Below are 62,993 nucleotides of genomic sequence, written 5' to 3' on the forward strand. Positions count from 1 at the left end.
AACAGGTGGTTTAATATGTGTTTTTGGATGCTTGGGCAGCCTCATGCCCTCCTGCAGTGCACACTGCTAGGATCTGCTGCAGTCTTTGACTAGTGGAGCGGGCAGTGGAGTCCAGTCTTGGCCAAAACCTTGTCAATAAATTGTTTTGTTAAGTGTTGTTCAAGTGTCTCTAGGTACTATGTTACACTTAATACCTAAGAGCACATATAGAAATGTAAATGGTACATTCCCACAATACTGTGTAGAAAGAACTACTTGAACAAACCACAGCGTGATGTATGAGTATATTTATTAAATACATATCCTGCAATGACTATTGTTCAGCCCCGGATATTGTTCCCTTGTTTTTCCAAATTACATTACTAGTTTTGGAATTTTCCCTCTGAACATATCAACACTTTTAACTATTTGTGATCTACCTTGCACTCCTGGGTTAAGTTTGCTCTTTGTCAGTGAAACAAGGCCCAAAATACACAATGTCACATCACGTAAATGTATAAATACTTCAACAATAATCATGTTTGGTGACCAAAACCTGCCCTAAATATGTGTAGCTTTTGAATGTAAATCAATTCATGACAACAGAAAGATTTCATGGTATTCAGAAGGGCCAATCAATCAATTGTAGCTGTAAAAATGTTCATGCTGACTGAAAAATGGGAAAATACTTTTGATTAACGCTAATAACGTCATTAGTTGCCTCATTTCTCCTGTTTATATAAAGTGTTTTAGGAGTGTGTGCTCCCTGGATTGACCTGATCTGCTTTGGCCAAAGTATTTATCTCTTTCCACTGAGTTGAAATCATTTTATGTCTGCTAATCGTTGCTCTTGTCTCATATCTGACCCACTGTGACCTTCCTCCTACCGTTCACGGGTCTTGCCTGTATGTTTGGTATGACCCAAGCATGCCTACAACAATAAACGCAGCTAATAACAACTCGCTCTCAGAGGACTGCATGTTCATGTTCAGAGGTGAGTAAATGGGGAGTTAATGCACACAGAAGCCAGAGTTCAACAGTAGTGGTTCACATACAGTAATCCTCAAACCTCCACACTATCCTACCAGTACTTTACTAACTCACTTTCTCCACAGTTGATACCTGCATTGTTTTGTGTTCCCTCAGTATCCCCTGAATGTATGTAAGATCTTCAGGTTTTATACCTAATGACTACAGCAGCTCCTTTCAGTGATTATCACATACTCATGTTGGAGTGCGAGGCGCCGGATTTGAAGGTCAACTCAAACAAGCAAAACACTCTATTAATTATATATTTTATATTAGCCTATATAACTGTGACAAATTATATTGACTCTGGTATTGGGAAAGGATAACTTATTTATAGGTGTTTTCTTAGCTTTCAGTTCCTTTAAATCAGCTACTGTTGTGTTTGATTGTAATAAAAACACAGAATCCACTACAGTGGTTCTTTCAGTCCATTCCCAGTTGAGCAGTGGGAGCATTTTGCTGATCCAACCTCCCTATCGGTAGGATGAAGACACACCAGCAGTACTTTTTTTTAAATTTTGGCAACTAAAACTACTTTCCTGTATTTAGGGAAAGCTCGGTGTTGTGGCAAATTAGTTTTAATAGTTATTATCTGTTCTTATTTCTGTCCCTGTGCTGCTGTAACACACACATTTCCCCTTTGGGACATCAATAAAGGATTATGTTATGTTAATAAAGGCACATCAAGGCAACTAACACTTGCTTGGTTAAAGTTAGAGGATAATCATTGTCCTCATGGTGGAAAGAAACAAACATTCTTTTCAGGTATGAGATGAACATGAACCTTGTGACTACAAGGGGCTTGCAAGGGGAGGTTTGCGATCTTCAACTACACCAACATATTCCACCAAATCCTTCACACTGGACCTTTAATGGACAGATACAAGGGGGGAATCATTGTCTCATCTAACTCTCGACAAGAAAGCAAATGAATCTATTTCCCAAAAGGCTGAAGTAGGTTGCAGATTCATCAAGCCTCAGTGGTCAGTCTGATCTGGCTTGTCTACAGCTATACTGTGGGCCTACATCACAGCGAGTTGATGTGCTCATACTTCCAAAACTATGCAAAAGCCATGCAAGAGGCCACCTGACCACTTGTGACAACAGTGTAGGCCCTTACGTATGGGTCAGCCAATGGCATGGAAGCATCAATAAACATGGACTTGATAGCATAGCAGAATTCAACTTATTATCGCATCTTGAGACACCAAACTATAACCTGTTTCCTCACAATAGGCACAATTAACTGGACATTTTTGAGCTAACGGAGCATTGCTTTGTATTCCTGTGTTTGTATGTGGGTGTCTCTGTGTGTCACTGAGTGCGAGAAGCTGTGGCAGAAGTGTATTCTCCTCTGTGTAACCTTGACCCGTCTGGAGAAGCAGCCTTGCCTCAGCAGCAGCAGCAGCAGCTGTGTCACTTCAACTCAGCGTCTTCAGTCCAACCTTAAGGGACCCGGACTGCCCGTGTCCCTGCCCACACATCCACATCGAAGGACCCCCCCCCGATAGAACAACCAGCCAGAACCCCCCTGTCCCTTCGCCCTCCCTCTTCCGCCCTGAGCTACCAGCAAACACACATTCATGCACACTGTCCGTCATGCATACTGATAAACGTGTTCACTATCAACAGCAGCAGACAGTGGCCTGGCTGGCTGGCTGCTTGGCTGCTGACAAAGCCCAGACTCAGCCTGCCTGGCCCCGTAGACACAAGAACAGCGGTGAAGACAAACACTGGCCTCCAGCCACTTCCAGTCAGCTCTACATATGTCACATGTTAATGACATCAAGTCTGTGGCCACCCACAGACCACGGCGTACTTGAGGGCAGCAGATTGAGAAATAAAGTCGTTTCTCCTTGGAACAACACTCTTATCCTTTCGCTGTGGCATTCAGTGCCAGGACTTGAGGGCTTTAACCCTTCGCTTTACTGTAGGTTTGCTGTCAAGTCTCTGGTCACCTTTCTCCACCTTCTCAGCCTCAAACCATGCAGTTCAACATAGTGGGTTTGGTTACAGAGTGACTTAGAATAAAATGTATTTGTACAACACAAATATATCATTATAATATTTATGATACATGTTTTTCTTCCTGTGAAATAATGAATATTTGTAGCCTCGAGGCTTCCTCTGTTAATTAATTAAGTGAACTAGACTGAAAAGGGAAAGTAAAAGTCATTATTCTAGTGTCTGAGTTCATCGTTCTGTATATATTCAACTGTTTCATGGGAAACTCAAGTAGATATCCCTTTGTTTTTGTAGGGATTTGAGCCAAAAACAGGGATGGATGAGCCAAACACACATTCACAGCTTTAATCCTTATCCCATTAGTGGACTCAGTAGTGAAAATAGTAAACAGCAGCCATGCTTGACTCCTCCATGAGCAGAAAGGAAACAGTACAGTGTCTTTTGTCAAACATGACTGATTCACTTTTGCCTTTTGTGTGTGTGGGAGCTTTGCCTTTCATATCGATCACGGTTGTGCCAACTGTTTGTTTTGTCTTTTCATATAATGAACCCTGGGCCCTCGGTGAGGCCCCGGCGGAGCTTTGCTCCCTGCTAAAGGGCTTTTTGTGAGACAGTGTCACGCTCCCTCGTTCCGGCGAGGCTTCGCGTTTCTTATTATTCATGGCTCTCTCCCCGTTTGTTGAGAAGGCCGGGATCAAACAGGCCGATTTGCCACGCCTGACACCCACTGCTGCGAGTGTGTGTTTTGTGTGTGTGTGTGTGTGTGTGTGTGTGTGTGTGTGTGTGTGTGTGTGTGTGTGTGTGTGTGTGTGTGTGTGAACTCGGCTCGGGCTCAGTAATGACAGGATTTGTTAAACAGTAAATTAATGAATAATGAAATATCCAGCACGCGCCTGGCTTGCCTGGAGCACAGTGCCCCGAGCAGGAATTACTCCCAACCGGCACTCGGCTGTCTGCATGCTGGATAACCTGTGTGTGTGTGTGTGTGTGTGTGTGTGTGTGTGTGTGTGTGTGTGTGTGTGTGTGTGTGTGTGTGTGTGTGTGTGTGTGTGTGTGTTGGATAAGCATTTTTACAGCCCATTGCGTGACAGAACGCTGAGGGGCTTTGCTGATGGGGGCCTGCTCTCTCACTTCCTGGCAAAACGACAGACAGACTGACTGCAGACATAACTGCATATAGAAGAGACTGTCAGTGCTGCTCTCATACTTTGTATATCAAATATTATACCAGTGCCTTCATAAGATCAGTCCATGTTAATAACTGGATTACCTTTTCACTGGTCCTCTCATTAAAGTAACAACATGTGACGTTTTCATGAAAATAAATTTTGCTTCCCATTATCAGCAATTCATATTATATCCAGCTCCTTAATGCTTATTTGCCATTTTAAACCCTCAGCGGCTGGTGGATCCTTCCCTGGTGCACAGGAAGTTATGTGTTTTAGCATGATCAGCCGTATTGGACCTATAAAAACTCAACTTTTATATGGTGTTCCATCATGGCTCACTGTTAGGGTCTATAGAAGTTGTATTAAAACTACATTTAGAGGACCTCCAGGGGCCTTCTTAACCTTTTCTGTTTATCCTGCCCCAGACTTTAAGTTCCTCTATACCCTTTTAGTCAGAGCACTCCTCTGTAATGAACGTCACAGCATCGTGATACATCTTTCATCAATGCCAGTATTTTGTTGTTGGGTTTTGACGTGATTTCTCCATGTCAGAAGTTCACAGACGGCTGTGAATGAGTGTCTTGTTATTAAACTATATAAGAAGGGGAATTGAATAATCGGGTTTGAAAGCACCACTGACTAAGCCTGGAGTTTTATATTTTCAGGCTGTATGTTCAAATGAGAGTTTGCAGGATTTTGTGGGGGAGCAGAAGAACATGTATGCCAAAGCAGTAAAACCAGCTTTAAAGACACAAGTTTTTTTGTTTTCTGTGGTTTTTCAGTGAGTAATGAAACTTCTTGTAACTTGCATTGATTTTTGGAATCAGTACCTACTGATAGTTTGTCGGGTGTCATATTGCTGTATATTCTTCAGGAGGGAAAAAAACACTAAATTAGCTCAATGCCAAATTCCACTGGTGAAGTTTTGTAACACATTTATGGTCATTTTTTAAACTATATCGCACAAGTTGGAAGCAATAAAGTACAAGTTAACTCAGAACATGACATCTGTAATTATGAACAGCGGTGACATTGGCACTATATCTTTGTAGGATATTGTAAATTGTGCATGTGAAGGACTGTAACTTACGTGAAATGTAGCACACATAAAAACACATAATTAGAGGGATGAAGTCATACTGCAGTAACAGTGATACATGTCGACTGCTGGCTGGCACACAATTGTCATCTTCCTCGGTTTGTGTCTGGCAGCGGACTGCAGCAGTACTATGCTACGCATTTAAAGTCACCTATAAAAAAATGAATGCCACATAATTAAAAAAAAACCTTAAGTTAAGTGAAATAATTGTGAAGTGTATTCTAAGACTTACAAACGTATTTGAATGATTTTGAAAAATGAAATCTGTATAATCTAATTTACCTAAGTACAATATTATACAAACAAAAATCCATCAAAACAAGATGGTCATCATTTATGATGTTTGCATGACCTTGCAGACTTCGTTTTGAACACAGGTAGTTCCTGAGGCCTTGAATGAAGCATTTTCAGGGGCCTGAGGCTCAATACAGAGAATGAAAATATCTACTTTATTAGCAATGGTAAGAATTCTTGCAGCAACCACTGATACTTCTTTGGATTCTTATTTTGAGAAGAGAAATACATGTTCACACCTACCGATGACGTGTTTTTTTTTTTTTTTTTTTTGCCAGAAATGTAGACCTATTTTAATTTTACATTTAATGCAAAAAAATGTCTATTACCAATTAATTATTGTGCTTTTATTGTTCTTGCGGTTTTGAGTTGTAAAAAATGAATCCTGAACCCATAATTTCTCTTCATATTTACTATCTGAATCAGTGCACCGGTCTTGCTGCAAAAGTTTGTTTAATTGAATCATTGCTTTCTTCCACCTACTGGTTATAGCTTAGACATTAGCTTATTATTTATTAGTATTATTTATTTATTTTTAATTCTTCAAAACTAGGACAGCATTATGGTACAGTATATATAGCCTACAGTAGCCCACACATACCAGGCTACAATACTTCTGGTATTTAGGAATTCCAATCTTCAAGGAATTATTGATATTCCAGTCATTGCATTGATTCATCAAAAACAGACGAACCATTAAAATATAATTCACTTGTTTTAGATTAAGACAGTGTCACTTGTCCTCGTGGTGAACGGATACACGTAATTCACTAAACCATCAAAGTTTTTATTTGTGTTTTGTTGTCTTGTTTTGTTTTGTTTTGTTTGTTTTATTTGTTTATTGTTCCAGCCAACCTGTCGTTGTTGTAGCCACTGATGCTCACCAGCTTCCTGTCTTTGTTGAGCGGGAATCGCTCGCGGACATGCGGGTGCTGAACTCTGCACCTGCGTCACGCGGCGTTCCACTCCACGGGTCACACCGAGCCCGCGGGACTCTCTCTCTCTCTCTCTCTCTCTCTCTCTCTCTCTCTCTCTCTCTCTCTCTCTCTTCTCTTTCGCTCCCTCTTTCTCTCAAACTCCCCATTTTCTTCCCCTCTTTTCTCATTAGCTCTCCTCCTCTGCCTCTCTCTACTTTGCTCTGTGTCTCTCGCGCTCTCCCGTCATTAGCACACCGGCGGTAGATCCCCACCGCAGAAGCGGGCCCGCGAGGCACGATTCTATTCCCTCTGCGCGCGTGCGAGAGAGAAGCCTCTCTGAAACGAGGGCCTCACTGGCCGGAAAATACAGCCAATTATCTCCCTGGGATAAGACGGTATCCATCAATGTGTGTGTGTGTGTGTGTGTGTGTGTGTGTGTGTGTGTGTGTTCATTTCAGAGGCTTTGCAGTATATAGACTCCAGACTGTACTCATATTTTAAACCTTACTAAGCTATTCATGTATGAATTTATTATTGTCATTATTATTAATATTGTTATTATAAATGTTGATCTTGGACTATATGTCATAGAGGCTGTTTAACTATTTCAGTATATCTTTTATAGCATGTCAGCGATAATAAAATACTGTGTAGGCCCATTTAAAGGAAACATTAAGCTGTTTAAAAAAACAGATTGTGTGATAAAGTATAAAACTGAAATCTTTTGACTTGAAACATGGATACATACTCATTGATCATCCCTTCATAAGGGCTGTTTTACCCTGACAAACATCATTAAGGTAAACAAGCCTTAACAGCATCAGCTATGACTCAGGTCCATCTATTAATCAATGTGACTCATATTCTGTGTGGGGTTACTTTTTTTCTTTACATTCAAAGCAAAGATTGGGCCTTTGAATATCACCATTTCCAACAGCTCTCCCTGCAGGAAGATGAAGAGCTAGATTATACCTTACCGTACTTCACTGCACTGCAGCCAAAGTAGGCTGATGGTTACGTTGAGTGTCTTTTTAAAGAAATATCTGAATTACTAATTTTTAGTTCTGTTGTATTATTGCTTCACAATGATTTTACTGCTTGCTGCTGCAAGTAATTATTATTATATTATTATATTATATTATTGTTATATGGTTGCTGGCTCATTAATTGGATCTTAATTGTTTGTTTTTTTAACACTTAGAATAACTAGCAAAGATGCCTGGCCTGTGAATTTGACCCATCACATTGAATATCACAGTGAATAACAGGATTACTGCCGGGGTTGATCCAATTCCAATTTCAATCATTCAGAAATGTTGCATTTTCTTTTGAATCCGCCAAATGTAAACTACTTCACTTGCAGGTGTTCATTAATATTCCATGAAATAAGTAAAGGTAAATGCCCTGACATCAGTAAATTAATATCATGTTTTACATTTCGAATGGATTGAACTGAAATTGACTCTGACCCCTTAATCCTGGGTGGGAGAGGATTTCCCTGGAGAAAAGGCGCCGGCTGCACACCTTGCATAATAAAACACATGGTTTATTATCAATGTGATAGAAATGAAATCACTGGACAATTAGAAGCATGTCTACCCATCATCAGCACCATGACAACAGCTCTATAAGAACAGAAAAACACTGGATGAGTCCTGCCCCCCCTCCCCAACCTCCCCCCCGCTGGCTCACAAAGGTCGAATCACAGATAAATAGGCCTACTCCAAAATAGCTGGTGCACCTATTTACACAACCATCCATTTAAATTAATATAAATAAATATTTACACACATAAATTAACACCCTCCCTCCTTGCTTGTGTTAAGTAACCAGACAAACCTGTTTCACAGATACTATGCTCATCACCCAATCTTCATACCCACAATGCTTTTTCTGTGTGAGGACAAACACACGCACTCACTCAGACACACACACACACACACACACGCACACTCACACACACAATGTTGTTTGTTGGCTGCTCACAGCGTCTCAGTCTCACAGGATGCAAGCAGGGGGAGCGAAATGGATGTAACACAGTAACCACCATGTCCTCAGGGGAATGAAAAGAACTTAACACAGATGAAAAATCCCTCTGTGCTCTCTGACACTGGCCCACGGGTGTCTTCCTCTGCCTTTTTCTCTCTACCAAGCCTTCTTCCTCCTCCTCCTCCTCCTCCTCCTCCTCCACCTCAGCCCTGTGTGTGGCAGGTCAGTGGCAGTGGTGTAAAGCTAGAAGTAGCGGTGTAACGCCTCTGTCTGTGTGTCTGCCTCCTGCTCGGCTCTCCGTCATCGCTCCCCTTCTTCCCCGGCTTCATTTCCGCTGCTTCTCCTCTTTGTCGCCCTTGTTGCCGCCGTCCCCGTGCCGGTTGTTGGGAGGGTTGTTGAGAAACATCTTGTCGAGTCCTTTGAGAGCCTCGGTGAGGTAGTTCTGGAGGGTGGTGAGTGCGGCGCAGATGGCAGGCGAGCCAAAGCCATGCGTGATGAAGGAGAAGTGGGAGAGGCAGCTCTGGATGCCAGGCTCCAGGATGGGGCTGGGCCTTGAGTTGCCCAGGGGAGTCCTGTCCTGGGCCAGCAGGTCTGTGAACTCCTTACACAGCTGTCTGCAAGGGAGAAGACACAACAAGACGTCATCCTAGAGTTTACCAAATATAGTAATACCACTGCAGCTGATAATGGATATTTGGTGGCAGTTTTCAGTATCTGTAATTTTAACTTATTCATTGTTTCCCTCTAAAAGTTATTAGTGGAAAGGCAAACAGAATGTGGACTACAGGAAGATCAAAACTCTCAAAACCAATGATTTCTCAACTTCCACCTCTACTGCACCTGCTAATGCAACCAAGGCATGCATGTGTATTGTTATCAGTCTCTTTAAGTTCTCTGCAGTCAATATGTTTAATGATGAAAAATTGGCCAATATCCAGTTGATACTAAAATATAAATCATTATCAGAGTATGTGCAGTCCCAGCCTAACTAAAAAGGAAAAAGCACCCTAATCAGCCGCTACCAGCATTGTACCGAGATGCCTCTGTGGTGAAAAGTGTCATGGGGGGGGGGCAGTGAGGGTATTTTGCATTAGTTGCAGATGTTCCTGCAATGCCACCTGAGACTGAATGCAACCTATTAATAAAAACAATCTTCCAAGGCAAAGATCTATGGTGCTTTAACTACACTGAGGATAAAGAAGCATATTCTGTGTTTCAGTGTATCTCTTATCGCTTACAGTGCAAATGTTAGGATAGGAAAAACTAAAGGCAAAAGCAGTGATTCACCTAGGGAAGTATTCTTGTAAAGGTGCAGTGTCCATTAGGACCACCACTGAAACCCAGACTGATGATGAAAATTATTGCAGATGGTTCAGCAGCTCCTGAAGGCAGCAGGACCCCACCCACCTATCCAATGAGACGGGAAACTACAGCAAAAGCTTTGTGCATCATGACACGAATTTAAGTTGTCAAACCAGGGTTCTTTGGAACATAGACCTTTTTCACAGCAGCCATTTTTACAGTAAATAATAGGTTAAACACAGGTGATACAAATTAAGGTTCTGTTCCATTCAGGTCAAACTGTCTTGGGGCTGCTATTGCACATGTTGGCTCAGTGGAAAGGCTCTGTCACACTTAATGGAACAGAACCTTAATTAGGATCATTGGTAACACCTGTGTTTACCCTACTACTTAATGTAAAAATGGCTGCTGTGAAACAGGTATATTATTTAAACATGTCTCTTAGTTAAGTGGTGCAAACTGCTGACCCTCTGCTGAGCCATTTCGAAAACTAAACCCTTTAAATCAGGATATTTACAACAGAGCAGGAATGTTTTTACTCTATTGTTTTGGGCTTTTACTTCAAAGGATGCTTAAAATGTATTTTAAAAAAGTCAAAACAAAGGATGAATATCAAATTGTAATGCAAAAAAATCCCTGTATAAGCCTGTAAATGAAACCCCTGATATATTGCAATGACGTTTAAGCACACTTTCTTTAAGCCTTCCTCTATTTAACCTCTATTTTTTTGTGTTACCCAGAATGCTTTTGGAAAACAATCAGAGAAAAAGCATGAATTTGATGCAATCAGCTGCTACAGTCTAATGTTACCTGGACAGGGAGGCTGGGCGAGACACTAAGAGTGTACACGTTTTCCAACTGAAAGTTTTGAGAGTTAATTCAATAAACACATGTCTTCCGGCTGAATTGTATTTTTCTATTTTTCTCCCTTTGTTTAGTTGGTGAAAGTTGGTTCAAAATCTAAAACAAAGCTCCCTCTTTGATTCTGAAGGCCTCACACTAAAACTGTTTATTGCTGATGCTTTAGATGAGTGAAACTTGTTCTTCTTTGGACACCTATTATGATGTCATACCATTTATATTTGACAAATTGTCTTTAAGAATGAGAAAAAAGTACTTCACCACAATACTTTAATAACAAAATGCACCCATAAAGTCAAGGCTAATGCCAATAGCACATATTGTGTAACACTGTACCAAAGTACTAGCCCTTGATGTCTGGAAAATGAGGTGAAACTAATGCCAGAGCAAAAAAGGTTTTATGGTCATCAAATGGATCTTCATTCTTTACTATATTTAAGGCGAAAAAAATTCAATGGTAAAAGAAAACCACGTCTTCACCTTGTTCTCCTTGTTAAATCATCCTCTGGTTTTAGGCCCACATTTTATATTCAAGAAACCTCTCCCTTTCTCCCTCTCTTAGATTTGTACTTGCACGCCCCATGCACACACACACACACACACACACACCCTATCAGCGGCCTAAGGGCAGAGCTCCAGCAAATGAGTGACAGGCTGTGCAGGCCGAGCCCAGCTGGGGTTAGGGGAGTAGAGAGGAGAAGCCGCCACCCCGGGCTACACTCAAGGCTCTCGCTGTTGTTTTCTGACGACTTGAAACCCTTCACTGCTAAATAATGAATTTCTAACAGGCAGCACCGACACACAGTATTGGAACAGGTTTGAATCTGAGCATCAAACATCCACAACCGAGCACACCGTACATACTGAGTACATTGGGATACACACACACACACACACACACACACACACACACACACACACACACACACACACACACACACACACACACACACATACACAGGCAGATGGTTTACAGGCCAGAAGACAGCAGTATTTATGCAACCTAAAAATACAAGCTTCCCGAAGGGATCTTCGTTAGATGGTTTACAGCTCTGCTTAGAACCTTTTTGCCTAGAAAACCCACATGGACATAAATGGACATAGAATGGGACTACTTATTAATTGGCAGATCACTTTCAACAGTAATATTGTGATATAATCCACATTTATAAATCCACATAACCTCTGCTACCCTGGTTCCTCTAAAGAAATCTTATTTTGCTCCGTTACTAAAGGTAATCAGAAGATCCCTGATTCAATTCCACAGTTTAAGAGCCGTAAAAATGGATTAATATAAGTAACTTTACGAGGAGTAACAGTAAAAATGGATCGCCTCTAAGACCAGAAGCAGGGGTCAAACATACACTAGCAACCTTTTATGTCTGTGAGCTGTACAGGCCACATTAAAGTGTCCAGCATCAAATAAGGTTAATCTGTACTTGAGCTAAAGGTTATTATTCTGTGAAATGAACCCCTTGTAAGGATGCTGCAGAGTGAAGAGATCACACTGCATCTATCTCACACCCTGTCCTGATATTTAAAAACATAATTTATATTTCAATCAAAAGGTTAAAATTAATGCCTCGCTATTTTGTTTAGTCATTATAGGATTTTTGCCTTTAATACGTATTTCTGCTCTTTCCTTAAATGGTTGAATTGAATTTAACTGTCCTGATTCTTCAGTGTGGCAATTTTCCAATCGGCCATTTCATTATAGGTTAGATCCATATCTGGTCTGATGTGTTTCATTAAGAAAATCTCTCTTTTTTTTTTGCAAATGTCAGTTCACGATGGCTATAAAATGGACTGTATGTGATATTAGAGTAAAGCACAGAGGATTGGAGAGGTTTGCACCCTCAGGGGGGTCTTAAAAAGGGGCCATAGAGGCCCCTAGGAGAATGAGAGAGAGTTTAATTTCACAATAGTCGCAGGAGAAGAATGTCCTGTTTTTCACCCTGTGTGTGTGTGTGTGTGTGTGTGTGTGTGTGTAACAGTTATGTAATTCAAATCAACAACAACAAAAAGCTTTCCAAATGGCACCCTGAAATATAAACCTGGTTAAATGAGGTGAAATGTGTGACTGTTTCGGATCTTTGGGACACTTAAATAGAAGAACATCTGCTGTTTTAGGAGAGTCTGAACTGGAAATATCTTGCTGTTGTTTTTCAAGCACTTTCCTCTATCTGTGTTGAAAGTAGTGTATATGTATCATGGCCTGATCTTTGTACTTTTCCACAATGCTCTGCTCAGGTTGAATGTGTCTAAATACCTAAATACCTAATTTAAATGATTCAACAACAGCTAGCCATAGGGTATAATCTCATTACAACGGTATCTCCCTATATGCTACACTGCAGACATGTACTATATATTCTCTGTGACACCCTATAAAGACTATGAAGAAGCAGTATCTAATCAAACGGTCCATCAAACTCACTTTGTCGCCAGCAGCATGTTTTTCCGCGTGTGCAGCTCGTTGGGGTCCGCGTGCTGCCGGTTGAGGTACTCGCTCACGGCTTTGGTGGGAAACTCTGTCTCGCAGATGTAACCGAAATCCCGGGCCAGGTGGACTGCTTCACCTGGGTGGGGCAGGGGGAGGTACAGGTGCAAGCATATAGTCAGTGTACATTTAATATAGACAAACAATGAGCTGCAGAGAATGTAAATATTTGACTTAGTGATGGAGAAATGGGAATTTCACTTCTACAACTTCCGCCTGTTCATTTGCAGAAGTTGCTTTTTTTAATTTAACATTAATTAATGTGGCATGATCACATATGTCCTGGTTGTCTCGGGATATACAGATATATTTGTTAAAAAATGAGACGTTATCGTTTTGCGCACTAATTTATTTCCGCCGTCGTCCTCTCAGCTGCACCAACACAACATAAAGTGACACAGTTCTCATTGTTTTATTGTGAAAATTAATGACATGTGCCAGTTATCTTGTTTAAATGATTAGTAAAAAAAAGAGGGAGTTATTTTATTATCTCTCTTATAGCAAAAGAGAACACATGCAAGCAATTATAAACGTAGTGAACTGCCAATCAGGAGGTTAAAAAAATAAAAAGAAGTCTCAAATATCTGATAAATTATGACTTTCTGGGTAGATCAGCAAATCTTTGGTTAAATAAAAATATTTGAACTACATTTAAAAAAAAATTAAAAGAATGTAGACTATTATTTTATATGTTGTTTGCAGAATGATGTTGCTTTAATTGAAATGAGCAGATGGCCATTTTTGGTGAATATGTGAGTGGATTATATGTATAAGACAACAAGGCCTATATGGAAAAAATACAATATACAAAACATACAGTGGGACAGGCCCAAACTGCAGTATTTAATCAATTAATGTATAATTTAATCGTATTTAGTAATCCCAACCTTCCACTCTCCACTCCAATATTAAATAATTATTTTTCTCACACTCTTGCAGCCATTTTATGAATACAGTCACTGTCATTTGTCAAGCCTGTAAGGTCATGACCTTTGCAACCCTGTGCATCACGTTGAAACTGGAGTTTATCTGATCGCTTATAAGATGCTAATAAAATGTTTGGTTTCTATAGTCGGTTATCACGGTTTGTTTATGGAGTTTAAAACAGTAAACAAACAAATCACCTTCTACGAGGGATGTTAGTAATGTGACATTGGCAGCTTTGCGTCTTCCAGCAGGTAAATTTAGTCCAATCTTCTCCAGCTTTTCTCTCAAACATTTCCCACCGTTTTTGGACTTTGCTCTGTAGAAACAAAAGAAATCCCCATGCATGTAAGATTGCACATTTACAGACGTGTTTATGTGGCATAGAAATATTTTATATAATATGTAAAAACTCTCTCACAGAGCATTATATTAATAAATGACCAGTATTAGCTTCAGAGTTGGGAAACTTTATTAATCAGCTTCTGCTCCGGTTTGTCTCCAGAGATGATGTTAAAGTTAACTAGAATCTAGGTGGTAATGGATACAGAGGCAATTTCATACCGCTCAGGGTTTAATTCACAGATACCTCTGCATATTTAACGAGCCACACGCTTTCATAAAACATCCACAGAAGTTATTCCTGAACTCCAGCGTCAACATGCTCTGGGGCTGCAGTCGTACCTTCTCAACACGCCCCCCAACAAGGAGGCGTTCAGGCACTCGGGTGGGGACAGTCTCCTCTGCACCTCCCCTACGGTCACTTTGTACTTGGAGGTGGAGCTAAGCAGCGACAGGCGGCCCGGTACCGAGCAGAACACCTCGTTTATGTTCACGGTCACCCCACCGATGAGCCCGTCCTTGCCGAGCATCAGAGAGCCCATGTTCTTGGGTGGCATGGGAACTGCGGGAGGAAGGTTAGAGGCGGTGTGAGCGGTTCTCTTACATAACAAGTTGTTCAGATACGAGGGAGTGACACAAGTTTGAAATCTCTTCTCTGTCAAACTTTGTTCAGTGTGTGTGTGTGTGTGTGTGTGTGTGTGTGTGTGTGTGTGTGTGTGTGTGTGTGTGTGTGTGTGTGAGGCCACGCGCGCTCAGAGGGCGGCCCTGGCCTAATGAAGCGCCCACGCGCCGGGCATTTGCTGTTATTTAATGTCGCGCGACATTCTCATTATAATATTATCGATTGTTGATTGGCTCGCGCTCTCGAATCGCATTAACCCCCTCCCCGTCTTTTCTCCACGGCCGGTTTAACTCCCACCAGCAGCACTGGATGCTCCTTCATCCCGCGTGTTTAATGCTCGCGCTAATGGCGTAAAAAAAAAAAAAAAAAAGCAGCCCAGCCCAGCCAGCCCTCGTGCATGTATGCGTGCGTAGGGGCCAGTGCGAGGGGGTTTTGATGGCTCCACGGGGGATAATACCGCAGATTAGCTCTAAACGAGCTCACGAGATCTCCGTGAGCGGTGCCATTTATTACATCAGCGGCTTAAATGCCCCGCGGGGAGCTCAGTCACTCAACATCCCGTAACTAAATCACGGCACATCATCAGAGCGGCAGCATGGCAGCCTGTCAGCGACACACTGCCTGCGAGTCAATATACCGGGATCGTTAACCCGGCTTTAAACTCCTCATCTTCAACACCCCCCCTCAAAAAAAAAAAAAAATACAAGATCTGCCTATACACGGTGGAGGGATCGACCTTTAACAGCCCGAAACATGGAGATATGGAGGTCTGGTCCTGTTCAGGTTCAAGTCGTGCCCAGATTTACTTTTTTATGAGCGAGACTGTATTTCTATATCCCATAAATCATCACAATTCATAGCACACATAAGAAAAGCATAATATATAACAGCACATGGAGGAAAGAAACACTAAGTTGGCAACTCTGCCTCTTTACTTTGATCTTATATCAACAAGCTCAAAAAGAATTTACCAAATTATATATTTGATATTTGTATTAAAAGTGACATTTTTATTATATTGTTGCATTTGTAGGCAACATTACCCAGAGTACAGACAAAGATGTGTGTGTGTGTGTTCATACCTTTCTTAATTACTGATTGATCCAGGATGTTCGTTCCGTTGGTGTCTTCAATGGTCTGCTCGAACCAAGATAAACACATAATCATTATAGTCTGCTTTATACAAGAAGATCCGCATGACTCACTTACCGAGCATCCATCCATTATTTTGTGAAACTTATTTTTAGTTTTTAAGCCAATCAAACACACAGCAGAATCCTGCAGGATTCATTTGAGTGGGAATATACGTCTTTAGGTTGTTTCCACAGAGCAAACAAATGTAGTTTAAAATCCTTTCCCTCTTTTATTGAGTATGGCGTGTCTCGTATAGAATAAACTATCCTCACAAATTTAAAGCCTCCTTCATCATCCTGCGAGATAAATTCCTTCTTAAATAGACCTGATGTTGCTGCACGCTCGTATATAAAAAAAGAAAAACAAAGAATTTGCTAAAACGAATTTATATGGGGGTTAATAAATTCATGACACAAATACGGAAAGCCAGAAATTAGAATCTATTGTGGAGGTTAAATGGCAAACAATTCGTGATGGTTGTGCCCTGAGGGGAAACGAGGGGAAGATGAGATCCTACACAGATGACTATAAAGTCAATTTCACCAAGTCTTTGGTTGCTTGCTTTGTATATTTTGCACCTTAGAAGCAACAATGATCACAAAGAAATCTATATTATCCTGTAAAACAAAAATACCAGCCTTAAAATTCAATGAATTCAATAGCAACAATAGTGTGGGCATGGATAATAATAATGGTAATAATGATACTACTACTAATGATAATGAAAATAATACACTAAATGTAATTGTAAAAATATTTTTTAATACAAAATAATATAAAAAATCACAAAAGGTGTTCTTTCTAAATATAGAAGTTAATAAAATGTTGCAGCATCTTCAGACTCGTCTGCTTTAAACAGAATCATTATGGCAATAAAGGCAGGTGGATTTAAATTCACATAAGCAACATTTGAGCCCCATGCAGCCTTTCTGAAGCCCATTTATTCCACATATCAGCATCTTCTCATCAAAGAAGATTTCTCAGGTCTCTGAAGACAGTTTGTGTAGCTGTGGGCCATTTGCGTTCAGGCTACAGCTGCTGTGAGAGTCCAGCCCTGAGGGAGCTGCTCTGAGTTCACTGACCTTAACTCTAAAGGCACGGCGAACATGCGGAGACAATGAAGAAGACAACTGTCAACAATTACCAATCCGTGTCTTCCACTTTAATGTTATTAATATATTTATTTTAATGTTGTTGTATTTCACAACTGTCATCCAAATAGGAAAAAAAAAACTTCCCACTATTTATATTTTTCATGATTAAATAGGTTTGTTTTAGTTAAACATAAAACTTCCTTTACTGTAACTGGGAATTATTAAATCCTTGATTACAGTGGATACATTTATATATGTTATTGTGATAATATACAATAAATAGTAGTGAAATTGCTTTGGCATATTCCCTATTTTGTCCAGTGTACAGCCGGTCTGCAGATTTAATCTTTCTCGGATATAGTGATCTCAATTTCCCTCAAATAACTTAAAATATCAAACAAACGAAAACTAAAAGTGACTTTAAAAAATGTAAAAATCATAATTGGAAGTGTAAAATGTTACATTCACGCTATAAATCTTGGCTGTGGTCTTTGACTCACCTGAATATCCTCCATACCATGCAGCCCGTGCAGCAGTCCGTCGCCCATGCCGGGCTCCAGTCCCGGGTGAGCGGAGTGCAGCAGCACATCAGGCCGCCGCACGCCACCGTAGTCCCGCCTTGGGTCCAGCCCGGACAGCTGTGGCAGCGAGGCCCGAGGTTGAGCCAGCAGAGCGGAGCTGTCCATCCGGTCCCCTGCGACGTCCTGCCGCTGCCGCGCCCCCCATGCGCCCTGCTGGCTCTGGTGCAGGGAGTTCAGGGAGTACGGGTCGCTGACGTGGGAGTACGGATCCTGGCTCTGGTAGTGAGCAAGCGGCTGGTACGGCGGTGGAAAGTACGGAGGCTGGAAGTCCGACGAGGGTGCATGAGACAGCGGTGGCGCGCTGGAGTAGGGTCCCGCGTGCGATACCGAACCCAGCTGGGACAGGCGCGAGCTGTGGCTCGAGACACCGTCATGCCGGTCCTTGAAGAGGATGCAGAGAAGAACAGAAATTAGAGCTACATTTTAACGAAATGAAACCACACGGAGGCCTAGGACCATGGTGCTATACATATACATACACACATATATATATATATGTGTGTGTGTGTGTGTGTGTGTGTGTGTGTATGTTGCCCCTGGTGATGCAGCCAAAGTAGCCTGGCATCGAATCTCCTGAACAAAAAGCACAAAAGGGCCTGGAGGAAAAATGTTACAGCCTCATTTAAAATGCCTCACCACGAAAACCTCCTAGCAATATCTACGGATTCAACATTTACTCAACCGGATTCTGAAATACATTGTGAGGGAAAGAAAACTCACCGCAGTGGAGTAGGAATGAACTAACATCTGTAAAGCCCTCTGTTGGTGTCACGACCGGGCTCACGGTAAAAACAGCAGGCGAGTTAAAGACCGTGTTGGGCCGAGATGGTCAAACTCATTCCAGGTAAAAAGCAGCGCGTGTATATCAGCAGGTACTGGCCTGGTCTACAGCTCCATGCAGAACCTTCCTCCGCCCGGAGCTGCCGCCGCTCTGAGTGTGAGTACCGAGCGCCCGCCTCTACCCCCGGTATACGGTGTAATTGTTATTCATGACTGAGACTTACAGGAATATTAATGTGCGCGAGGCAGGGGACTGGCGACACATGGAGCGTGAAGCCTCTCGCGCAACCTTGAGTGACGTTTAAATTCCGTGGAGAGCCGAAACGACGCGCGAACAGCAGGAGATAGAAAAAGGAGACTCTCTCTCGCGCAGGAGAAAGCGAACAGGGTGACTGGACCCGCGAGGAATACCCCGTCACAAAAAGCACGCGCGTCGGGGGCCTTTTTATGTGCAAAAATCTGGCGCAGGATAAGAGCACTTTCTTGGCTTTGGAGACACTTTTGGACAAACCGTTTCTGCGCATACTTACATACACACTGACGTTATAAAACCAATATAAGGTGGATAACATTATAACCTGATGTTGCTGTAAAGCGTACCGGGTCTAGCATGACACTAAAACCACCAGGGTCAAGTTCCTGTCAGATACACCCAGCCTCGTGCCAATGTAAGACCATGTAAAGCTTCAGAATAAGTCAGATTCACTTTACTTTTACGCACAGACACGTCTTTCTAAGATTTGTGACATTTTGACTTCAGCCTGTCAACATAAACAGTCCTGGAGAACTAAAGGGCGGCTCATGTTGAGTTGCAGCTGCCTTTTATTAGCCTGCTGAAAAACACACCCGAGACACTACAGGGCGCACGAGGGGCTCGTGTGAATGGTGTCACGAGTCAAAAGAAGCGATTAAACTTTATATTGTAGACTATACCGGGGCCCTCTTTTGGATGACTTGTTTAACAACATTATAGCCTCCCCTCCCTCGCGCCGTGGGAGAAAAGCCATGTGCGGCACGAGACAAGGGTTTCCCACCGGGCTGAGCCGAGGGGCCTCGCGAGCTGCCCTTTTCTTCGTGTGCTTTGTGCTCGAGCCCATTCAGCGCGAGCCGGAGCAGCGTTTCGCCCCCGCGCGCGGCGGTATTTCTCCCCTTCCCCTCGTTGGTTTTTTAAAAATTATTGTTCTGGGATCAAAGCCAAATGATTTACATACTTCTGACATATCATCAACCTTCTCTGACCCGGGGTTTCTCCAACTTATTTTTTCTTTTGCGTTCATTTAAAATCTAAATTAGGCTGTTCATTATTTTTAAATACATATTTTTGCAGCACCCCTGATCTATTTCTAAATATCTGTTTAGAGATATTTTCACAGGTAAAATGATTAAATTGACTTGGAAGTTTTAAATTGTAGATGATTTTAAATATTTAAAATATGTGTGAAATTTCATGAAAATAATTACTAAAATACAAATTATCTTGATCCAATGTCAAATATTTTTCCGTTTCACTCTCTTATCCAAAACGTGAATGGACCTGCACCACAGCAACAACGATAACACAACATTTTATAAACTCGTTATAAAACATTGGAGCGCAAACGAGCCAAATTTCTGTCTGAACGAAATGTTCATGTAGTGAAATGTCCTCCAATTCATGTTCACCACATCAACAGAATAACAGGCCTAAAGCCTCCCGCAGAACACCTCACTTATCTTAACAATGTCCAACACTTCATTATTCTCTAAAAGCATATCTAACAATTCAGTTTCCTCACGACACAAACAGATGGACGGCAACGTTACCTCATAAATATCTTCATACTTGACATTCTCAACTAGTTTCCACAGCATGGTCGCTTCTCCGGTGTCGGTAAACCGAATGCAGCCAAGTGAGGAAGGGATGTCTCATCTCTCTCTCTCTCCCCCCTCCCTACCCCCCCCCCTTCTCTCTCTCTCTCTCTCTCCGCCCTCTGTAAAGTCAGGCAGGCTTTGTGAATGGGGAACCCCTGCATAGGCTCCACTACTGCTGAAGAGCTATGGGGCGGGTTGACAGCAGCAGGCTGCTCCATGTATGAGCAGGAGGAACAAGCAAACAAATACAAAGAGTGCATGTTTTATTTATCACATATCTCTGTAATTTCCAAAATAAAAGCACAGCCAGTTAGTCCTTCATGCACACAGATGAACAACTCTGGTGAAGGGTCACTAAGACACTTCTGATCTGATTGAATGTAATCATCAGCTATTACAGATGCTACTGTATACTAAAGGGACATCAGATAGATTTCTACATAGGTGACAAATTAAACCAAAAACTAAAATACAATCTAATTTTCTGGCTCTTTTATTCAAGTGTATAGTGTTTTTAGTTCATATCTTCTAGTATTTCTTAATGCCCCTGTGACATGATACTGAATGCCTGTCTCTGTCTTGTAGTCTTCTGATCTATCTATCTATCTATCTATCTATCTATCTATCTATCTATCTATCTATCTATCTATCTATCTATCTATCTATCTATCTATCTATCTATCTATCTATCTATCTATCTGTTTTTGTCTCAAACTGTTTCAGTCCTCCTGGGCCATAGATTCCTCAAGTCTGTTTATGTTTACTGGAGGCACGAACACCAAAGATATTCCCTCATTCTGGTGGAGGAGAGCCCTGTCCAACATGTTGGTCCAACATCTCCCATTGTTTTTCAGTTGGGTTATAATCTGGTGACTGTGAAGACCATATCATCACATTATTGAACCATCCTGTGGTCCCTTGTGACCTGTGTCTGTGCATTTCCCCCCCACTCATCTCATCCCATTCAGGTTTTTCCTTTGATTTGTCATCTGTGCACTTGTGCTTGTATTGTAATGATGGGGGACCAATTGGGGGTTGTGGGGTGTCCCCAGAAAAAGGAGAAATAGAATATTTTTGGGAAGTTGGAACAACAAGAAATAGGATTAACCATATTGATTGTAATTTATAGTGAAATGTTTGGAAACTTGTGGTATATACTAAGTCCATGTAGACTGGGCACCACATGATTACACTATATCACTCACTTGGGTAATGGATGGCAAGTGTGTAAAACTCCCCATAAATTGCGAATTAAAAAAGTGTTGTGACTAGTTGGAGTAACAATTGATTGATATATTGTGAATAATTAGCAGTGGAATACAGGATGGAGAGGTTACAGTCAGTATACCCACTGATTGTAAATAGTGTGGTCACATTAATGATTGCAGGAAGTGTTTATGTTATATACACCAGTGCAGATTGCTACACAATCACAATGCAATATCCAATTGGTGGTGTTACTGAACTTGAATTTGTGGGTTAATTAATTAATAATAATTAACATAACATGAAATCCAAATAATTTAAACAGCTGTTTATCCCAATAAGTTTATTTAAAAACCTACATTTAGAAATATATTTCCTCAAGTTCTCAGAATCTCACACTGTCAAATATTTATATCTTCATTTGGCAATGAGAACGGTGAATATCAATCAATCAATCAATATCTCTCTGGCATTAAAAGATTATCAGCGTCCACTTAAATTACATGGCAGATGCCCAGTGGATTGTAATGTAAAGTACATTTACTCAAGTACTTTGAGGTACTTGTATTTTACTTTATACTTTATACTTCTACTCTAGAACATTTCAGATACATATATTGTACTTTTTACTCCACTAAATTTTATTTGATATCTTTAGCTCTGCAATAGTTTACAGATTTAGATTATTCGTATAAAATATACATCAACTAATAAATTATTATGTATTATTATTGGTGGAATAACCCAGTAGTATATAAAGTAATTAATAATAACTCCTTCATTCTATATTATGAGCACTTTTGTTTTGATGCTAATATTTTTGTACTTTTACTTAAGTAAGATTTTGAATGCAGGACTTTTATTTGTAACAGAGTATTATTGTAGTATAGCTAGTACTTAAATAAAATGCATGCATTACATGACATTGGAAGAAGGGTATTACATAGGAAATTGTTTGCTTCTCCTTTAAATTGGGCTACTTCACCAGGTGTGTAATATTATATGAAATACTTTTATTCTTATCACTGAGTCGCATCCATTTTACAATAAATTTTTCTGTGATTTCTTGATTAAGTGCACCTATGAAACCAACATTCAGTAATCACAGCTGTCACTTGGATTCACTGTTGGCTTAGCAGAAAGATGAAATCATCTGTTCTCAGTCTCACCTACATTCATAGATTTACTAAAAAACAAAAAATATATTCAAAATCTTTCGAGAGAACAAGTGTTTCATTAGCCTGGCATTCCCCTTCAACCACCCTTTAATTCAAGAAGTTGTCCAAGTGTGTGTAAATTGCTCCCCCTAGTGTCACAAGAGTATACATGCATCAATCTATCATCCATCCAAACTGAAAGAGTATGTTATTTACAGAAAGAAATGTATCTATTTAGGAGGAAATACAGGTGTTTATGTGTGTCTATGGACACTTGAGTCAGAACTTGACATTTTGACCAGAAATTACTGTCAGGAATTCCATTTTTGATCTTTAAAATTATTAAAAAGCTGTTCTCACTAGCTTCAGTTTATGTGTCAGAATAAGTTTTAGAGGTCTTGACTGAGTTCAGATGTATAAATCCCAGTTAAAGCTCTGATATTCTCTGTGTCCATACACTCCTGTATGTGTGTATATTTTTTCTGACATTGCTGCCATTGTTAAGCCCCTTTTGATGTTTGATGCAAAAAAAAAAAAAAAAAAAAAAAAACTGCCACTGAGGATACCAGACATGAATGTTTAAGAAGCACGGCTGTTCCCATGTTCTCTGGAATGACCCGCTGCCAAAGATCCTCTCTCTCTCCTTCACGCACTCACACACACACACACACACACACACACACACACACACACACACACACACACACACACACACATACACACACACACACACACACACACACGGCATATGACTGTCAGCAATGACAGATGTCCTGACAGTCTGGAAGTCTGGAGGCAATGGTTGTGGTTGTTGTCCTGCAGGGCTTTGACACACGATGTATCAGCATACATTACATGCATGTCACACTAATAGTGTTCTATCTGCTCCCTACCTTTTGTTTTCAACCACACGAAACAGCCATATTCATCCTCACTTTCACTTTAACTGAGATTTCGGTCAGGAAAAAGACTATAATCATTTCGATTCCAACTCTTTTGGCCCTTTTAGTTGCACATCCTATTGCACGTCTTTACGTTTCCATAGGGTCAAGTGTGACATGTATTCCTTGTGCTATAATGCTTTAATTCACATTCATGTAATTACACACTTTCAAATCTACTATAGGATCTCCACAGTAAGTGTGGTTTTTGGGGATGTTGAAAAAGTGGCGTAATCCTTTAATTATTTACTCTCTCATGTTATGGGGAGTACTGAGGACTCACAGTCACTAGATTAGACTTTTAAAAATGATAAATTGATTGTGTGTGCTTCCACTTGAGTCCTGCTTTCTGTCTTAGCAAAGAGAACTAGAGTATATTTTTAAAATGGCAATGACATCTTATAGGTATCAGTGACAAGATGTGGTGTAGTATTATATACTTTATTTATCATGCCCTGACACAGAAAATTGGAATGGATGGTCTAGTTTACTCACTGTCTCAAATGCCTGGAAAAGAAGGCCATGGATGGGTTATTCAATAAGTATCTATATGGATTATTCCAGTATTATACAGTATATATTTCATTGATGATTTATACATTTTGTTGTTGACATAAAGGCATCTTTTTTTATTTTTTTAGTCTTATTTTTTTTACTTAAAAAAATAACACTTATATGACCTTGTTTTATGCACGACCCTTTCCTTTTATATTGAGACTTCCTTTTCTAACCTGATCCAGTCTGAAAGGTGTCACATTACATGCTGACATTATGTATATTAAAGCTGCAGTTCCGCTGTTAACCACTAGGTCGCACTAGAACACCACAGAAAAGAGACGAGGGCCAAGAAAGGAGGCAACAACATGGAGACCTGAGTTCAGCATTGAATTTGATAAACTATCAGCATGAAACTGCGTCCTGTAAATGTGAGTAATCGCTCCTAACTGAAGGAAAATGTAAGCAGCATTCAGATTTACATACATATTTTTTGAATGTGTAAAATTTCAATTTCACAGAAGACATTTTGTCATGTCACAGCGGTATAAATAACAGGTGTGAATAATACAATTAAAGCCAGCAGAATTTCATTTAGCTGTTTCAGTTTCAGGGTCTTGCTATTATGCATGTTGCCTCGCTTGCTTGCTGATTGAGACACTTAAATAAAACAGACAACAGAAGTAAACACCATAAAAAGGTAGAATCTTTCAAACCCTACTTTTTTATTATCACTGTTTCCATATTAGCAAACCATCAGTGGCCATCTGCATTATTTTGTTTGGTACAAATAAAATCCTCAGTAATGATGTCCACATGAATTCTGGAGTGACTGATGGATGTTTACAGAGGAAGGAAAGATAAAGTGACAAATCTCAGTTTGCATCCCAAAACAAAACAGCAGTGTGGCATCATTACAGCCTGAGATAAGAGTTGTGTTCAACCCAGCAACAAAACTTCATTTTGCTAGATTGTTAAATAAACCGTAACTCCCACCTCTAATTCCCTCTCAGGATCTAACAGAAGCAGCAGAGGTTGAACAGCACTCAGCAGAGAGAAGGGTATTCCTGACTTCCTGGATGTGGGAGAGGCCTTTAGGTTTGAGTGAAGTGCAGTTTGTGTGTGTGTGTGTGTGTGTGTGTGTGTGTGTGTGTGTGTATTTGTGTGTTGACAGAGAGTGACAGGGACAGTCAGGATGGCAGCTGAGGAGAAAAGGCCTTGAATGTTCCTGGGACTGAATGGGATCAGGACAGAAGAGGAAGAGGTTTTAGCAGAGAGGCAGGGGAGGAGGAGGGTTATAGCTTCAGAGGAGAGAGACTGGAGAGATGGGGCTTAGAAGTTAGCAGAGTTTGGTATTCGTGACTGTGGGGCTCAGTCAGCAGGAGTTAAAGTCCCTCTGAGACCTCAGACTGTTAAATTCACTTCTATATAAATGGCAGTATTCATTACATGCTTCTCGGGGGTTGAAGATGTACATTTTCAGTGTGTGTTCTGGATGCCAAATATATAATATCTGCACTGCATTGGAATGATTCATGTATTTAATTAGATAACACACAATATTGTGCACTGACGGCTGAATCGGAGAATGCTGAAACTGAAAATATGTTCTGATGCTTAATGTGGTGATAACAGAGCGCCGCATTGTAATGCAATCAATAGCCTGTGTGAATAATGCATCGGCCGCCCCATCACATTATGCATTGCAGATGTCAAACTTGTGATTCATTCTTGTCCGTTTGTCAATTTACAGAAACTCCGGCACAGGCAATGAATTGATTTCATTTTCCAGCTCATTTTATATCAAGCTGCTTATTATTCTGATGCAGGGTCAGCAGGGATGTCTTTTGCAGGGATTACATGTTAATCACGCAAGTAATAACAAACAAAATTGTGATTAAGTTGCTTTTTCTGAGTGTATGTCTGCATATGTGTAGCCCTGTGTGTATATGTGTGTGTGTGTGTGTGTGTGTGTGTGGGTGTGTACAGTATGTATGTTCATGCTTATTTGCTGCCGCTCATACCCTCCAGTGAGATGCAGCAACCATCAAAGAGCCAATTTAGAAAGCTGCTTTGCCTCATACACATCACTCTGTTACATCTTCACACACAGTGTTTGAGATACATGAGTTTGATTATATATCAGGCTGATTCTTCCACATCAGCCACTGATATCATTGAAGTTCTTCCCAGCAGCTCAGACTAAAATGTGATTAAAACATGTCATTTAAAAAAACAAAAACAAAAGCAAAATAATAGGATCTACCTACAGCTATAGAATTCTGTAGCCTAGCAACTGCCAGTACCCATTCATGTACCCAAAATGTTGAGTTTGTGTCATATTGGACTTCCCGTCATTACAGACTGCTGAGTGTAAACAACATTTCAATCAGCCTCCTGGTGATCAGAAGTTGGATATGTGTGTGTTTGTCAGGCTCCATTTTATTCAGTGTGGCTTCATGAAGAGTTTCAAGACATGCAGCAAATATCTCTAGAAAACCACAGAAATCAGGAGCAAAAGGAGTTAAATATGAAAATGATAAGTTATGTTGATGTTAGAATCGATTTTACTCTGGAAGAAAAGCTAGAAACCCGCACTGAAGTTTGTGTTTGATAAGTGTAAAACAAAAGGCTGTGCATTATAGTAAAATTACCATTATAAGCAAAACTGGGCCATCCATATCATTTAGTGTATGAAATGTCAGAAAATAGAGATAAAATATCAGTTTCCAAGAGTTTGTTTTGTTCGATCAACAGTTCAAAACTATAAAATATGATTCTTTACTGGAATAAATGAGTGGAAAAAAGCAAATTCTCACATTTGAGAAGTGTCAAGCTGAGAATATTTTACATTTTTGGCTTGATAAATGACAGATGAATGATTATGAAAATTCTCAGTTTATTAACCAAATAACTGAATAATTGTTTCAGCACTAAAGCAAAAATGTTGGCAGTTTTGTAAGTTTGGTTGCACACGATGTGTTTTCATCATTTTTGCAGCTCCGATTAGATCCTTTATACTTTCCTTGTGCTGGATAGAAACTCTGTGGTTGAAGTGTATGGAGGTATAAGCAGGTATGAAAAACCCAAGTCACTCCACAATTAGAGGCTGTAGACAGCTTATTGTTGCCACCGTACATTCTTTTTGACATTTTGCAATGCATTATCAGTGGTTCAGCTTTGTCCCAGCATCATAAAACATTGACTGCAGCTGTGTATATTTGGGGGATAACACCATCTGTCAAATACCAAACCAAACAGCAAGACTGGGAATATACTGGAATTCTGCTCCCATGTCACTTCCTCTCTTTATATCACTGTCTTTACCGCTATTATTATTCCACCTGAGGCCTCACTTGCATTGATTCATGGTGACAAACCAGCGCAGGCATCACTGTAAATGCATCCTGTCTGATTATGTATTTTTGTGTTATGCAGTGAACGTGACCTCCTTTTAAATGACTAGAATATTAAAGAGTAAACAGAACCTACAGAGCCCGGATGGAGACGCCAGCAGGCAGCTGCTCCTCTCTCTGTTTTATCATCAGTTTTTTTTTGTTTGGAAATATAAATAAGCAGAGAAACCTGACAGAAGTCGCTCAACCTGAAAGAAAATACACATGCTCAGGCACACAAAGGCATTGTGACAAAGCCTTTGAACTTTTCTGTAGGTATAGCCTTTTTTTCACAACATTAGAGAGGAACTCTGACTTTTTATAATTTTAACACTGTGAACTCATATGGATAATTCACCCTCGTTGGCTTTGATCCATGTTGCCTCTCTTTGGTCTCTGGTTGCTCTTTTGCCTCCTTCTGTGTGTATGTATGCTTATATGTGGTGTGTGTGTGCAGCATCTTAAAACCAGAGTAAATAGTAGAACACGTAGCAACTGTCTTTATTGAACACCAGCATTTTAGAAGGTAGGGATTTAACATATATATAGTTGAAAGCCTACAAGAAAAGTAATTTAAATATTTATATATATCTTTACAAATGTTCATGAGCGAGTCAGAGAGCTTGTGTCGGCTAAACTTGCGATCTGGGGAGTGTACAAAGATAGACATGCACAGGGAAGAGTAACGACGGCAACCGCAAAGTCACCTTTTACAAAATGGCTGAGTTGGACCCTTCTCTCTCTCTCTCTCTCTCTCTTTCACTCTTGTCTTTATCTCTTCCACAAACTAAGACGCATTCACACACATTCACAGACACACCACAGTGTGTAGCCTACCCCAGGCAGTGGCGTCAGTCTCCAGAAACAGTCCCTTTTTCCTCTGTCGACCACATGGTAAACACACTGGTTGCTATGGCACTGATTGTACGACATGAAAATAGGTCTGCTTGGTGAGGTTCAAGTGTTCTCACAGGTACAGGGGGGGTTGGAAAACAGTGTTTTTGAGTTTGCATGTATAAGGGTTTGGGTCAGAGTAATTTCTTTTTCAATTTAATCTGATAAAACTGTTTGGAAGTTCAGTTATTGAAAGTTATTTCAATTCAGTCGACTGAGAAATGAAGCAAAATTAGGACTTTGGTTGATTATGACAGATTTTGTAATAATTTAATACAAAACAGATTAAATTAACCTTCTGAGGACAACATTTTTTTTTCAGTTTTTGTGTTGCTGCAGAAAATCCACATCTGAATTAGCTGAATTGAGCTCAAATTGCCCAAAACCTTTAACATGTGTGTTATTTTGTGTTGGCAGTTACCACCCCTGTCCTGGAAAACTGTGCTGTCAGCATGTCCGTATTTACTTCCTGTTTTTAGAATTAATAAATGAACAAATAAAAGTCTTGGATGAGTCACAGCCGTCTCCATAGTGAGGCTCCTCCTTGTCATGACGGACAGACAGACAGACAGACACACACACACACACACAAACACACACACCTAAACAGGATGTGTTACCTTCACACACACATCAGGATGTCTTGTCTGGGACAGTTCAGGTCAGTGTTACATTTCAAACATAAGATAAATAAATTACAATAAATATGAATTGTCCCAAAGAAGACGCAGTAATGCATGGGAATTAACAACTCCTTTCTGAGAGCACACACACACACACACACACACACACACACACATATATACACACACACACACACACACACACACACACACACACACACACACACTCCTAAATGCTCCAAGGCACGGGGACCGGCTGGGTGGGGGCTACTCAGTCTTTTCTGTTTTCCCGTCTTTGCTCTGGGGCTCGGCTGTTTTCCGGAGCTGCGTTTTTTCTGAGCTGTTGTTGATCTGTTGGTCGGTGGGTCCACTTGTTTTCCCACTCGAGTTTTTGTCCAGGTAGTTGAGCATCTCACTCAGGACCGTTTGGAAGGTGCTGAGAGCCGCGCAGACCGCCGGAGTGCCGAACCCGTGAGTGATCAGGCTGTCAGAAAGGAGACAGAAACAACTGTGAGAACAATCCTTTTCTTTCATTCAGGTGCAGAAAGAAGAATCAGGTGTAGCCTACAGTTAGGGGCTCATAAGGCATACAGGTTTACTGAAGACGTGCACATTCCTTTTGTCTCCTCAGTTTGTACACCTGCAGAGAAACTTTCCTCTCTCTGCAATGGAGCTTCTAATCCTCCTAAAAGAGTTTCTTTAGTCGGGTTAACTCTGTCAGAGCAGAGTTTAAATGCCCTGTGATGTTCTAAATGCTGTTTCTACAATAATTTATGGGAAAACACGGAATACTACAACTATAATAAGTTCAAGGCCTGAATGTTGTCAGGATTAAACATATTTCAGTAGCTGATTGACAGAAAACTGACAACTATTTTTGTAATCGATGTACTGTGTAAGTAATTTTTCAAGCAAAAATGCCAAAAATTCCCTCGTTTTACCTTCCCAGTTGTAAGGATTTGCTGTCTGTCTTTGTCCAATGTGATTAATTTGATCATGTTTTTAGGTTTAGGACTGTTGATAGGGGAAATGAAGACATCTGAAGACTTACCCTCGGGCTTTTAGAAATTGTGATGGGCATTTTTCACTATTTTCTGAAATTTTATAGACTAAATAAAAAAGAATCCATGAAACAATCATCAATGAAAATAATCCTTAGTTGCAGGTGGGTATTTATAGCGATCAACAGTCACAATCAACCATGTTTGTATTTGACTTTCTATAAACAAAATGTGTTTGCACACCCAGATCTACTGTACTGTATGCTCTTTTAATATAATTTCCATTTCTATATGTATTAGTTTACCCAAAAATCCAGTCATGGTACACATCAAAATCATGACGTTAATCAAAGCACCACAAGACTGCAGGATAACAATAGAGACTGTACGTGGTAAGATATAAGATAAATTAATTTTACAATATAATACTTGTTTGGATCTCTCCTCAGGGAGGTTCCTACAGAGATAAATGTCTGGTTACCTCTCAGCTCAGAGCTTTAAGCTGCTGTTCAATCTGCCATAACTGTGTTCATACAATCAAGCTCACATCTTATTTCTCTGCCCCACAGTACATCTCTCCCTTTGGAGGTTTGCTAAAACTTTGTATATTCTGCAAAGAATGACGCCATAGATGTGACATTTCTGCTAACAAGCCACTGTTCCCTCCTCCTCTGTCATTTGTGCCAAATAACAAACTGCACAGCTGCATCTTTCGAAAATGGCAAAGCGGTCAGAGCCAAAGCGGAGAGTAGCCGGGCTCTGCAAGAAAACGGTCTACACTCGTAGTTTTAAGTGTTTAGAGACTACTACAGATTGGAAACACTGTTTAAAAAAGTGTCCATTAATTCTGTATAAAGAAGCATGTGTGTGTTACCTGAAGTGTGTGAGGTGTCTCTGGATGTCCAGGTCCAGGATGGGGGTTGGTCTGGAGGAGCCCAGAGGAGAACGATCTTGGCTCAATAAGTCCTGGAACTCCTTACAGATTTGCCTGATAGACAGAAGGAGGGAGGGAGTGAGGGTTTACCATCTGTCTCCAACACAACCGTCACAATTTGTGTCTTTTTTCCCCCCCCCCCTTCTCTTGCACCCATCCTCCTCATTTTGGATCAACCCACACCTGAATTCCTCCCAGGAAAACAATTGATGGAAATAGTACATGCAGGAGCAAGACAAGTTCAATGTCAATCAAAAAACAAGAAAAACACTTTCACAACATGACACCAAACATTGTCAGAGTCAAAGGCGGTTTTCAACATTGGTCCGGACTGTCTTTAGATTTTATTCAGTGTTGAAATCATTGTTGGGATGGCAATCAACTTAGCTGGGAGAGAGAGCGGGAGCTGTTTCCCCCCTGCACATTCAGTACTCGATGTGCTCATAAGAATTTACAGTAAATGCAGCTCATACTGTAAAATAAACACAAGCCTGATAGCCCAAAATGTATTTGCAAGCACAATATCTTTAAATTCAAATGTAGTTTATGCTCTAAGCATGAAAAGAGTGTGTGATGGAGTTGGAGAGCATTTTCCCAAGTATGCATGTTTTAATTTTTATATAATGGTATATATATATATATATATATATATTGCTTGTTAAACTTCCTCTGTCTGTTTCTGAGAGTCAATTTCTTGTTGCTGAATGTGTTGGTCCAAGCACTTTTTATCAAAGAATTAGTTTTGAAATTATGCATTTTTCTTTCCCCTGTTGCAACTCTGGAACTGATTGTGATTTTCACCTACACCTATTGACCTTTCATCTGATGGGTCCATTGTGGCCAAGACATGAAAACACTAACATCAGGAAAATTTCCGAATAAAATACACTGTATCTTGCTGAGAAGCTACAAACACAATTTAAGCTCTATGTTTGTTGTTTGGTTTCAGTGTGACTGTGCTATTCTATTCATGAGTGTTAGTATTCTTACTTTGTAGCCAGAACCATTTTCTTGCGTGCGCTGGTTTCTTTAGGCTCACTGTGCTGCCTCGCCAAATGTTCTCCCACTGCCTTGCTGGGAAACTCTGTCTCGCAGGTGTAGCCAAAGTCCCTCGCCAGGTGGAGCGCCTCACCTGAACACAAAACCAGAAAAAAGACTGATGAAACAAGCACTAAACTAATTAAATATGAAAACTGGACTATGAAATGAATATATCTGAAGGTATAACTAAAGCATTCAGGAAGAGTTTTTGGACAAAAGCCTCTTACCTTCCACCAGGGAGGTGAGCAGTGTGACGTTGGCAGCTTTCCTCCGTCCTGCCGGCAGGTTGAGGCCTAGACGGTCTAATTTCTCACGAAGACACCGGCCTCCGTTCTTAGACTTTGCTCTGTGGAAAAGTAAAATGACTTTTTTTTTTACATCACACCTTTCACATCATAAGCATCACATGTCCTCATCATTATTGATCACTTGATCATTTTTCATAGGAATTGAACCAAAATACGAATAAAATAATCTCTGGCCTTCTTATTCTACAAAAAAAGTGTGTTTAATTAAGGATGGAAGAATATAGATTCGCTTTGATTTGACAAAATAATTAAATCAAAGAGTATAAAATTAAAACATGTCAACTCATTATATATAAAATAAGCTTTCTTTATAAATGGATGTGGTCCCCTTGAGTTTCTTCTGTCATTATTTGAGCATTTGTCTCTTTCTATAAGTTCTATTTTGGAAAACAGAGGAACGATGCTCCCTGTCATTTCTTTATCTTTTATGTGAAATTTTAAAAGCATATGTGCTTACTTTCTATCAGGTAAAACTTTAAAGATCATTTGGTTTAATTTTACTGAGGGTTTTCTATCATCCTGTAACAAACCAGAGGTCCCAGCAGTTTCACTTGAGATAAACTTCTGTACATTGAAGTTGATTCAAATGATACAAACCAGCAACACACACGTGAAAACACAGCTCAGATTCTCATGTCTTACAACCATTTCTGTGTTGTGTCTGTGATTTTATTCCACTCCAGATCAGGATGAACACCTCTATTTTTTTTTTACTTTGTTGATGCCTCATCTTGTAGGACGAGCCATATTCTCTCTGCTCTCTCTCTCTCTCCTCTTCCCCCCTTCCCTTTCTCTCTGCCTCATCAATAATACAGTGCTGGCAACTCTTGCTTTCCTCTGGTTCCTCTGATCCTGGCATGCTTTGGCCTGGTCTCGCCTCCCTCTGGCTCCCTGGGCATGGCGGCGCGTGCAGCCCCGGCCCCTCGTTCGCCTACAATACTCTTTGTGACTATTGTATATCCTCTCTTTCTTCTGAGGACTACACACTCAGGCAGCGCTCACCAGTGTTCACCCGCCAATGTTTTTTCTTGATCACACTCGCCTCTTTACTTCAATATCATTTTTTACAGGATATACTGTGGGTGGACAAAATAACTGAAACACTTTGATAATACAGAAGAACAGCCCTGTAGTCAATCCACAGCTCTCAGTCGTACAATGATGCATTTGTCATGACTTTGTCCACAAGTTGCTGGTTATTGTACACTACCAGGTGCTTACATCCTTTCACTATTACACTTACACACTTGTATTCTTATATAACCCTGCTGCTGCAAAATGGACTTGTTCATAAAGTTTTGTGTCTCTCATTCTCCAGAGAAGATGTTGAGAATCCCACATAAACAGTTCAGTTTAGTTCTCTGCAGTAACAAGATGAAATGGTTCTACGTGAAGCCATAATTCTCTAAATATATCATGTCATGATCTTCCATGATTTGTCTTCAACAAATCAGTATCCTTTCTTCAATCACTGTATGCATCCAATAAAGAGACTGTGATGAACCCTTGTGTTTCTGCCCTGTGTGTGTTTGTACTGACCTGCGCAGTATGCCACCCAGTAGGGAGGCGTTGAGGCACTCTGGTGGGGACAGTCTTCTTTTCACCTCAGCAATGGTGACTTTGTACTTGGAGGTGGAGCTGAGCAGCGACAGTCGGCCCGGTACCGAGCAGAACAAATCTGTAGGATTCACCACGCATGTCCCTCCTACACACAAACACAACACACAGCTTGTTACAACGAGGTTCAGCGTGGATGAACAGCACAGTTGTGTGCTCAGTTGAGACACTTGTTTAGGTTGTAAGTCCAACCGACCTTTTGTACGACAGCTTCAGTAGCCAAAAATTGGCTTTTTATAGTCATTCAACTAGCAAAAAAAGTTATTATTCATAAGACTTTATATTTTTATATTAACTACCGTTCTTTTGTCACACACAGTACACATTTCTGCCCACACTGTCTCTAAACCAAACACAAATTAAAGACGCAGCCTATTCTGATCTTGAGCTAAGACAAACAACTCTGATTTCAGCTTTTTTAGATTATCCAAATGGTTTTGAACTGGTTTATTTATCGTAATAGTGTTTAATAGAACAGTGAATAACCAGTTTCTTGTCACTTCAGTTAGCTTTGGAGGAGGCTGACGTGGAGCTCTGCTAGATAATTGGCTGTGTGTTATTTGAACATACAAACTCCATCTGTGTTTCAACTCACATAGGAGTGAATACATGATGGGTAAATTATTTCTCTAACAATTCTGCGTTTAACAACATTTTTAACAGAATAATTCTTCTATGTTTAGGTGCCACATGTAGCACCAGTTCTACATCTGTGTACTGCAGGTTTCCAGTGATTGTTTGACATGAGTAGGCTTCTATAGGAATTTTGACCCAACGTTTGGGCACATTTTACTGTGAATCGATACTTGTTTGCAACAAAGTTTCTGTTATTTTAGGAGAGCCCTTATGTAGACACAGTCTTGAATATTTTAAATTGTGCAGGCTGGTTTATCGTTGGGTTTTTATAAATATTCAGTTGCATTATACCAAAAACATCTCTGTAATACTGATTTAAAAGTATATTAAAATAAAAAACAATAAGTTAGGTATTCTGGATGTTCGGTTCCACTGTGTTTGCACTGAACCATGCACGCACCATTACACCAAACTCCTGCCAGACAAAAAGCAAATGAACCCTGTGTCAAAATAAAGTACGAATCAAAAAGTGCTGAAAAGCATCATGGGGCCTTGACTTTGAGGGATATATTTGCAATGAATGCTGGAAGTAATGAGAAGATTCTGTATTGTTCTATTACAAGAGCTGCAAGAGCCTCTTTCTTTACTTTTAAGGTGCTTCCAGGTCTGTACTGAACGTATCCAATAAAAACTCTTTTAGGATTTGAAATACCTAGATTCAAAGTACTGGATTAACATCGTTCATAAAACAGTTTGATACGTGTTCTTGTGTAGACGCTCAAACACACACATTTGGTTGGTTCTTATTGTCTAATATTTTGGAACTTTGTTTAAAGTCGGTTAAATGTGTACAAACCTTTTCACATATATGTGACATTATACAAATTATATGTGTGATCAGAGCAAACAGGAGGTCTGTTGGCTCTCCTCTAGGTGTAGTAATAATAGCCAGTGTGCAGTAGTGTCTACTGTCCACACTGAATGGAGGTTTTCTTCTCTGTACAGGAAAGAAAATGCTCTTTCCACTTGTGTTATTACATTGAAATTTATCAAACTTGATATTTTTATATTCCAGTTTTCATCTTTGTCGCCATCCTATAAAAAACATGCATGTTCAAAATCTCACCTTTTCATAATCTAATAAAAACAGTTCTGTTTTCCCCTTTAATGGATTTTTAAATGGCTTATTTAACCCATCAAAGAGCAATTTGTTTTTCTGAAATACTAGTTTTTCACTGGTCTTGCTGGTTTATTCGCCTTTATCATCCTTCTATACTCTTCCCACGGTATTACTGTAAACACAATAGATGTTTAAATATAATTTTGATCAAGAAAAGATTGTGATAATAAATGCACACACTGTTAACAGAAATATATAGGATCAAGTATCTTCAATCAGTGATAAGATCAATGTGTTTCACTCAGCGCTTCATCAGACTCCTTTTTTCTAGTTAAATATTACATTTAGTTTTTTTCTTTTTTCAACTATGTACATATATTTATATTTCTGTTTCAGCTCAATATTTGTCTGTATGTAAGAAAAGTCTGCTGTATTCCCAGGAGGGGAAAACAAAACCTTCCTTTAATCACCTTCCACCAACCACCATGTTGGTTTCATTGTGGACTTGAGGCTCCTGAATGTGTGAATAAATGATTGGGGTTGTGATAGTGAAGGCTCTTTCACATTATTAATTGCATCTGAATCAGTGTTGCTGGGGTCCTCCTGGAATATATCGACTGCTCTGAGTAGGCCTATTATTATTAAACTTTCACTTGAACTAACGTCCCAAGCAGCTGAAACGCAAGGTTTCTGTCTGATGTACTGTAGGCTATATTCTATTATTCATCTGCCTCATTATCAAATCTAACAGCAGGGTGTGTCGCTTTGTTATTAGGCCGTGGTGGATATGATGGAATGAAGAAAAGGATGCAATTTAGGCCGAATAGAACAACGCTGCAGGCGAAGATTTGCTGCACACGCCAATCTTTTCGGGGGGCAATGTGGACAATTTGGCCACCAGCTAAGCCTCATATATGACCAACTGTAACCTATATTTTAGCTCTAAGAATCTATTATTCACAATCAGCAGAAAACTGCTAGTTCCATATCAGTTTATTTTTGCCGCAGGAAGGAAGTTAGACCTGCAGGTTCAGCACCATGGACAGCAGCGGCTCGTGCCCACAACGCACAACTGTGCCTGTTGTAGTCCAGCGGGCAGCGCTTTGTACCAGACTGTATGGGACTTGTATTTCACTCAGGCTGTCAAAAACGGACTATTGCAGATCGAGGGAATTGACTGATACTATTGGTTAATCTTGGGCCTCCTGTATGTGTGTGTGTGTGTGTGTGTGTGTGTGTGTGTGTGTGTGTGTGTGTGTGTGTCTGTGTGTGTATGTGCGCGTGTGTGGCGTGCGCGTGTGAAGTCCGGCTCGTCTGTGTCTGTATGTGACACAAACCGGGCTAGACCTGTCTGTCAGACTCACGCGCTCTGACAGGGGCGCGCGTCTCTGAAAGCCGCGGGTTCACATCATATTAATTCCCCTAAAAATGTTTTGATTCAAAGTAGTTTGTATTTTATGTTGCCAAGGGCAATCGAAAAGAGCTATTGCCGGTAGTGCAGTCAGTGGAGCGCGCGGGCCCAGAGGCGATAACGGTATTTAAGCAACGGAGAGTAGCCTCGGGCTGCGGCGCGAGCGGCGGGCGGGATCACACGCGGAATCAAGCGCCTTTTACGAGTTTGCCACGAAAATTAAAGAAAAAGAGACACGGGCCAAATGTCATTCTCCTCATATTTTAACAACAATGTTTATAGCTCTAAAAAGCCCGCCAATGTCTTGACAGAAAAAAAAAAAAAAAGAGGGGCGCGTGCACGGGCTGTAGTGGCGGGGGCGCGCGCCTGACAGATCAGCTTGATCTGTGAGACTGCCGTTAGAGCTGAACTGGAAAAGGGGATAGCGGGGTGATTAAAAACACAGACGACTCCTCCTAAGTAGGATCCGCGTTTCTTGAGTGATTTTCTTTTGAAAAAGGTTATGTGAATATTCATGCCGCCAAAGCCGCAGTCAGAAAGAACAACATTAATATGATCTCGACTGAATCCGGGGCCCCGCTCGGTATTAGCATATCAAAGCGTCCGCCCGAGGCGAGAGAAGCTATCGATACGGGAGCGGGAGGTAAAGCAAAGATTATTGGTTGTGATGGTTGCAGCGGCTGAGCTCAGGGCCAAATACGGCGCACCATTAACCGAAAGTGATAGCGAAGGGATTCCCGCGTCAATCCGAGAGAAAAGCCCCAACACCTAGGCAGGCCTGATGAAAAATTAAACCCGAGACACAGCCTTCCTCTCTGTATGGAAACTAGGCCTACTCATAGCCTAGTCCCGACTAAAATCAAAAACCCGGAGCAGGCTTTGATGGACTAAAAAAGCAGATCCGCAGCGTGTTTAAAACCCAGACTCATTTGGAAATGATCAGGTCTGGTCTTTAAGAGTTGACGCAGGCCGAGTCCACATCCTCGCCCCCCCCTTTGAAGAGTCGACCTGGGCCGCCTACACGACCCAGCCTTTAAAAGATTAATTCTGCTGGCTCTCAGTAAACATACAGGCACATACAGGAAACAGCAATTACTGCACTCCAAATACATAATGACCACTGTGGTTATGGTTTACACCACAGCCCGGCAAACAGTCTAAATAAAAGAAAGTAAGAAGAAGCAATCAAATGTGTGGTAATACTGAAATGACATCCCTTTAGCTTCAAGTAATTTATATTCTAATAGACCTAGCCTATATGATGGTATTTTCTATTTCCTCTTAGCATAATCGAACTTAATTTATTTTTATTTACAATAGACCTATAGAGCCTAATTTTAATTAATTTGTCAATTTAAGCTTTACACCCTTTTAAACTGTCGACTATACTCCGGTTATGACATTATTAATTACTTTAGAGGTTTTTAAATATAGGCTACTAAAAATAACAGCATAAATAATTCTATTTAATAATATCCGTGTTTTCCTATTTGTTTTATATTACAGAGGAGGATGAGATCATCAACAGCAATGTTTGGGGGATTATGATGAATTTATGATCTTAAAATAAACATGACATTAAAATAACGTGTTTATTTCATGAAAACAAAGGCGAGCCGTCAGTCTGCGCTGTTAAAACGTAGCCTACAGGTTTGACTTCAAAAAAAAGGGAGGAAGAGTTTAACTGCTGTGTGACAGGCTGTAATATGACAGTATAACATGTGTTAACTCTGGGTTTACACTATTAAATCAGCCATTTGTTCATGGCTGTGTTGACATTTTAATTTACTCTAAAAACAGACACAAAGTTTAGGGGTGACTAGGTTTTAAAATAAAAAAGAGAAAGAGGTAGGTGTTGAGTGACAGTCCATTTCATACAGGAGATGGGGAGCACCGTCTCTGCGCGTGTACAGTGTGTTAACGTTTAAATAGGCGAGAAAACGGGGGCCGTTCCCGCTGTAACATGTTGACAGCAGACAAGAGACAGGAGTGTTCCGCCTGTTTTGTCTGCCTACTCGCTTGTCTTGTCTCGTCGTGTCGAGCCGTGAGTGTTCACGGCCTCCGGTACAACAACAGAGAATAAACGGGGCCTTACCTCTCCGGATGACGCCCCCTTGGCCGTTCAGCACGAGCCCACACTGCGCTTCCACGGAGCCCTGCGGAGACACGCACTCATTAGTAACGAGCAGGGGAGGTGAAATCACTTCACCTAGATTTTTTACCCACTGCTGGAGCACACTCTTTGCTGTCAGGCTGCAGAAACAAGCTGAAATGAACTGCGTTTCTTTAGGTTTTTTCCCCTCTTTTTCTTGTTTACCTGTGGACATCCAGGTGTTTATTCACCATCACACACAGACAAACGACACATCCTTATTGTCCTTGTAAGAGCCCGTCTCTATAGATTATTAACAATAAGACCATGGAATGAATGCAGTGTCAGATTAAAGGAAAAACGAATGAATTTAATGATAACAGCAGCCCTGTTGCTGATCTAGATCGCACCATACACCAGTTCTTTACACCTGTATCAGTGATTAGCTTGTGACATGAGATATATTCAGTTGGAATGATTTGTCTCTCTCAGGTTATTTAATTGTTTCGAAGCTTTAAGAGATTGAAGTCAGTATTTCACAAGAAAACACTATAAAAAGTCTAAAATAAATAACATTTTCTTGATTATATCCTGCACAATTTATCATATTATGACCCCTCAGATGTGTCTGTCCCGACCCACAGGTTGGGAACCACTGCAGTATAAGACCCTTTTAGGTTTCTTTTTTTTTTTTTTTACAACACCGGTAAAGTTTTCCACCTTATAGCTTCTCACAAACTGGCCCTGTTGCACCCCCCTTTGAGCCATTTTCTAGTGGTGGAAGCCTTTTTGTTAGAAAGTGTACGTCACTTAGGAGGCTTTGAGTAAAAATTGAGGGCAGGGTAAAAAAAAATAAAATAAAGGATGCAGCTCACGGCTCACCCAGAAACGAGCTTAATTTGAAAGGCTCCAGGCTATAAGAGAGGACAGTACAACTCCTCCAGACTGGGAAATGAGCACAAGTGTCCAGAGTTTGTTGCAGCCACCAACCTGTTGGGGATCACTCTGTAGCATACAGCAGTGTGTATACAGGCCTGTATGTATGGGAAACCTGTTACCGCCGCCATTTTGGTCCAGATCACACTCGCGTGCTATCAACAATGTCATCAAGAAAGGAGAACACGCGCTTTTTTATTCAGAAAACACTTAATCCCCCCGTGCGAGCCTCCAGGCCAGGCCCACGCAGGGAAAAAAAAACTCTGATTAAAATAAACCTGGAAAAAAAAAAGGAGCTTGTTGTAGTTCTTTCTTAACCAGCTCCTGCTCTGTTTCTTTTCTTCTATTCCGAAGCTAAAGTGATTATAAAATCAATATACAAAACGCAGAGGTCTTGCATGAATTAGCTTAGTGACGGGAGAAAGGTGTGGCAGCTGCTTTTGTTCAGCATGAAAATCTCTTTAACGCGCTCAAAGATGCGACCGGGCTGCACGAGACCATAGGCGCATCTGTTCCGTTCATACATCCGCCTCGTGCAAAGCTCAGGTTCACGAGCCCGTTTCTTTCTTTTCCTCAATAAAGGGTCAAACCTGTGCTCCTTTTATGTGCCAGCAGCTTTAGATAAATATAGCATTTGCTCATAACAATGATCAACTATGAGTCTATAGGTTTGGAAAATGAAATAAAATAAAATTAATGTCTGACTAATGTAATTTAGCAACAAATGTTATGTAGAAGAAATTGCATGTTATTGGCACAAATTAAATTTTACACTGAAATGTTTAAAATAGAAAATAAAAATATAAAAATAATGCAGGTCTCGCTGCAATATTTAGGGAGAATTCCTATAATTTGTAATTTAATATACATCATCATCCTCAGGCTATTCTGCCACACCCTTTAAATAAAGTAAAATAAATACATTAAAAGAATGAATTTAACTTGTTATACTAATAAAACATAGGCTAATACATAAATAAATATACGATTATTCTTCAGATGTTTTTTCATCGGTATTAAAATATTATTATTATTATTATTATTATTATTATTGAGTGTAAACATTAGGACACTTTCAGTCTATATAGCGTAATGACATGTTAAAAAAAAAAAAAGCTGAACTTGAGTGGACTTGGTTAACGTGACTGAAATTATGTGTCGCTGTCTTAAATTGTGTTTAACTAGAGACGTGATTTAACCAGCTCAGATGTCGCTGCATAAGTAACAAAGTTGATTGACGTTAAGTCGGTAATTGGATAAACTACGGTGCTTTATGGCGCTCGAGCTGGGCATTGTGCCCTGAACCCCGATCCGTTAATCCGCCCTTTACCGGAGAATAGAGCAACCAGCGGCTTTTCTTTGCCTCAGCAGACAGCCGGACACACACACACACACACACACACACACACACACACACACACACACACACAGAACCGTGCGAATCCGTTTTCATCTCGACCATTTCTTTACATCGAAAAGAATTATGTAAAATATGGGTCACGTGTGTTTCTGGGAAAATAAAGGGCGGATTTCACAATAGGGTTGTATAGACTGCCAGTCAATTAACCTTTAGAAAACAGGCCTGCCTTTCAGGGGCACGGCGCCGTGTGCACTTGACATTTACTCAGCCTGGTGTACAGTCACGTTTGGTTTGGCAACAAAATGATCTCAAGATGATCTCCAGTATTATTCACTCCAAAGCAGGACAGAGTCAGTGGCTGCGGATAACCTACAGGCCACATGTAACACAGCCTCGTCAGTGTCACAGACAACAGGCAGACAGACATCTGGCGCTGTCTTTCTGTTCAATATTTTTTGGAATTGCTGTGTACAATAGAGGGAGGGAAGGGGGAGGGAGAGAGGGGGGTCCACGGGCCAGTGGAGCAGGGATACTGGGTCTTGTGGCAGCTTTTTAGGGTTTGTAATCTTATCATTTCTTATGTTGCAGTGCTAATAAACCACAGATGAGAAGCCGTGGCAAAGGTGGGAGGGGCACAGTTGGATCTCGGGCCTTGAGGTGATGGGAGACTGTGAGTTAGCGGGGGGAGAGAGAGGTGATGGAGGCCGCCGGTACCTGTAGGTCGTCTGAAGCGGGCGTAGGGAGACCCAGGCCGGCGCCGGGCAGCAGCCTCTGGTCCGGGTGGTGCATACCGACGCCGTAGGCCTGGGAGCCGTGTGACGTCATCAGCGACAGGTCATGGCGCCGGTAAGCGTCGAGGCAGCCGAGCTCGCGCCGCTGCTGCTCGTCCAGGCAGGAGGACTTGAGGGCCGAGCGCGCGTTGTGCAGGTTGATGAAGTCGGCGGGCTCTCCGTGGTGGATCTGCTGGTAGTACTGGCCCGAGTGCAGCGAGTTCAGCCCGTAGGCCTCCGGGGCCACGGCCGGGTGGGAGTGCTGGAACTCGTAGTGGAAGGACTGGTGGTGGAGGGGCGTGTACTGGTGGTTGGCCGAGAAATACGGCGAGGCGAACTCCGTCCCCGCCGGCGCCGGGTAGGTGAGCGGGGAGGAGGAGGAGTAGGCGACCGAGGAGTTGGCCACGGACTCCAGGCAACCGAGCTGCATGAGCCTGTAGCTGTTTGATCCGTCGTGACGTATCTACAAGATAATAAAGAGACGGGGAAATATATGAGCCGTGTCATTTAGCATCAGCCGGTGTCTCCTCTCTCTGCCTCCCAAACACACTCAAAAACACAACTCACACACTCAAAGCGGTTTTTTTTTTCTCTTCCCACTTTAAACCACCTGAAGGAGATGTCACTTCCACACGCCCGGGAGGGGAACGAACGCACGGCAACAGGAGCCATCGGTATTTTTTTCCCCTCCCTTTGGCATGCCTGTCACTCTCCTTGCAGCTTTTTTAAAAGGCGTGCTGTTATATATTATTATTATTACCGGGCTGCCGGCAAATTTACTGTCCCAGCTCCCTCGCTCATTCTGGATGGGAGGTAAGCAGAGTGAGACACAGCGGAGTGTTCCGCCCTAAAATGTTCTAATCACACTGTTACCGGCTCACACTCGAGCCTCATTTGCTTCCACACACTAATAAAAAGCTCCGTTTTTACCGGCAGCTGCAGTGAGATGCACGACTCATATCTCCCTCCATGCATGTTAGTTTTTTTTTTTTAATATATATATCCATGCGATACAGTAGGATATATTCCAGTTAGAGAATTCTTGAGAGCAGCCGCAGTCTCGAAATGCCTCCATAACTCAGTTTAAACAAAGCAATATTTATTCTCCTGCCACAGCGGCTATAATTTCATGAATTAAAGGACGTTAGGTAAATAAATTAGCTTACCTCTGCGTCGTGGACAAGTCCGGGGAAGGTCGCTGACATTGTGCTTTCTCCAAAGTAACCCGTTTTTTTTTTTTCTCCGCTCTCTGGCCCCGAACGAATAATAATAAAAATGCGTTAAAATCCTCCAAAAAAAGCGAGAGAAATGGAAAAGTCCCCCCTCGCGCGCTCTCGGTAACGGCAGAAAGCTGGCGGAACGCGAGCGTCTCCCCTCTGCACGGACGGGGCTGGCTCACGGATTTTGTACTTGCAGGGTATTTCTCGGCTGATGTCGTAGGTCCCTTGGTAATATAGAAGTTTTGAAAATTAAGCATCAGCACTGAGGAATGGGAGGACAATAGACGGAGCGGAGCATCCCAGGAGACAAGGAATAAATATTGTATCTTCGCCTTAATAAGGAACCAAGTGCTTCTTTCAACATTTTCTACGCTTTTTTGTGGACATTTTCCTTTTTTGACCCGTTTGTATTTTCACAAGGTCTTCTGCTTCTGTTTCGTCGTGGTATTATTTTATTTTATTTTAAATACACACGTCGGCTAAAGTCGTTTCACAAAAATGTGCGGATTTTCAACAGAAATGTAAGTTTTGCTTTGAAATATTATAAAGCTAATTTCGACAATTATCAACGGAATAAAAATTGATTTTCGTTGGTTTCTAGGACGAGCCTGGAATTCATTTACTCAGCCTCGATGAGGTATATTATTTGGAAACGGGGTGTTTTCGATGTTTTCTGCATGCCTCAGATGTCTTTTCATTATTACTGTTTTTAGGCATTTTTTTAATACTGTGGTGTTTAAATACGGATATTATAATGAAACAACATGTGCACTCATTTTTCAGTAGAGATTCATTCGATCCAATCACAATGGAATCGATATATTATTATCCTTTAGAGGGTTTATGAATTAAAATAGCTTGATTAAAAAATAAATCAGTAATTGTAATTATTATGGCTTTTTATTGTACAATTTATATGTGCAAATGTGTTAAATATAACCGAAAATGCTGCTCATGTATTTCTTTCTTTCTTTTTTTACTCATTCATGGAAAACAGCTTTTGATGAACATTTTTTTTCTCTTTATGGTGGAGAGGGGGAGGAGGGAGGGAGGGGGGTTGCTATGAGTGTTGCCTTTGTGAACAACCGACAGAAGCACGAGACCTTTTCTCTTTTCAAATCCGCATTGTGTGTGTATGTGTGACCAGAGGCGCGTGCATGGTTGAATCGAAGAATGGTTGATGGCGAGTGCTGCCTTTATTATTATTATTATTATTATTATTATTATTATTATTATTATTATTATTATTATTATTATTATATTATAATAATAATAATGTGTGCTCTATTCTTATCATCAGGCCTATTATTATTATTATTATTATTATTATTATTATTATTATTATTATTATTATTATAATAATAATAATGTGTGCTCTATTCTTATCATCAGGCCTATTATTATCATTATCATTATCATTATCATTATCATTATCATTATCATTATTATTATTATTATTCAATTCTAATCTGGACTGGCAGATCAGAAGTGGGTCTATTTTTTCGGTCAGTCGGTCAGCCTCATGACCTCTTCCTCTCTCTCTCTCTTTCTCTCTCTCTCTCTTTCCCTCTCCTTCTCCCTCTCTCTCTCTCTCTCTCTCTCTCTCTCTCTGCTTTTCTCCTCGTGCTGTAACTCACCTGAGCAAGCGCCCTCGGGGTGGTCTTGCCCAGCTGAACGGAGCCGTTGTGGTGTTGTAGAGGAAGATGATAGAGGAGGGGTTTGTTTGTTTCTATTTATTTGAAAGCATAGGCTTAAAATAATGATATAACCTAATATTAAATAATATAACCAGGTAAATGTAATCGGATAAATTATTTTGCTGACGTTTTATAGGATAATAAACAAAGCATCTCAATAGTAACAGGTGTACAGAGCCACACAGTGAGCATCTAGCCTATTATATTAGAATGAACAGTCTATTGCTGCCTTGCCCTTAGGCCACCCGGGAAGCAACAGGAATACAAAACGTAAAAAGCAGAAGCCCAAAGCTTGTGGTCACAGCCTGAAGAGGAGCAAAGGGAAATAAAGGAGAGGGGAGGAGAGGAAACTGAAGGAGGAGAGGAGAGTCTGTCAGATTTCCTGCCATTCAAAACAAACCACACAGAAAGAGAGAGAGAGAGAGAGAGAGAGAGAGAGAGAGAGAGAGAGAGAGATGGCTCCAACCCAGAAGCCCTAATCAGTCTTGTTTTGGATGTTTTTTTTCTTTCTTGCTCAGCTGTAACTGTCACCAAAGCGACTCCCTGATATTATTAAAGTGCAGACTGTGACCGTGCAGACGCCGGGACGCCGGGGTTGACTCTGCACTTTAATTAAGCAACTATTTCCCCTCCCATCTGTTACTACATGCGTCTCCCTCTGTCCTAATCGGTTGTTATAATAATACTAATAATACTACTACTAATAATACTACTACTAATTATAATAACCTTTTTAGATTTTATAGAATATATATTATAGAAGGTTTCTCCTTTGATAGTAGTTATTATTGACTTTTGTTCATAGGGTGCAATTACTCCAACTGGAAATATACTTTCCACTTCATCACTGGTCGCAGAGCTTTAAAAATGGCCCCCAAACAAGCTTAAATATTCTACAAGATCTTCATTTTCTTCTTGATCAAGACTTTTTAGCCCATAGTCTTGCAGTCACATCTAAAAAAAAAACTCCTCATGAACAAAAACGGCCCGGGCGGAGACACGGGCGGTGCAGGGGCCTCCTTAAATAGCCTCCTTTAAAAAGTTCTCAAGGCCTTTTATATTTTAATTAACCGTTACCGATTGTTTTGCCTCGGGGCTCGACGTGAAACCTCTGCACGACGAGACCGGTGAAGGCCGGTTGTCGCACGCCAGGTATTAAAAACAGAGAGAGAGAGAGAGAGAGAGATGGTGGGAGGAGGAGGAGGAGGAGGAGGAGGAGGAGGAGGAGGGATGAATGGGAAGGCCACCGGGCAAAGAGAGATAGATAGAGCAAGAGAGAGCTTTTGGTGTGAATTAAGGTTCATTAATTGATTCTAAATGTGATCATATGATAAGGATTTTGTGAAAATGTTTGTATTTTGGACAAAAACATTAAGAAAAACTTACCAAAATGATGTTCTGAGGGCAGAAACCCAAACTTAAATGACACCGGGGGGGTTACATGGGTGTAGGGTTGACTTCAAGTCTGGGAAGGAAATCATGCTGACATATAGGCCTTCAGTGGAATAGTAGCAGCTTAACCTGTTTCCTCTCACATCATCATCAAGATTGGATCAAAAGGCTGAGATTTGCCTGAGAATATAGTTCTGCAGGTGTGAAAGAGAGCTAGACTTCATTAAAATGGGAAACACGGCAGTCTAATTTGTTTTAAAACGAGATTAAAGGCATTCAAGTGAGCTTTCCTAGAAACGATCGAATTTAAAGGTTTACCCCAAAATGTGCACACTCCATTGACCGGTGTCCTAACAGATCACTGAGCGCATGAGTCAGATCTAGTTTATTTATGTCAGGAGGTTTTGGTGGTGGCTGCTGTTTGCCTGAGAACTGTATGTAGGGTTTGGAGCCACCGTCGCCGCCAACCCGAGGCACCAGTTGCACGGTAGACGGCCCTAATGGGGCTTAATGCCGGCGAGTGGCCCTGCTTTACCGGGGGCTGGGAGCGCCGCACCAGATGCGCACTGATCTCCGGACAGGAGCCAGTCCATCTGCCGCCTGACGAGGCAGGGAAAGGCCCGAAACCCCGCGCAGTACAGCCCAGAGGCGAGAATTTAGATCAGCCCCAAGGTTTCTGGATGGACTGCAGCTCCTGCAGAGAGCAGGGGGGCCCTGTTGTCATTTTTGTGTGTCAGAAAGTAAGACAGCATGGAGAGGTGGAAGATTAGGATTCGAGCTCATTTGGGCATGTGCCGTATGTGGTACTTGTGGTACCTTATGTAGCAAATCTTACTATTGTGATTCAGGAGTGAAACAGTCTCTTAACAGTCATGGCAGGGAGAATTAAAGACCACAGTTCCTTCTAAAATAAACATGAAAAACAGTACCTGCAGTCACCAGTTTCACTGTGTAAATAGAAAATGTTGATTTTTCAAAGAAGAAAAGAAATGATCCGTTTTTTTTGGCGCTTTTAATATTACATGAAGGATCAGCTCAAGATTTTAGTCTCAAAGAGTTTGTTTTTAATTCAGTCTCCAGTCCAACCCACCAGTTGTACACAAAGCTCCTATAATGCAAAGAAGAGAAATACATTGTGGCCTGATTGGTTTAAATTGTTTATTATAACAGGCCACAACTTATTTATAATTGATCATTATATAGCCTGCAGTCATTTAGCCTATTGCTACCAGAGTAAACTGTAATCCCCTTACAGGCTTTAAGGCTTCTTTAAGTATATTGTGTCTCATATTGTAACACTTACAGCCAGAGATGGTACAGTTAGTGGGTGTGGGGCTCCATGCTGAGTTATAATGGGCCTATAGGCTATATAGGCTAATGCAAGCCTCATATTAACATGCTAATATAAAACATATTGTGCAGGACGGAGTTAGTTTACGGATTTGTTTATTCATTAGTGTCTGTGGTCTGAAGTTATAGAGCAGCTGGAGGAAAAAGCACATCCGAATACTCACAACACTGTCTGCTTCCAGTCTATGTGCACATGTGTTGACCTTGTTTATGAGTCTGTTTTGGTTTTTAATCAACCCCGGTCAGACACCGTCCTCATATGGCCATGAGCGTCCGTTAACTCTGTCCTGTAGCCCGCCTCTGTGTGTGTGTGTGTGTGTGTGTGTGTGTGTGTGTGTGTGTGTAGGCCTGCACCTTTTCCAGCCAAAATATAACGACTGGCATAATGAAGGCAAACCATAACAAACGGCCCAGAAGATGTTTGTCCTCCATCATCAGCAAAAGTAATTAAGAAAATGGTGTCTGACCTACATAAAGGATGCGCCTCGGAAGGAAGCACAGGTTAATATGCTAATATGGATCTGCTAATTGTGGGGATTTACTTGTCGGTTTGCAGAGGGGAGGGGCCCGGGCGTCACTGCCTCGTTTAAGCCTCCGAGATCTGCAGCAAATTAATTTCTCTCCATGCAGTGCGTGAGGTGAGGAGAGCAGAGGAGGCAGGAAACAGGTGGTCGCTGTTAAATGGACAGTCAGACCAGAGTGCAGTCCAGAAACAAAACACCCCCCCAAAAAATCTTTATTTATTTATTATTATCTTTATTTATTAGTGCTTTTATTTTCCTACTTTCCCCCCATTTCCTGAGCTGTAGCCTATATTCCTTCTCAGGGATTAAAATAAATATATAAAATACATCCACATCCTGTCAAGAGCATACATGATATTAATTATTATCGCCCCAGGGTGACACCCCCTACCCATAACCTCACCCCATCCACTCACATACAGACCCGCGGGACGTTTAGGCTACTTCAAGGACCCTCCACCTCTCCAGGACAACTGTATATGTTTTCAAAAAGTCCCTAAATACAGGAATAACATGGGTGCCCGGGCTTAACCCGCCATAAGAGGCAGCCACCGGGTATCATTGCCGGTTTGTGTTGTCAATTAGCGTGTTTAATTGTTGTTCTTTGTTGCTGTAATTACTCCTGAAGTCAATTCAAAAGTTCAATTCAGGGCAGACACGTGTCAGCTGCTGCGAAAACACTAAAGAAAAGGCCAATCTGCTGCCAACGGACAGTTACTCACCGACATATTGGACACATGTAATCCTTAGGCCTGTAATAATTACAAACAAACAACACTGCGTTTCTAGATCATGCTTCTTTTTTAAATGTTATTGTGGGGGAAATAATCATATGTTTTCTGTTTTTTTTAAAATATTTATAACTTAAACATTCTTCTTAATATATATTTTTTATTTAAAAATATTTGGGAAAAAAACTCAATAAGCAATGAGTGGCTGTTACAAGGTCGTCTGTTGAGTTTCTTCTCTAATCAAACAATCAATTAATGGTCTTCTGGGGTGAATGATTAACAATATTTGAAATGGACGATCACAGCCATCACTCGGCCATAACCGATGCTATAAAATTGATCTCTGAAACTTAACTTCAGCAGCTGTTGGATCAGTAAGCGTGGTGTATGTGTGTGTGTGTGTGTTTGTGTGTGACTGTGTGTCTGTGTGTGTGAGTGTCTGTACGCGTCGATCGATGTTCATTAACTTCTCTTTTCAAGAGTTTCTGAAGTGCTCCTGAAGATCACACGAAAACTAAAAGTCTTTTGACTATTTCCCATCCAGCTTCTTTTTTTTTTTAATCTAATGCACAGATGGGAGGAAAGAGCAAAATGTACTTTCATATTTACATCATCTCGTTTTCCTCCTCCTCTTCCTCACTTCTTTTTTTCTTTTTCTTTTGAGATCCTATAACTTTTCAATCCAGCAGCTACATGAGATGCAACAGGCAGTAAAGAAAAACTTATAACTCATAAATCTATCAATTATCTCACTGGGTTCAGTTTGTTTAGATACATGATGTTTTTCAACTGTGTCTGTGGGGTTTCAAATATTATGTAAATACCTGCCAGTGTGAGAAAAGATAATAAATAATAATAGAATAAAATAATGGTAACTTGCATGTGTGATGACTCTAAATATGGCTCCAGGCTCTAATGGAGCCTTTTTTCCCCCTGCATGGTGAGTTCAATGCCAAGAGTCAAGTAGGTCATTGACCTTTTGGCTTTATTCTCACTGCTGCTAGTTTCAATTGATGTCAGACTTTACTCTCTAATGGAAGACTGTCATACATGTAGACTATAAATGTACAACACATGTTACTTCAACACCTAAACACTGGTTGCATTTGGCAGCTTGTTGTGAAGTCAGTATTGTTTTTTAATGTGATTTTTCAGTGGATAATCTAAAGGGACTCTTGTCTGTTGTAGTAAGGAGAATAAAAGTCTCCCTTTATTGAGGCAAATTGTTTGTGGATGTAATTCAGCCCTTGTGACAATGCTACTTAATGTTCTCTGCACAAAAATATATGATGTAACATGGATCATCTCTACCAGCCTTTTATTTCACTCCTTGGTTTATCGGAATGGTTTAAGAGGCCTGATCAAAATACATTTTATGTAGCAGAATTATCTTTTCTCTGCTTCCCTATCATCTTCTCTATCTCAGGTTGTTATTGTGACCCCTTGAACCGCGGCTGTATTGGGTTTATTAACTAGTTTGCTCTGATCTGTAAAGATTGAAATGGTCCAAAAATCAAATGCAATTTCCTTTTGCATTTAAAAATGACAAACTGACCATGTAGTTAAATTAAACTATCTCATTCGTCTCATTAAAGCAAAAAGGTGGATAGTGTGTCAGGGAATAAACAACAACAAAGTAAAAGGAGAGAAACGGTTTAGTGATGTAATGTTCAGACCTGCAAGTCATTCATAAGCTGTAAAATTTCAGTGTGCAGACTTCTTCTTCTTAACCATCTTGTCTCTTCTCAGCTCTCAGAGACTCCATCCTATTCAATCTTTAGTGATTTACATCTTTTTCTCTCACTCTATTTTAGGATTTGGTACTTTACAACTCAACACGTGTTAACAACTGACATGTGTTGAGTGTTAGACCAGTCAACACGTGTTGCTGTGGGTGCATCTTACCGCTTACAAGATCAGTTGTTTCTGGGCAACTGGACATGAAAAGAAAGATCAACAAAGAATAAAAGGACTTTTCCGTTTTATCACAGTCCTCCTTTAAACATGTATTTAATACAGTCTGTAATGATCCAGTGTGAAATGTTAAAACAAGTTCTTTTAGGCTGTTTTGTTGTTTTCAGGCATGAAAGAGTGCTTCCCTTTTTTGTTGTTCTTGTCCCGGCCAGCAGAGTGCGCCGCTTTGGCAGTGCAGCCTGAGGGGAGATTAACCTGCACGTCTCTGAGAAAAAGAAGGGGAACACACACACACACACACACACACACACACAGATTCACATTCTATCTCACTTTCAAAGCTAGTAAATACACACATGTGGGGGGGGGATGCAGGTTCAATGACTTTGATCGTGTAATTCCTGTGTAATCTCTGTAATCTTTTAAAGCAGAGCTGTTTGAATGTATGTTGTATGTGTGTGAGTCTGTGTGAGTGACGACGTGCTAATGTACGTTGGATTAACAAGATGTAGTCGAGGCCGAGTCTACTGCTAAAAGAAAATCTTTAAGAATCAAACGATCTGGCCAGTCGCTCTTACAGATTCTCAGTCCAGTACAGTTATGACTGGCAGATACTGACAGAGGAGCATGTATGTGCCACAAACAGAGCCCTCACATTCACAGTTTTAGCTCTTTTACAGTGTTTCTCTCAAAGGGGTCTTCTTCCATTCTGTGAATGTCTATAGGCACAGGGGATACTGCAAACTTCACCTGGAGGACAACGTCTGCATGTGCCTTGAAGGCCTCCAGACTGCACTTTTTTTATTATTATAAAGTTAAATTTGTTGTAAGTCACTGTTTCTTCTATTTGTCACATAACAACAAAAAGACATTATGTTCATATGGCATGAATGCACAATAAATGATCACAAAAACTAAAACTTTGTGTGTTGTCTGTCTATTTTGGGGGAGTTTCAAACACATACAAAAACATAAAGTCCACATTTACCCATATAGTAAAAATCGTTACTCCTGTATTGTGACTGACTGCAGTTGTAATTGTCAGGCTGTGATTAAATCAAGCGTTTAGCTTTTTTATTGTTACCCTGTGATGGGGAACACAAGCCATTGTCTGGTAAAGCGTATTAGACAATGGTCGCTGATATTAAAAACTAATCTTATCTGAGTTCAAGTGAGGCCACTAGACTAAAAACTTGGTGTCCAGCCAACATACTGAATTCCTACTCACTTCTTACTACCAGTGTGGCCTTCAAATGATGCAGTGGATACCACTTGGCATTACACAGAATGAAAAAGTATGACTTACATATAAGTTTGTAGTTTTAGCCTTTATGAAACACATTAGCAACTGTGGTAAACTTGAGCCATGACCAGTTTTATGGTAGATAATTGATGAAAAAACATAATTCTCTTATGTCTTTTATGAATATATGCTGGAGAAGCATACTCACAACATGCAATATGTTAAATACTTTAAATATCATAAACTAGAAAGGAACACAATGTTAAGGGGAGTAGTGTTCCAGACTTGTTTTGGTTATAGTGACACTTGAACATAATCTTTAACTTTCCAGCAAGAACCAGTTTTTTTTTACAGCCTTGTCTTATAACGTCCACAAAACTACCCTGGCAGCACAATCCACTTCTTAGCTGTCCACCAATATGCTCAGTATCCTCTGAACACTTTGAACAAAACATGGCTCAAAGCAAAACTTGCATCCGTTCCATCATTACAGTACCAGCCTCCCACAGAAGGAGCCAATTAATAAACTACAACAGGGATCATGACGAGGAAATGAGCCAAAGAGGATGTTAGTCAGGTTGACTATGGTGGTAATGTGTAGAAACTAACTAAAACATAAGGATTAGAAGACATGTATTTAGCTATTTTTGGACAATTATTAGTTTGACCATTGGGAGTAATAGTGTTGGACAAAGGAAAAGTTAATTATGGTAGTGGAGAAGTTTCTATTTACAGTTTGACCCATATTTCTCTATTTGAATCCAGAAAATTAACAAGATGGCCACCGTTTTCTCTGTGAGGGACAAACCTTCTACTAGAGGGGGTGAATGTTTCATATTCAAAGTGATTGTCCTCTGAAAATCTGTATATAGTCTAGTATTTAGACAGAGACATTTCTCACAGAAACGATTCTGACATGAAATACTACCTTTATTTATATAATATTGCACCCTGCATTCGGACATACAGCCCAAAGTGCTTCACAGAGCAAGGTTAAGATCAAAACACACAAGGTAAAAACAAATATAGACAACAATGAATAGACTCTTACAAAACAATAAAATATTAACATAAATAAAAACTAATAAAATAAATAAACACAAGGGATAATAAGACAGTGTATAGAAACAAATGGCCAATTTGGCAAGACTTCAAAACTACAACAATAAAATGTTAAAAGTAAATAAAAGTCCATTAAATGAACATGAGATAAAAATAATGAAAAACCAGTGATTGAGACTTAAGATTAAAGCAATACATTTTTGTAAGAATTAAACAGTGTTATGGTAAAGAAAGTGGACTTTGTTACAATCGGACAGAGCCAAGCAAGCTATTTCTCACCAGTATTGGCACCCTTGATTTTGGTCCACATGAGTACCCTTACTTCTTATTGAGTACTGCCACCTGAGCATGGCGGTACCCACCACTGAGGTCACCATGGTTTGGACCTCAGGGGCTATATAATAGAAGTTGTCAAACAATTGCTAAAAGATATCTGCTTTGATGCTTTGAGGCATTCTTCCCAAAGCCCCCTATCAAGATCAGTTTCTGGACCTCAGTATTCCTAAAAACCCTTCAGCTTTTGTGAGGTACTTCTAAATGCCTGCGTAACTGCACATAGCTGGCCTAACGCTAAGAAAACAGCACTGGAAATGTCCTAGAACAGGCTTTCTTGAACGCGCCACAGTGGATCAACACCAACATTTGATTAAAATCAGAGTATATGTAGCTTTCACTCTCACTGCTGTCTTGTCACATCTTGTAGAAAGCTTGACAGTAAACAGAACATCAGCAACACAGTAACAAAACTGTAAACATGGCCAAGGATTTCCATTTTGTCCCTCACAGGCCTCCATTAGCCGTATTGATTTCCCTCAACCGTCTCACAGTGTTGTCTTTTCAGCCTCTAATGCTTTTGTTCATCCTCAAACGCCACAGAGGCAGATCTGAAACCGAAAAAGTGTAGATGAAACAATACCCAAATCGAGCAGCGAGGACTGAGACAGACTCTGTAAAAGTTGAAAGCAGAGTTGGTCAATTATAACAGACTCCTCCAGCTTTGAGCCTTTGGTCGGCCATAAGCTCATACGCTGTTTTCTTAAGTCATCTGCTGCCAGAGAAATCCTGTTTACTGTGTAACAACCAGCGTGGATGTCAACCGCAGCGTATACACATTCACCTGAGATCACAGACCTGCTGCTTTATGCCAAGACAAACACCCACATTACACACTCACACACCACAATACACAGGGAACACACCACAACAACATTGATACAAGTATATAAGGCGGGGGTGTGTATGTGTGTGTGTGTGTGTGTGTGTGTGTGGTTACTTGACTTCACCTGTATAATTACCAGGGAAGTCTCCTGATGTGAAACCTTTGCTGTTCTCACAATGAACCCATTTACCGCTGCAAACCATCAAACACCTGCCAAACACACACACACACACACACACACACACACACACACACACACACACACACACACACACACACACAGACATACACAGGCACTCTGAGGCTGATGGTTTACATATACCAGCACGCACACACACACACACACACACACACACACACACACACACACACACACACACACACAGGCCTAGAGAAACGCACACACACACACACAAACCATTTCAAACGAATGCAGGGAAATAAACAGAGACGAGAGCACACAACCCCTTCACCCCTCTGGGAATTTTACTATTCTGCACTTCTCTGCTTCTCTCATCCCTCTTTCTCTCTCTCTCTCTCTCTCTCTCTCTCTCTCTCTCTCTCTCTCTCTCTCACACACACACACACACACACACACACACTCTCTCTCTCTTTCTTTTCTCTCTCTCTTCGTCTCTTCCTCTGCTCCTTTGTCTCCCTGATTATGCAGTCGATCCCAGGGTGCGCTACTCACTGAGATCATCCACCTGTCAATCTGAAGCACACACACACTTTTTGCACACACAATTCCACCAGTGATATTGATACAGAGGAAATATTAATGACTTCACTCACCTGCAATACACTGTTGTATCTTGCACTTCCAACACCGGGCCATGCAATTCATCAAGACACAGTTCTGGAAACTTCCACTCAGACAAAAAAAAAGGGAAGTGTTGAAATAACACTGAATGCTTTGTCCCTGAACACACAGACACACACACACACACACACACACACACACACACACACACACACGACGTGTCGAAAAGCGTCACATCAAGTGGTAAAAATGCAAGATGGCGTGTAATTTTAGCACTTCTTTAACACATGTCATGTTGTTTTTTAGTGCTTTGGCAGACATATATGTTTTTATTAGAATTTCGGATGGTGCAGTGAATCCCATGATAAGATAAGGATGATGGTCTTAGTCATATAGTTATTGAATGCATGTTGGATGATTACAGGCATATTTAAGTGTATTGTTTATTGTAGCATGTCTACGCCTAAGTGCAAGTGCTGCATCCTGCCCCACATGTGAACTCACACCAGGAGCATCAGTCGATATGTTTAACTATCAAGGAAGGCAGAGCAGCAGGTTCTTATTCTTAATTCAGAAGGTTTCCTTTGCATCCAGTCTTGTATTCACACATCGCTGTTACTGAAGATTTTAAAGCAGAGTTTAAACAATGTTTTTGAAAGATGATACATGATGAGTGTAACAGAGTAAAAGATAAAGCTGCTGGTGCTTTTGTTATGGTTGTACCTTGTCTGTGGCACCAAGTCCATTGGTTATTACTGAAGATCTAAATCTTTTATCTAAAATTTAAAAAACGTTATTAAAGTCCCCATGAAATGGAAAGCAGAGTGCATATTTACGTGTTTCCCATAAAAACAGGCAGCTAGGGAGGGTCGATAGCGCTAAATGTACGTTAGGTTCCTCCACAATGCAGCTATAGAGGTCCTTTTACCTGCATCTGCAGGACTGGGAGCTCCCAGCATGGCCAGACTGGGACCAGTTTGACAGCTGGGGATACAGTACTGAGGTGTTTCCTTGCCGAGTTTGACTCCTGGCATCCTGGGTTTGGTCCTGGTCAAGTCTTGTTCACTAGAAAACTGCTGAGCCCTGTTCCATTGCACGCTAACGGCAGCTACAGCAGCTGTTAGCGCAGTTAAGGCAGAGCAGCATAATTGTTTAATAGGTGTGAAATTCAACTGGGGATTTATTCTAAAGGGCTAAAAAGGAATTTTATAATTTTATAAAATCAAGCAGGTGCAAAAACACAAAACATAGCAAGCCAGCTAATATTACTCACTATTCCAACAGCATGTGTGTGCACCCGCTCCCGCAAACATTCTGACCATTCCTGACCGTGATTTTGTGTCCACTGTACCACAACAGGTGAAAAGACGTCATTTTACTGCATCACTAATAACTGAGAAAATGTTTCCAAATGTCAGACTTGCCTTGCTTGGCTTGTGTTTAGTAAAAACCCACTTTAATCTCCATCCGTCTGGTTGGCGTTACCTAAATACTGGGACCCACCTGCTCCCGCACAAAACCGCTCAAAACCACACATTCCCGCGAGATTTGTGCTCCGCGGGATCCCAGGCCCAATGCAGGCCTATGTTACGCACTTTTCGCGGGAGATTGTATCTGTTCAACCAAAGTTTTTACAAGTCAGTGTACTGTCAAAATAATTTTTATGTTATTATTTTAAGGTAAAATAGTTGAATAATGTTGCTGTAAATCATTCAGTTCATTGCAATCAGTAAATTTGCTCACATGGGCAACATGAATCCATACAAATACTTTAAGTAAAGTTTAACTGTATTAAAGATCCAAACCTTAATGAACTTTAACATGCCAGGTTTCATCACCGACCAATAGCAAGTCATCTTGACAGTTCTAACCATTGATTGAATACAGAACCACAGGGGAAGCTATCGTATTAACTTCAATTAACTGCTATCGTATTAACTTAAATTAACTGTGTAACACCGCTTTTATTTAACTCTGTCTGTTTAACTTCCTCTCTCCTCTGAGTATACAAAGACAAACAAACGTTTAAATATATTGTGTACCTATACTTTTTTCCCGCTAGTGACTCTTTATTGAATTCAATAATGTACAATCCAGAGAACAAAATGCAAGGGGAAGTGAACTGCCCGATAAAATAGAAAGAAGTTCAGAGAGCTTTTCTGACTGGTGATTCCCTCGACAGCTACAGTGAGTTACTAACCAGCCAGCAAGTAGTGATAACATCACCAAGATCCTGAATTTTACTATGCCACTCGTGGTGTGACTGGGCCTTAAAACAGCTGTGTATTGTAGTTTTCAGCAAGCATTACTGAAACAGGAGTAAATAATGCATTTGTTGTGGACTAATGCAGGTGTATGTCATAGAGGAATAAGCTATACACGAATATGAGGAAGTACTGGAGGCAAACAACTCGCCGTGGCGTCTCCATACAGTATGCACGTTTGAATGCAAGCTGTCCTCAGAAGTGTACGATTTCCTACTTTTCTCTTTACTTTTTATGCAACGTTACTTTTACAACGATGACTCGGAAAATTGGGGAATTTAATCTTTGGAAAAGAAACTGAATGTGAAACATACAATCCATCACGAGTGCCCTGTCTGAAAACATACACTTTACATAGAGTCCGTGGGTCAAGATGTCCGCAAGCCAGGCGATTAATTAATTAATTATTTCTCTATTTTTGGCAATTGTGGTAACAAATGTCAAACTAATTGGCAATCCATATAAAGTATCTTCACCGGTAACTGGAGCCACTGCCTAACATCGTCAGTCCAACTACCCATGCTGCTGTCACAGAGTCACTACGACCTGCCACTGCAGTAAAGGCAGTGCCGCTAGATGGCAGAACACACAAATCAATTGCCAGATACGTGTATATCGGGCTTTGGCTACACAGAGGGCTACTTGATTAGCTATTTATTGCTGGCTTTGGTATTTTCATGTGATTTGATGACAAGAAGAAAACTAGATGTTCGCTACTATCTTGACATTTTACCATTGGTATTCCCTCAGAAAATCAAAAAATATTATCACCAGTTGATTTTTGTTCCCAGAGAAATCTAACCTACTACCACATGGTGTGTTAGACCGAACCATCTGGGAAATCGTTGTTGGAAACTATTTGGAAAAGGGAGGGCACTTTCAAAAATGAGCATGAGCAAACTTCAACCAATCAGATCCAACAAACCATACAACATCATCAAACCCTTACCAAAGCCAGTCTGGAGAAGAGTGACACATTTTTTTTTCCATTGAGAAAAGCCTTCAGTATCGTTCTTTGCTCTTTTTTCAATGACTCTTTCTGCACCACCACACTGGACTGATTTCTTTAGCCAAGGTCAAGAAGAAACCTTCAGTAAAGGAAAAGGATGGCACTGCATGGCCAAAAAACTGGAAAATATAGATAGATAGATAGATAGATAGATAGATAGATAGATAGATAGATAGATAGATAGATAGATAGATAGATAGATAGATAGATAGATAGATAGATGTGTATCTTCTCTACTCTATAGATTATTTCAATTCCCTGTCTCACTCCATCACTCCATCTGAGATCCTGAGGCCTTAGCCTCAAATGCTCTGATGGTAGAGGTTACCATGGCAACGGAGTGGTCTTGTGGCCCTGGATGTACACGCGCGCACACACACACACACACACACACACACACACACACACACACACACACACACACTCTCTTCCTCTCTCCCTCGATCACTCTCCATCTCTTCATGCATACATATTTGGAGCTACAGGTGCCCCCAAAAGTATCATCCTTCCTGATTTTGATTGACACACTCGAGGGGCGGCGGATCACAATTAGTGATGGTGCTAATTTCCCACAATGCCCTGCAGCCACTGGGCACCCACTGCGCCCGCAGCCAGCTTATCAATATTCATGAGCCATCTGATGAATATGCAAATGGAGGGAAAAGCTGCGGTGTCCAGGTGAACAACTGCATCTCACCAATCACAGGCCACCGTGCGCACTCGACATGCAGGGGTGGGAGACGTGGCAGGAAATGGCATCTCAGGACATCAAAGGCAACTTATCAGGAATATTATGTTAATTACTGCATAAAATCTTGATCATAAACGTTAGGACAAACCTTAATATGACAAATTATATCAAATCCATGTCTGATTTTAAACCAAAGACTCTGCTTTAATCTGTTAATCCTAAATTAATCTCCTTCTTTGTAGTTTTAATTCTTAATTTAACTGTAATATTTAGTTCATGGGTGATAGTTATAATTTTACCCTTAATCCTAACCTCAGCCTTATACATTATGGACCTAATTTTATCTTTAAACCTGGTCTCATGAATTATAACATGTATTATAATACTACTTCTAATGTCAAACTCTTGAACTGTGACTCTTTTACCTTAATTATTTTCACGTGAATTGTACACTTCTTGATTCTTAATCTTAATTTCATGGAGTGTAAACTTAATACATTTGAAATGAATGTTACGTCTGATTTATACACAAATATATTCCTCTTTAAGAGCATCAGTTGTTTATATTTATTGTGTGTATCGGTATGTCAGTATGTTTGACAATTTGCAGTCTTGATCTTGGACACACCTCCAACTCAGGAGGTGAACTATCACACAATCACAGGCTGTACTTATTTACTGTGTCCCTTTATGTTTGATGTGTCTTGATAAAAGAAAGGTCCTAGTGACCTGAACGTCAACTTTAAAAAAAAATCAGTGCAGATGTAATAACTGTGAGCGGGAACTGAATGACACCTGAAAACAAACCGCCATCTTTGAATAGATTTCCTTTCAAACAACAAACACTCTTTTATTCCCAGATGTTGAAATGTATAGAAAGATGTAAAGATTAAACGGATATATTGGTGAGGCTAATATATCCGCTGACATTAGCTTATCACAGATATATCAGCATCAACGTATAGATTTCAGCTGATAAGTAATACGACATTGCAGTTCCGAAATACCAGAGAAATGTATAATAAGAATAACACCAATAAGACATCTAAAAAAGTCTCAAATATCAATATTAGTGTATAACCAGCATCTATTTGATCTTCTCTCACTTGCAATTTCAACCATTGTCAAGGAAGTTATGTCAGTTTGTCTGTAAGCAAGATATCTGAAAAACAGATTTTGATGAAATTTGGTGGACGAGGAAACGCACAATGGCGTCAACTTTTGTGGTGACCTTGATCTGTAAATTCAACCAATCGGGCAATATTTGTTGTATTTTGCCAAACTACGAAATAAACAGAAGTAAAGACTTGATTTTAAGTCCTAAGGGGTTGTTGTCAGAGTCAAGAAATCAAACTCTAATGAACTGAGGTGACAAGAATGACATTTGTGGGCGTGATATATCTTCTAGTTTGTTTCAGTCTCTCTAAACCAAACATGCTTAATTGTTGGAGGCTGAGTTAAGAAATATTTATGGGTAAATGTAGTCTACTAACCCTGCAACAGCATGTGTCTTGTTATTACACTATCGTATGAAAGTGGGGGTTTTTTTGTGCTGTTTTGAGTGGTTCAAACATATAATCACACACTCACATACACACAAAGCCACCCCGGGAGCTGCTACGCTGCAGATCTGGGAGAAAAACCAAAGCGGACAGATCAGAGCGGAGATATAATCAACCCTGAGTTCTGAGGAAAAAGCATTTCGCTCCTTCCTTCCAGTCCCCCTTTACCTCCTCTCATCTCAATACCATCTTTCACCACCACCACTTCCTCTTCCATCCCCCCTTGTGTGGAGCTCATACGGCGGCTGGTGATGCTGCACAAACAGAACTAGTTCAGGGTTTGAATAGACAAAAACCGGCAGCCGGCGTTGCTCAGGACCCACAGAACAAACTCTGAGATGGGGCTCACGTCGAGGTAGCGCTCCGGTGCAGAGTTCAGCTAAACTAGAAGGTTTATTGCTAGGTGTGTGCATTTGTGTGAGTGTGTGTGTAGGTGTTATTGAGAAGCATGGCTTTCCCCAGAGAGATCCTCCATTAATTGTGAAGTGAAGGAGCCTGAGGGCGACACCAGGGACCTCCATTAAACACAGACAGGCAACTGACAACCTCTCTCTCTCTCCCCACTTTCTTTTCCTCTCACCCCTCATCCCCTCCCTCATTTATCCTCTAAAATTCAAATTCACATTCAAATTTAAACAAGGTTCATTGCCATGAAAGGAGCAACCTAATGTTGGCAAAGCAGTAACAACACACAAAAGAAAATAGTTTTGTTGATTCTGGAAGGCTGCAAACAAGGAATGTATCACCTAAATGTAGCACGCATGCATAAAATATCTGATTTTTGCAAATTTCAAGCAGCAATTACCCTTTTTAAACAGCTTTTGTTGTGCAGGAATCTCATTCTGTTTTTGTCTGATTGCATTAGCAGATGTTTCTGATTTCCTCTGCCAGACACATCTCAGACTTTTACACCTCAAGATACTGTAATTATACTTTAAAAACATCGCACTATTCTTTAACTTGCTTTTTATTGCTCATATTTGTCTTGCTCCACACTACAGCTCGTAAGTCTGCAGTGGAGATAAACTTTGTCTCCTCAGAAGCAAGCCGAAACTTACTAATGGTGTTGGTTCTGTCCTTGGAGCCTGCCCATACTATGGGTGCTTTTTGTAGCCGGGCTGTGAGTCCCTTATGAACTTATTTCCAGAGCAGGGTAATTATTGCAGGTACAACGCCTCAGGACGAGTACCTGATTCCCAACAGGATCTGTCTGGACTCCAGAATAAGCCCATATTGAGATCTTCTCCAAACTGCCAGTCAGCAGCCAGATCTTCTCCACAGGAAGCTCTGTTTTCTTGTCCCCTGGTGAATGTGCAGCTTCTAAAAGTACAATCTCTGCTCTGAATATAAAAAAATTAAAAAAATGGTCACCAATTATCAGTCATTGTTCTTATTTTCATCATCTTTTAGTTTTTTTTTTTTACTGCGTGTGCGTGCCTGTGTGTGTGTGTGTGTGTGTGTGTGTGTGTGTGTGTGTGTGTGTGTGTGTGTGTGTGTGTGTGTGTGTGTGAGAGAGAGAGAGCAGTGAGGGTCACCAGCCACTAGAGGGAGCACCAGTAGTGTGGAAGAGGCTCACATATGTCAGTCCTCACTCACCCCCTCCATGACTTTGACCATCACACACACACACACACACACACACACACACACACACACACACACACACACACACACAAAAATACTTTACAGTATATGTACATACTGCTGTAGGCAAATACCAATGAATCTAATGGAGTCCACCTTAACTCTGATTATCAATGAATTTGCCGAGTGAAGCACTGATGTGCATTTTATGCACGTGCACAAACACACACACGCACCCATACACACACACATATACACATACGCTATAGCAGATGTTAAGGATTAGTGTGTGTGTATGGGTGTGTGTGTGCGTAGCCTCAGGCACTGTTCAACAATGCATTATTCCTGAGTGCACCAGTTAAGAGGGGCACTCCGTCTCCATGGCAACCACCCCGGCTCTGATGTAAACATGGGGGTAGTTGAACGTCAGCCCCAATAAAGTGGAAGATTTGCCTCCCATATTACAGACAACAAAAGACAATAATAACAAAGTGTAAAAATGTCACAGTGTCTTTTAAA

General features: G+C 40.7%; 2 protein-coding genes across 3 annotated transcripts; both read right to left on the reverse strand.

Annotated features, from left to right (window-relative positions):
* Positions 1–7,977: 7,977 nt before the first annotated feature.
* tfap2b (transcription factor AP-2 beta) lies at positions 7,978–20,490 on the reverse strand. 2 transcript variants are annotated; one of them, XM_051410071.1, is made up of 7 exons: positions 20,385–20,490; positions 17,721–18,182; positions 16,075–16,129; positions 14,713–14,932; positions 14,229–14,347; positions 13,042–13,183; positions 7,978–9,055 (listed from the first exon to the last, which is right to left on the reverse strand). In XM_051410071.1, the coding sequence occupies exons 1-7, from the start codon at positions 20,430–20,432 to the stop codon at positions 8,767–8,769; spliced, it is 1,335 nt and encodes a 444-aa protein (XP_051266031.1). In that variant the 5' UTR covers positions 20,433–20,490; the 3' UTR covers positions 7,978–8,766. The 2 variants fall into 2 exon arrangements, with proteins under 2 accessions (XP_051266031.1, XP_051266032.1); XM_051410072.1 differs by lacking the exon at positions 20,385–20,490 and adding an exon at positions 18,522–19,380.
* A 7,613-nt stretch (positions 20,491–28,103) lies between these two features.
* On the reverse strand, positions 28,104–43,716 carry tfap2d (transcription factor AP-2 delta (activating enhancer binding protein 2 delta)). Its single transcript, XM_051410070.1, has 8 exons — positions 43,476–43,716; positions 42,254–42,772; positions 39,247–39,307; positions 33,967–34,132; positions 32,347–32,465; positions 32,069–32,210; positions 31,019–31,132; positions 28,104–29,627 (listed from the first exon to the last, which is right to left on the reverse strand). The coding sequence occupies exons 1-8, from the start codon at positions 43,512–43,514 to the stop codon at positions 29,411–29,413; spliced, it is 1,377 nt and encodes a 458-aa protein (XP_051266030.1). The 5' UTR covers positions 43,515–43,716; the 3' UTR covers positions 28,104–29,410.
* Between the last annotated feature and the right edge of the window lie 19,277 nt (positions 43,717–62,993).

The sequence above is a fragment of the Dicentrarchus labrax genome, unplaced genomic scaffold (genome assembly GCF_905237075.1).
Source record: "Dicentrarchus labrax unplaced genomic scaffold, dlabrax2021, whole genome shotgun sequence".
In the NCBI taxonomy this organism is placed as follows: Eukaryota; Metazoa; Chordata; class Actinopteri; family Moronidae; genus Dicentrarchus; species Dicentrarchus labrax.

Coding starts and splice junctions, on each gene's coding strand:
- tfap2b (XM_051410071.1), bottom strand. CDS start 20,432: ATGCTGTGGAAACTAGTTGAGAATGTCAAGTATGAAGATATTTATGAG. Junction 18,183..20,384: donor AGTATGAAGATATTTATGAG/GTAACGTTGCCG, acceptor ATCCTCTTCAAG/GACCGGCATGACGGTGTCTC. Junction 14,933..16,074: donor TCAATCAGTAATTAAGAAAG/GTATGAACACAC, acceptor TTCCTCCCGCAG/TTCCCATGCCACCCAAGAAC.
- tfap2d (XM_051410070.1), bottom strand. CDS start 43,514: ATGTCAGCGACCTTCCCCGGACTTGTCCACGACGCAGAG. Junction 32,211..32,346: donor GCTCACCTCCCTGGTGGAAG/GTAAGAGGCTTT, acceptor TTTTGTGTTCAG/GTGAGGCGCTCCACCTGGCG. Junction 29,628..31,018: donor AGACACCTCACACACTTCAG/GTAACACACACA, acceptor CCTTTCTGACAG/CCTGATCACTCACGGGTTCG.